Genomic DNA, 72,089 nt, shown 5'->3' on the forward strand with positions numbered 1-72,089 from the left:
CCAAAAACATAAAATACCACCTGAGCTTCCCTGAGATGGAGAATCAATCCATTTCACATGTTTATTTCCCCAACATTGCCAAAACATTAAATCTGTACAAAGCTGAAGTTTAGTTTCTTGCAGAAGTAAAATAGATGGCTTCCAATCCCTAACCTTCTTCTTTACACACTACGGGAAAAATATACATCTACAACTGGAGATTTACAACACTTCTCTATACGTCGTAGAAAGTCCTATGTTTTACAACTGGTTTCAAAGGAAGAGTTGTCGTATATCATCACTACCAACCCTTAGGAACAAGGGGTTGCGCTAAGAAAACAAACGACAACTCCTTTAGCAAAACTGTTGTGACGACATTTAGGTATAACAACTTTGTTTCATAAGTGTAGTGACTTAGCCTATCACAATTCTCACAAGTGTTGTTGAAGAACACAAAAATATGATAATGAAAAATACGTTAGAGGGGAGATTCGAACATGAACCTAATGCATGGATGTCTAGCTCATCAACCATCCTTACAGTTCACAAGTTTAGTTTTTTTTTTTTTTAATAGAAACGTATAACAACACTTATAAGTGTTGTTGAAGTTAAAATATAGAATGTGGGAAAAAAATGAGGTTTGGGGGATTCGACGGCCAGGTTTCGATCTTGGATCCGGGTACGCATACAATATGCAGAAATATGATTTTTTTAATGTTTCGTAGAATATCTCGAAGTTGACGAATTTGAGGTGTGTTTTAGGTTTGGGGGAATATTCTAATGGAATCTTATCCGTAGATGTGTGAATTCATCGTTCTTATGAAGTTTTCAACTTATAATAGTCCACTCGCGACCAAGTATCGAGCTCAGAGCCTGGTTCAGTGTCTAATTTGTGGTGTGTTTAAGGTTTCGGAGAATATTCCGATGAAATCTTACTTGTAGATGGGTGGATTCATCGTTCTTACGCAGTTTCCGACTTATTGTAGTCTACTCGCGTCTAGGTTTTGAGCTCGTATCCAGGTTCAATGTCGAAGTTAACAAATTTGTGGTGTGTTTAAGGCTTCGGAGAATATTCCGATGGAATCTTAGCTGTAGATGAATGAATTCATCGTTCTTAGGAAGTTCAAACCGACATTGATCTTCAAATTTATCGATTCGATGATGTATCATGCTAAGTTTGAAGTCAGAACTCTCCCTGAGCTTCATGATTCATAATTTCTATGTCGTTATACCATATTTGAAGTTCGAATCGACTCTTAGATTCATATTTATCCATTTCGATGATGTATCATGCCAAGTTTGAAGTTAGAACCCTCCTGAAGCTTCATGATTCATAGTTTGTTTGTCGTTATACCGAATTTGAAGTTCGAATCGACATTGAGATTAATATTTATCGATTTCGATGATTTATCATGCTAAGTTTGAAGTCAAAACCCTCCTGTAGCTTCCTGATTCATTGTTTGTATGCCATTATGACACATTTGAAGTTCGAATCGACACTGAGCTTCATAATTATCGATTTCGATGATGTATCATGCCAAGTTTGAAGTCATAACCCTCCCAGAGCTTATTGGTTCATAGTTTTTTATGTCGTTATACCATATTTGAAGTTCAAATCGATACCGAGATTTATATTTATCGATTTCGATGATGTATCATGCTAAGTATGAAGTCAGAACCCTCCAAGAGCTTCTTGGTTTATAGTTTCTATGCCGTTATACCATATTTGAAGTTCGAATCGACTTTGAGCTTCATATTTATCGATTTCGATGATATATCATGCTACGTTAGAAGTAAGAACTCTCCCGGAACTTCATGATTCATAGTTTCTCTGTCGTTATACCATAATTGAAGTTCGAATCGTCTCTAAGCTTCATATTTATCGATTTCGATGATATATCATGCTACGTTTAAAGTCAAAACTCTCCCGGAGCTTCATGATTCATAGTTTCTATGTCGTTATACCATATTTTAAGTTTAAATTGACTCTGAGATTTATATTTATTATGGATTTCGATGATGTATCATGCCAAGTTTGAAGTCAGAACCCTCCTGGAGCTTCGTGATTCATACTTTATTTGTCGTTATACCTAATTTGAAGTTCGAATCAACATTGAGATTCATATTTATCAATTTCGATGATGTATCATGCTAAGTTTGAAGTTAGAACTCTCCCGGAGCTTCATGATTCATAGTTTCTATGTCGTTATACCATATTTGAAGTTCGAATCGACTCTGAGATTCATATTTATCGATTTCGATGATGTATCATGCCAAGTTTGAAGTTAGAACCCTCCTGAAGCTTCATGATTCATAGTTTGTTTGTCGTTATACCGAATTTGAAGTTCGAATCGACATTGAGATTAATATTTATCGATTTCGATGATTTATCATGCTAAGTTTGAAGTCAAAACCCTCCTGTAGCTTCCTGATTCATTGTTTGTATGCCATTATGACACATTTGAAGTTCGAATCGACACTGAGCTTCATAATTATCGATTTCGATGATGTATCATGCCAATTTTGAAGTCAGAACCCTCCCAGAGCTTCTTGGTTCATAGTTTTTATGTCGTTATACCATATTTGAAGTTCGAATAGATACTGAGCTTTATATTTATCGATTTCGATGATGTATCATGCTAAGTTTGAAGTCAGAACCCTACCAGAGCTTCTTGGTTCATATTTTCTATGTCGTTATACCATATTTGAAGTTCGAATCGACTTTGAGTTTCATATTTATCTATTTCGATGATATATCATGCTACGTTTGAAGTCAGAACTCTCCCGAAGCTTCATGATTCATAGTTTGTTTGTCGTTATACCATAATTGAAGTTCGAATCGACTCTAAGCTTCATATTTATCGATTTCGATGATATATCATGCTACATTTAAAGTCAGAACTCTCCCGGAGCTTCATGATTCATAGTTTCTATGTCGTTATACCATATTTTAAGTTTAAATCGACTCTGAGATTTATATTTATTATCGATTTCGATGATGTATCATGCCAAGTTTGAAGTCAGAACCCTCTTGGAGCTTCATGATTCATACTTTATTTGTCGTTATACCTAATTTCGAATCGACATTGAGATTCATATTTATCAATTTCGATGATGTATTATGCTAAGCTTGAAGTCAGAACCCTCCTGGAGCTTCCCGATTCATAGTTTGTATGCCATTATGCCACATTTGAAGTTCGAGTCGACACTGAGCTTTATATTTATCAATTTCGATGATGTATCTTGCTAACCCTAGTTAAAATAAACCGAAAGAAAAAAAATAAAGCACAAAAACACAAATCGAAATCACAAAAAAAGAACAAAAAAACACACAAAGAGCTTCATATTTATCGATTTCAATGGTGTATCCTAAGAACCCGAGTCTTCCAGTGTGAACTAAAGCTACTTCATGACATGTATGGATAGTCGAAATTACTTCACGACTTATGTGACTAGTCGAAATTCAATCCCGAAGCACATAGAGAAAGCACAAAGAAACACACAAATAAAACACACTTTCCTTGATCCGTATGACAGTCTCAAATCAAATCTCCACCGTCCAAAGATATCCCTAATCCGTATTACCATATTTAAAGATAGGTATATAGAATATCAAAAGAAAATTTCTCACAGTTTCTTCATTTTCCTCTCTTATCTTCGTCTCTAACCTTATCTTCCTCCTCCCTTGCAAAAGAAAACCCTAACTCACCACAGAATCTATTTCTCGATCACTCTCTTATGTAAAAAAACTTACGGAAGTTGTAGATCGGTTCTTTCAAATTGCAATGGCTTCTTTGAAACTCATTTTCTCTTGTTATTCTCTCTTCTTCTTTCTTTTTTTTCGTTCTTCTTCTCTGCTCTTCTTCAGTTGAAAATCGAGAGGTGAAATTGAGGTATGGATTGAGGAAATTTAAATTGTGAGGATGTATAAAAGAAGAAGGATTTGGTGTTTCTTCTAATTATGAAGAAGAAGATTGAGTCCTGTTATGAATCGAGAACTAGGGTTTTCTCAGTAAATCTTAATTGAGTTAGAAATGGAGAAATTAAAGATGGGTTTTGTGAACACAGTATGATGAGGAAGAATTATTGATTGATGTGTGAGTTTTAATGAAGATTAGAGAAGCTAGGGTTTCTGTTCTTTCCCAAAATAGATATTAGGGTTCTTGGATGTAATTGAATCAAGTGACTGAAATTGAAATTGAGGTTTTAGGGAAGGATTAGAGATGGGAATGTTTGATTTGAAAAATTAGAGGCCGTGGTGGTGGTAGAGGCAGAGGAGGCAGCAAAGGAGGAGGTCTTGGTAGTGGTGGAATGAAAGGTGGTAGTAAAGTGATTGGGTACAAAGTCTGGAATCCTTTTAGATCAAAGCTTGTTGCTGCTGTACTTGGTGGTGTTGACAATATTTGGATTGTAAGTATTATTTGTGTATAATGTTTGGGATTTTTCACTTTGTGTTTTTACTTTTTTTTTCTTTGTCATTGTTTTAACATAATGGTGTTTGATTTGCAATTTCAGGTACCGCCTGAGTTAGACCTAGAGGTGGTGCTAGTGGAGGAGGAGGAGGTAGATGGAGTGCTAGTGGTGGTGGTAGTAGTGGTGGTGGTGGGAGAAGGACTTATGAGCCAAACCCATTTGATGTTGCTGACAAATTTGCTGAATTAAGTGCTACTGAAATTGAAGGAGGAGAGGAGGGTATCTAGAGAGTTGTCTTGCCAGGTGAAAATTGCTAAGTTCTTTGTTTGAATTTCTGTTTAATGATTGTTATTAGTGATGTAGATATACTTTTCTAATTTCTAATTACTCATTTTTGGTTTTGTGGTCCTGTAGATACATGATGAAGCGAAAAAGTTCTCTTATCAGACTGGTGTTAAAGTCGCTGTTGCATATGATGGAGCACCGATGCACAAGCAGGTTTGTTGCTCGCCCACATACTTATTTTGTTTGTATTCACTGGCTATGTTAGTTGGTATAGTTCTTTGAGTAGATTTTGGCAGTGCAGTTGATTTTTTTCAGCATTTTAAAATGTCGTATATCACATCATTTGTAGTTGTACTATGTTCTTCTTTCACACACATACAGGAGTTCCATGTTTTATTTTTTTGTAGGTGCATTTGATCTTAAGTAGTGAATGTGGCTTTTTTATTGATTGTCCATGGATTGAGTCTAACAATCCATAATTATAGCCTATGGTATTGACATCTACTAACTATTGAGAGAGGCACTGCCTGTTTTTTAATTGAGGCGCAGTTGCTCTTTTCTACCCTGCCGTTTGTTAAATACTATGAACATCTGTGTGTCATCTATAAAGCAAATAAATTTGTTTGTTTCAGAAGAAGATTTAAGTCTGAATATTTTAGAGTAGCTAAAGATTATAAACATTAACCTTGCAGTACTTGCACAGAACTGTTACATTTTCAGCTCTAGTGAGCTTATTAGCTTAAGCTCGAGTTTGTTTCAACTTCAGCTCTCGCTTATCTTAGAGAAGCAAGGTCAAGGAAAGATGGTTTGGTACTCGACGCTTTGGATCGTCTACAAGGGGAAGAACAAAAGAAACGGCTGGAGAAGTTAATGCCCAGGACCATGAAAGTTAGGGAGTGGGAAGAGTTTGTGAAACATGTAGACTCTATTGAATTCAGAGTAAGTAATTTTTATTATATAGAATGCCTATATATTTGTACTAAAAACTTTAAAGTCTGTCAAATGATTTTTTTACTTTTCTATTCAGGTCAGAAGAATAAAAATGCAAGAAAATCGTTCAAAACACACCACCCCACATACCATAAGTCGAGAAGGTTACGCCCGATTGGAGGTGAAATTGGTATGTTCTACAGTCTTGATATTCACCATGTGAAAGCTATTGCATCGTTAAAAATATAATTGTTTGAAGTTCTCTACAAAGTTTTATCTTAGAAATATTCTGATATAATACCATGTTGTTATGCTATTCTTGATGACTCATGTATTGATACATTTATTTGGCAGCAAGTTGTAAAACTGGTACAAGGAGGACGAGGTGGTTGCAGAGGCTGATATTGCTGAAACAGATCCAAGTAAGCAGATACATGGAAAACCAATCGGTCTTGGAGCCTACACTGTATGTGTGAAGGTTTCTTATGTGGATGATGCTCTTGTCTACCAAGCTACTTCAGAAGTCAGAACTGTTCATGATGCTGTTTCAAATTTTATCACATGGCCCAAAGATAGAATAATCTACCAATAGACTTCTTAATCTTTTGTGATCTTTTTGGAGACTTAACTTTTGGTAACAAACATATCACTGCCACTTTTTTGTATGTTTTGTGTATATCACATTGGTATGTGAATGCTTTAATTCTGGGTTTGGTTTAATTTGAATGAGTCTTTCAGTTTAATCCAATTGTTTATTTACATTTCAATTTAATCTAGTTGTTTCTTTACATTTCACAAATATTAGTGACAAAAGTGAAATATATATTCTGAAATATGGGTTTGATCTTATTCAAAAGTATTGTAAAATAGTTTATTTACAATCATAACTATGTGTCGTCCAAGATAGTCCTATTACACATAGTATAGTTGTATCAAGGTACTTCTACAATGCTAACAAGTGTACTAACTGTAATATTCACAATACTAATAAGTGTTGTGTTAAAAATTTCTACGATATGCTACTTATGTTGTCCACGATTGTTCTACAATACAAGCAAGAGTTGTGTTAGGTTATCAAAAAAATCGAAAGAGAATCACAACATTGACAAACTATTGTCGAACCATGAATCACATCACCCTTTAAAACACTTGTCAACCATTGTAGAAAAACTTGGACTTTCTACAATATCCCCGTTCCACAATGCATGAAATGGAGTTGTCGTAGGGGTACTACAACGCTTATCTTGTGTCGTCAATGATGATTTTTCCCGTAGTGACAATATCCCTTCTGTTCAAATCATTCAAACCACAAATATTCCAACAAATTATTTTCAAATCCATCGAACTACAAAGCACCAGATGAACCAAAAACAATAAGAAACATTTATGAACGAATGTTTTTAGTATGCTCCTTATTATAGTTTCTGAGATGTGCTCTAATAGTATCCATCATTGCATCATCTATTTCCTCTTTTGAACCTTCATAAGTTAAACCCATCAAAGGTCCCAAAGCAACCATTTGAGAAAGAATGTTCTCGAACTGAATTCTTAATTTGGGACATACCTTATGACGCATATAACTCCACTTTTATGTCGATTGATGAAGAAGAAGAAACTTCTCTGCATTTTGAGTTGGTTCAACCACTGAAATTGGAATTGCTTCCTCTGTATATTCCGCATCTAACTTTTGAAGATATGGTATTGAAACAACATTTTCGAGATAGTCATTCACCTCATCTTCACAGGCAATATTATCATCTAAACTGATGTTCTTAGATTTCACAGTGGTAACATTGTTGAACGCTGTGATGAAATGAGACCATCTAGAAACACTGGATTCAGCAGGAAAACACATAGTTTGTCTAATCTTTTTATGAGAGAAAGACGCTCTAAAAAATTCTCCATGTTTATTTTCATTCCTGGAAAATAATATATGCTCATCATCTTTGTGGAAGGTCCAATACCACTGTCCATAAAAAGGCTTCTTCAATTCTTTCCGCATGATGTTCTTCATCCAAACAATCGCCTCTCGACTGACTGTGACTTGAATTAAGTTTTTTGTGTTCCTTGTTTTCTCATCAATCAAAAACCCATTATGCTTACCTGTGATCACAAAAGTTTTGTACTTGCAATCGATTGTTGCTTGCTGATCAAGATATTCAGGTCTCTTCTTTGATTTCTTCTTGGTAACCATCTGCCAATCGTCCTTTTCTGAGTGTGATTCTTCAATTGTTGAATCCCGTGTATGTAGCTCCTTTTCTCCTCGAACCACTTCAGCCCATTTCTTCGTAGTACCTCCTCTAGTCTTCAAGTCTTGAAATCTCTTCCTAAAACCCTGACCTAAACCTGTAGCCCCTTCACTGATCTGATTTGATGATGATCCAACCTCCATCGTTGCCGCGAGAATTGCGGAAATTCTCTCTCCTATTCTCTGGTACGCTATACTCCTAAATTTTTTTTCTTCAGAATACAGTGTTTACAATGATTACATAACAAAAACCAAAGTCTCTGATGAAATCAACAGCAGACAAACAATCACAGTATTAGTACTCAACAATGGAGCTATGAAAAGTTTAACTGCTGATAATCATCCATTAACAGTTATCAAAATCGCACTATCTTTACTCGTACTTCTTGATTATTTTGATGCTCAGAAACTCCATGATATATCTCAACGTACTACTTTATCTACTACTCTTTATCAAACTACTGGTAAGGCACCTGGTAATCTTGGGTTTCTTAATATTACTGATATGAAAGGTGGGAAAGTTGGTTTTGGTTCTGCTGCACCTGGATCTAAACTCGATTCTTCTTACACTAATCTGTCAAACAAATCCCATATTCACTCTCCGTTTTAGAGATTTCTGCACCAGTTATTGCACCTGGTATTTTAACGGCACCAAACACATCAGCAACTACAAATATCACAGCTTTGTTAGAGAAGGCTGGTTGCAAAATATTTTCTTCAATGCTAATATCTTCTGCTGTGTTGAAAATGTATGAATCATCGGCACTTCACGAAGGATTAACACTATTTGCACCATCAGATGAAGCATTTAAAAAAGATAGTGTTAAACTACATCTAACAAAATTATCAAGTGCTGAGATTGTTACAATGCTTCAGTATCATGCTATACCTAGTTACACACAAATTGGTACATTGAAAACAAGTAAAGATTATCCAATATCAACATTAGCTACTAATGGTGCAAAAGAATTTGAATTATCTGTTACTACTGCTGGTGATTCTGTTACTCTGAATACTGGTGTTGATTCATCCAGAGTTGCTGGTACTGTTATTGATGAAACACCTTTGTGTATTTTCACTGTGGATGATATTTTATTACCAATTGAGATATTTGGACCATCTCCATCTATAGCACAACTATCAGTATCACATTCACCTTCACCATCCCGGGCACCAGAAAGTGTTGATACTCCTGGTCCATCACCATCTACATCTCCGTTTAAATTCCACCAGCACCAGATGGGAGAGTGCTATTATTCATGTTTCATTTTTCAAAACCCTAATTTTAACTGTTTCTGCTGGTGCTCTTCTTGCTTGGAATTTGTGAAGAAGATTAAGGTTGATGAAGAACAGTTTCTCTCCGCATAATTATTACTACTTTTAGCAGAGATGGTGTTTGTTATGTTATTGTGAACTTTTGATGACCAATTTGTTATTACTACCACGCGTTTTGTGCGGTTTGTTATAATTATTGTGTATAATCTGACTTCATCTCAGAACTGGGTTCCTTCTAGTTAGTGGTGTACTGGTATTTCGATTTTGTTCTGATTCGAGTACATCAACCGGGTCGTGAAGTGATTTAATTCCATGGAATGCAGTATTTCTGGGCATTTGTCTGACAAAGGAACCATCTCGGCAGTGGTCAATTGCCTGTAATCCCATTTGTAATCCTTATCTTATCACTATTATATTGTTAGTGAGCATGTGCGAGTTAGAGTTTGGGAGTCTCACATTTTGTGTTTGAATACTTAAATTTCTGCTTATGCTTCTTTTTGAAAGCTACGGATATTAGCCATTTCCATTGAGTTATTAAACCAATGATCAAGTCCAAACTAAGACGGTATCTAAATCATATACAAGATGTGGTATTAATCTTTAAGGCCAGTAATTGATCCTTGACCTGTTTCTATAACCTTGGAATAACATATTTAGGTACTCTTATGCTACTATCTTTTTCAGTTCGGTTCCAGTTCCATTAATGAGAATATATTTTTACATTCAGGCCAACCATTTACTCGACATTAATTTCGCACTTTTTTAACTGTAGTAACCGCAGTTTTGCCAAACATACTCCAAAGTGCTACTCCTCGGTTCTCTTAGTACATTTCGAGAAGGATCTCTATGTTTTAACTAGCATTTCCCCCACCTAAGCTGAAATTTACTTCGCAGCGCAATGTGTAGAGTGCTCGTTTCATTCTAGTAACTGGTCCTCTTTGATCCAAAACATTGAGATGGCAATAATCTTTTGCCCAACGTACTAATCATTCTAGGGAATGCAGTTCTTATCTTTCACGCAATTGAAACAGTTGTGTTCACTACTCGAGATAACCGCCCCATATTTACACATCTTGAATTTTAAAGCCTGACCATTCAAAATTCAAATTCCATTCTGGTTTTGCATTCTTGTTCAAGCGCATTGAGAGGAGTTTGAGTTACAAATGGACTGCCTTATACAATAACTTTTTGATATGATGCTGGCCAAATGTGGGCTTTACTGGTCACAGTCAGTTTTCTTTCCATGTCTTCACAGTTCACAATTTGGTTCTTATATTAAATTTTTTAATATCCCTTTTTATTTTTTACTTATTTTTTAATTCGATCACTGCCAAGGACAACGTCATGAAAATTAGAAAAATTGAGAATATGCAATAAGAACTAAAAAGTGCATAGATTGTTAATTCATACGGAAGACATTTAGGCTTTAACAATAAGAAACTTGAAAGGCCCATACAAAAATTTTACTCTCATGACTACACTACACCAATAAAGTCGTTCTCACTTATGTTGTCATCCTTGTCGTTCTCACTTATGTTGTCATCCTTGAGTTTGAGTTTGGATACTGCAATATGGTGTTTAATCATGTGTCATGGTTCAAAAAAATGTTGATGATTACGTTAGTACCTAGTTTTTAATGTTGTTGAAGCTGGCAAGCAACGTATAATAGCACCAGAGTTTGGCCATTTGGTCCAGTGAAGTGAAGTATAACCACGGGCCAATATTGTGCACACTTTTTAAAGAGTGTGCACATAACAAACTAAATTCATTGGGCCTTATTAAAAAACCGTTATCCTATTTTATTAATTAATTTTTATTATGTTTTTAATTTAATTTAAAAAGTGTGTGAGTAACCAGCCAACTCTGTAATCAATTTTTATGATTATAATGAAATTATCTTATTTAAATTATTTTAAAAAAAGGCAATAAAATCTAATCTTCTCCTAAATTGTAATTTATTCGGTATTCATTTCTATGTAATCAGAATTAAAACTCGTGTGTTATAAGTTAGGTAATCAATCAATATTGTTCATATCACGTTCACCTCTTTAATGCACATGTTATCTAGATTAGGGAGTAGCTAATAATATTGAAAATATTCATCTCAATAGTCATATTACGAAAAGATATATTCATAATATCATTTCGACAGTTAACGATCGCATTGGATGTAGCTAAAAGCGAGCGACCTAAAATCACATGTATCTGGTTCTCTGGTTCGGGGATAGGTTGGATATCTAGGATAATAAAATCCACTAGATATATAAACTTGTCGACCACAACAAGAACATCCTCGATAACACCACGAGGAGTTTTCACAAACCTATTCAAGCAATATTTATGTTTTCTATTAATCAGTTTCTATTTTCTTTTTCTACGGGCTTCCTTCTCCAATGACTTATAAATGCTTGTTAGATGATTGCAACGCAGTCTCTCATAATCTTGAAGGTGTTTCAATCGATTAGTGCAATTGTTTATATATATATATATATATATATCAATAGGGACGATTCATCCTGGCATCATCCTAGAGAACACGATTCTCCATTTTTATAAAGATCACTGGATACTAGAACGAATCATAATGATGTTGTGTACTTATTACTCTCTCTTGGGACAATTTCTATCTTAATGGAAAAAAAAGTGAAAAAAATGTTTCTTTAAATCCTCCAAATGACCGAATCTTAATTCGGTAGACATCCCTAAAAAATCATTTCTCTTTTAAATTTATCTTCTTAGTATACATGTTGATGTATGATAATGTATTTACTATGGTAATATATATACAAATGGTATTTCACTTTTGATGCATATGAGATAGTTGTAATTGTATCCAATTTTCTCTCTTTTTTTTTTTCCGGAAAAGAGGCATGCTTCAACTTTTCATTAAGAAATCCGGTATAAAACCTGGGAGATTACAAGAGTTGGTACAGATCACTCGGATTAACAAAACATCAAACGTCAATATTCCAACATCATCTTCACTCCATAGATACTGATTATAGGATTCTATCTGTAATACTAACTCTACCATTCCATCACTCCAACAACACGGTAACAGAATGACTAGGTTAAATGGCTCTTTTGGTTTTGTCTGAAACAAAAACAGACTACACACACATGCAAATTGCAGAAGCGTAGGGATCAATACTTGATCCAACCATTTTTCAAGGTTTTTTAACAACTTGTGATTATCTAACAAAGTCACAGGGTAACAGAGGTCTACTGGATCGGTTCGAGTCGGTAAGAACCGGTCTGAGTCATCATCTGAATCAGAGTCTTGATGTCTGATTTTACAGAGGGTCACATCTCTTTCCTTTAAAAAATTGGATGATGAATCGGAATCATCATCCAATTTTCTCTCATCAATGAAACAAAGGTCACATCTCCTTCCTTTAAACAAAAAGAGAGAAAAAAAAAGTTAAAAAAAAAGGTGTTTAGTCAAAAAGTGTACCAAACCGTACTGACAAGGTCTGTACCTTTTAGCTTCCGACACGTACCGCTAGTAAACGGTGTTGTGTTTCTACCGCAAGTTGTAACGAGATACCCAAAAAACTATACAAAATCCCGTTACGAAACCTAACACGTGTCGAGAACCCATCAAACAAATGGACTTTGCCTCCTGTCCCGTATGAGTCATCAAAACAGTACCTATATTCTACTGCTCCACTGATACAATAATAATACTGATCTGGTCTTCTCCTGTATTCTTTTATCTCTTATTAAATTTATCCGGTGATATCTCAAGAAGAAGACATGGATTACAGTTGCGGAGCTTTAATAACCATACCAGATATGTAAAAATATCCATTTTTTAGTTGTTAAGGCAAGTAGTGTGGTGTACTCTGGAATCTCTCAATCAACTAAGTCAAGTAACAAATCTGAAGACTCTCAACAAACCTGAAGACTCAAAAACCAAGTCTGGTCAGCAACAATAAGATCCGACTAACAATATGGGATCGTTATCTTTACTTTGAATATCCTGTTATCTTAATGTACTCATCTCTAATATAAATAGAAGTGTTTTTATCTCCACAAAGTTCTGTGGAAGATATTCTACCCAAAACCTAAATATCAAGTTCTAACTTGGTATCAGCCAAACCGATCCAAACACGCTTCTGAATTAACCCAACACACCACAAAACAAAAAAAACAATGGTTGCAGATGCAAGCACTCTTCGCCAGGTTCCAATCCATAACTTGGTAACGCTCAAACTCACTGAAACTAACTATCTACTGTGGAAAACACAGTTCAAACCCATTCTAAGGGGTTACAAAGTTGCAGGATATGTTGATGGGTCCTTTGAAAAACCCCAACGTACTCTGCCTAATTCTCAAGCAATCAATCCTGCGTTTACAGATTTTGAAGAGGTTGATTCTCTTCTTGTTGGCTGTCTAATGTCATCATTATCTGAAGGTGTTCTAGGAGAAGTCTCGAACTTTGAAACTTCAAAGGACGTTTGGGACACACTAGAACACAATTTTTCACCTCAAACAAAGGCTCATCAGATGCAGTTGAAGAAGCAATTGCATAATCTATCGAAAGGTAACATGACTCTACAAGCCTTTTTTTAAGAAAGCTAAAAGTATTTTTGATAGTCTTGCAGCCTCAGGATATGTTGTATCTGCTGATGAAAAGAAACAGTCCATCTGCAATGGACTGAATCAATCTTATGATCCCATTGTAACAACCTTGAGTACAATAGAGGACATGGATATGGAGACTTTTTATGCTCACCTGCTCACTTTTGATATGCGATTGGAGCAACAACTTTCCCTGTTGCAACAGCCAATTGCCAATGTTGCCATGTCTTCATCAGGCTCGTCCAGCAGCAGACCAGATCAGATGAGAAATAACAATCAAAGTTACCAAAGAAACAACAATCAAAACAACTATCAAAGAAACAACAACCAGGGCTATACCAGAAACAATAATATGCAAAGTCAAGGCCCGTGTCAAATCTTCAAAAAGAGAAACCATACGGCTGATCGATGTTGGTTTCTCTATGAGAAGGACAGCAAATCTCAGCAAAGACCACCAGCAGCTTACGTTGCACTTCTTGGAGGTCAACATGGCAATAACTGGGTTACTGACACCGGTGCAACCCATCATCTCACTGCTGATATTGGAAACTTGAGCATTCCACATGAGTATGATGGAACGGAACAAGTCCATGTCGGTAATGGTGATACCCTGCAGATTTCTAATGTTGGTAGTGCAACCTTCAAAAAAAATACATGATCTTACATGTTGAATAACATATTACATGTTCCACAAATACACAACAATTTGCTTTATGTTTGTCAATTTTGTAAAGACAATAATGTCTACTTTAAGTTTCACACAGATTTCTTTTTTGTGAAGGACAATTGCACGGGGGCAACGCTGCTGCAGGGGTGGAATAAAAATGGGATGTATGTCTTAGATGGAGATATTGACAGAATAAAGCCTAGATCCTATATCTCCACTAGTCTTCCAGTGTGGCACCAACGTCTAAGCCATCCAATGATACGCAAAGTCTCTAAAGTCATCCAAAGTTATTCTCTTCCTGTTACAAATAAAAGCTTTGATTTTTGTCATTCTTGCCATAACAGTAAGAGCAAGAAACTACCTTTTTCATTTAGCAAATCTTCCTTTAATGCACCATTGAGTTTGGTTGTTTCCGACATTTGGGTTTCTCCTCTAGTTTCAAGAAATGGATATCGTTATTACATGTTAATTATGGATGTCTTTTCGCACTTTACATGGTTTTTCCCCTAGTTCAAAGATCAGATGCATTTCATTACTTTATGCAGTTCCACAAACAAATTGAAAACCTTACAAACCACAAAATAAAGGTTTTTCAATCAGACAATGCTTTGGAATACAAAAAATTCACATATAATTTGAATGATTGTGGCATTCAATACAGGTTCTCATGCCCTCATACATCTCCTCAAAATGGTTTGGCGGAATGTAGGATTAGACATGTCACGGAATCCAGTCTAGCTTTACTGTTCCATGCACATATGCCAAAGACCTTTTGGTCTGAGGCCTTCGTAACAGCCTGTTATCTCATAAACAGGCTACCCAAATCATCCTCTGAGTCACACACACCACTAGAACTGTTGTTCAAGAAAGAGCCAGGGTACAAGTTTTTAAGAGTCTTTGGTTTTCTGACATATCCATGTCTCCGCTCGTATAACTCCAACAAGCTTGAACCGAGATCTTTGCCATGTGTTTTTATAGGGTATAGTGCCTCCCATAAGGGTTATATGTGTCTGCATCGTCAAACCAATAGAGTATACATCTCTAGGCATGTTGTCTTTGAGGAGAGCTCATTTCCGTTCCAAACTACTATGCAGCAGCAAGACCCTGTGGTAAGTAAAATACAACAATATCCTAGTACAGGATTTTTAGACTTACCAATTTTTAGCAGAAGGAATGTATCACCTGCACAGCCACTCCATCAGGAAGAGCATACTCAGATGGGGAATTATTCTACTCTCGATAATGAATCGGAAAGTCCCACCGTTAGAAGCTCTTCTGATCAACCAGTTGTCGAAGGATCTGAAGCTTTGCCTCTCAATCAGCCTGATCCAACGGAACCTGCAAATCCAACAGAGTCAAGTGCTCCAGCAGGTGTATCTGAAATCGTTTCCTCACCTGGTACATCCATCCCAGTGTCTCATCCTGCTAACGATCAAAGTTAGCAGCAGCGTCACTCAATGGTAACTCGAGCAAAGCGCGGTATTACTAAGCTAATTCAGAAGCTATGTCTTAATGCAAGCAAACATCCTCTGCCAGATGAAGATTTTATGGAGCCGACGTGTTATTCCAAGGCCTATACAGTTCCAGAGTGGAGAAATGCCATGGATGTGCAGATCAATGCACTGATCAGGAATGGAACATATACACTGGTGAAGTATGAAAAAGGTATGAATGTGGTCGGCTGTAAATGGGTTTTTCGTGTCAAACAAAACCTGGATGGAACTATAAATCGTCGCAAGGCACGCCTTGTAGCAAAGGGCTTTCACCAGCAGGAGGGAATAGACTACGGTGAGACCTTCTCTCCAGTAATCAAGCCATGTACTATCAGATTGGTGATTTCAATTGCGGTGATGAATGGCTGGACAATGCGTTAATTAGATGTGGAGAATGCATTTTTACATGGTGTATTGGAAGAAGTGGTGTATATGAAGCAACCACAGGGATATGTTGATCCGAACTTTCCAAATCACGTCTGCAAATTACACAAAAGCCTCTACGGTCTCAAGCAGGCGTCGCGAGCTTGGTTCTCACGGCTCAGTGGACACCTAATTCAGTTGGGTTTTACTGCAGATACCTCCCTGTTTGTGCAGCTCACACCCACTTCTATCACTTATGTTCTAATATACGTGGATGATATTGTAGTTACAGGCTGTGATCCGATGAAGATTAGACAGTTGATCGAAAAACTTGGAATTGTTTTTGCGGTGAAAGACATGCGCAATTTGTCTTATTTTTTGGGTGTTGAAGTTTTACAGCAAGGAGACAAGCTGGTGCTCACACAACAGAAATATGTTACTGATCTACTTCGACGTACCAAAATGGATGGATCAAACCTGTAACCACACCTCTTGCGACTAATCATACAGTTTAGAAGCTGGGGACTGAGAAGTTTAGCGATTCCACTTTATATCGCAGTGTTGTGGAGGCACTGCAATATCTACATATCACCAGACTAGACATTTATGTTGCCGTTAACAAGGCCTGCCAGTACATGCACGAGCCATACATTGAGCATTGGGAGCTGGTTAAGAGAATTCTCCGGTATTTGAAAAATACAGTTGATTATGGACTGTATTTCAGATCTAGTCCTGACATAACCTTACATGCATACTCCGATGCAGATTGGGCGGGTAATTTGGATGATCGCAGGTCCACCATTGGGTACTGTATCTACTTCGGGGGAAATCTAATCTTGTGGAGTACTAAGAAGCAGAAGATTGTTTCTAAATCAAGCACGGAGGCTGAGTACAGAGGGGTGGCAATCGCAACTTCTGAGCTCATATGGATTCAGTCATTACTTAGAGAATTGGGTGTTGGACTTTCAACTCCATCAATTTGGTGTGATAACTTGGGGGAAACTTACCTTACTGCTAATCTTATCTTCCATGCTCGAATGAAGCACTTGGGGGAAACTTACCTTACTGCTAATCCTATCTTCCATGCTCGAATGAAGCACATTGAAATCGACTATCACTTCGTTCGTGAAAGGGTGTCTAGTAAGCAACTCAATGTTCGATTCATTAGCACAAAGGACCAGATAGCGTATATATTCACCAAAGGTTTGTCATCGGCAAGGTTTCAATTACTCAGAGACAAGTTGAACATTCGTAAACTCCTGTACAACTTGAAGGCGGGTGTTAAGGCAAGTAGTGTGGTGTACCCTGGAATCTCTCAATCAACTAAGTCAAGTAACAAATCTGAAGACTCTCAACAAACCTGAAGACTCAACAACCAAGTCTGGTCAACAACAATAAGATCCGACTAATAATATGGGATCGTTATCTTTACTTTGAATATCCTGTTATCTTAATGTACTCATCTCTAATATAAATAGAAGTGTTTTTATCTCCACAAAGTTCTGTGGAAGATATTCTACCCAAAACCTAAATATCAAGTTCTAACTTTAGTCTTGTTTCAAGGTTTTTTAGGATTTCAGGGATTCGTTTGTGTTGTATCTATCTGCATATGATGTGCTTGGTGAGTTTTTGTAGTGTTGAGACCTGAAATTAAGGTTTATTTTTTGATGATTTTTTAAAAGAGGAAAAAAATTTGGGAACCCCCATATAGGAAAGGGATTTCATATTAGCCTAGATTGATTGAAGAAGGTAAGATGGGGGCAACTGCCCCACTTGCCTTCACTTCACATCACTCCATAGAATGATTGCTGTCTCAAATAAAGCCCTTGTTGTAAGAGGGATCCTTGAAATTTTAAGTTCTCCTGCATTGCTGAGGGGGTTGTGTTTGTTGGTTGGTTTTCATGTGATCCCATACCTCTAATTTCTAGAATCTATGTAATGTGAAGTTCTTGGCTTAATACTTGTTTCTATGAACTAATCATTGTAGGTTCAAGTTTAATTATGGCAACTGATATAAAGGAAGAGTTAAGGAGATTGCAGAATGTTATTCTTAGATTATTGGCGGAGATAGGTGGAAAGAATCAAAAATTGGGATTCATGGAAAAAAATTTGGAAGACGGTTCGGAATCCCTTAGTAGAATGACGGAGGAGGCAGATCACCTAAATCAAGCTTAAAGGTAAATTTTGTTATAGCGCGCTTTCCACTATTCCATGTTTACATTCTTCTGTCACCTAATTTAACTTCTATTGTCATCTTGATTTTAATTCAGAAAAGAGAAAAACGAAGAGGACTGTGCTTGAAAATGAAAGGTTGATGAGAGGGTTAGAAACTCAAAGGAAAGAAATCGAGCAGCAGGCTAAGGAAATCAAGAAGCGTGACGCCCAATTGGATTTTAAAAGCAAGCAAATTCTTGTTTTAAGAATGCTAAACACTGCTACACAGGCTCCGACAAAGATAAACACTGTGCAAGGCAAGCATGAAGGAGTGAAAAACATGAGTGGTGCAGACAAGGTTCAAGTCCAAATTGCTGCGAATGGTCTGCAAAATAAACTGGAAGAGAAAGATTATGGATTGGATAATGAGCTTAGCCGGAAGCAAACCTTCGTCAAGGAAGAGCACAGGAGTAACCATGATCTACAGGAGGCGCCCAAAGTTTCAATCGAGGTAAGAAGTTTATAATTAACTTATTCTGCATGCACAGGAAGTTTTTATCTTTTGCTCAAAAAAAAGGAAGTTGTGGTTTTTTAAGCGCGATATTCGTGGTGATTATGTCTTAATGTTGAGATAAGACAGTTGGGGGAACTGAATGTGATAACATTTCGAGGTAATTGCAATCAGAAGTTCTCACCTACGGAACTGGAAACAAAATCTGCTGAGTTATGTTCATTATAGCAGAACAAAATACATAATTCAGAGTGGTATGCTTTTAAGAATATCACTATGAATCAAAACCTTCATGTGAGTAATCGATTATGTAATTTAATCTTCAATTTCAAAGACCATCACTGAGGAGGAGTTTGAATAATACCATCAAACCTGTGTGGTGCAGGAAGTTACAAAGGAAGATGATGAAAAATCGGTAGAGGTGTTAACTGATTGGAGCATGAAAGATTTTGAAGGCTCTGGAGAAGAAGTCTGCAATTCCTTTGAAGATAAGGTTCCTCCAATCCCACCGCCAGAATCTTTGGTTGAACCGTGCAATGATATGCCGAACAACAGCTCAGTTATTTCCGGTGTACTCCCTGTTCCGGTGAGTTTCCTTGGTCGTATTTGGTCCCAACAGTAATGATATGCATTTAGCACTTGATATTCACTAATTATTGTAGTATCCATTTCTAACACATTTCTAACTTGTAATAAGTTATACGTAGGAATATGTTACTCTTAAGTTACTGTTTCACCTCCACATTCAACTGTTAAATGGCTTTCCACCTCCATTGGCCCAGTTTTTTATTGTTTAAAGTCTTGCTTCTGCAGAGTGCCCCATATCACTGGTTATTGCATCCCAGCGCACATTAGGATATCCTTGCTGTTTCCAAAATAGTAATTGTCCATTTACCTAAAACCCTGAAACTGTTAATGGGAGCTCACATCCGTTAATACGCTTATGTGAACTGTCGAAACTAAAAGTAACGATAATACTAATTAGACACCTCTGTTTACCATGTTACTGAGATATTGTTAACGCATTTATGACACGTGTTAAGAAGTCTCCTTTATGTAATTCTGGGGAATTAGACTGTTACACAATCAATGAGATGCCCGGGTTGGCTTAAATGCGATCCAATTGACTGATAGAATATGTTCTCCAGCATTAGATGTTGGGTAGCCAAATTTAACTTGGCTGGAATTGCATGTACACATGTAACACATCAATTACTAATGATGTCGTTCAGTCAGTCTAAGTTTGTTCATGTAATATTAGTCTTGTACTATCCCAAATGAATGAAGAACTGAGTTTATATGTGACTTGTTTTGGAACTCACTTCTCATCTGTTGTACTTATTTTTGCTCTTCCCAGGATGATGAAATTGCTGAATTGGAACAGTTATCAACCTTTGTCGAGGATTCTTTTTCAGATGGAGGCATTTCTCTGGACAAAGACTTCTGTAACGACAGTAAGAAGGATGACTCCTGTCGGCTCCGTAGATCAAACCGAGTTTCGGTCCGTAAGAATAGCAGCTCTTGCTCTGGTGAAAAGACAATGCCTCTCAGTCCTGGTACTGTTGTTCCTGAACGTGTAGGGAGCAAGCGCCCACAATCAGCAATTTTCAGTCAACAACCCACTTCAAATTTAACATCTCTTAGATCATGCAACATTAACGTCGAAAACCAACCAATGCCGAACTCCTATATAACATCAGAATCAGAGTATCTCGCAGAATCCCATTCACCATATATATCCAATGTTAATGGAAAAGAACAGAAGAAGATGAAGAAGGGAAAAAAGAATAGAAAAAGCAGCAGCCTGGTAAATGTTTGCATTGTGAGATAACAAAGACCTCACAATGGAGAGAAGCAATGGGTCGCGGAACCCTCTGTAATGCTTGCGGCGTTCGTTACAGGACAGGGAGGCTCTTCCCTGAATACCGTCCTAAAGCTAGTCCAAAATTTGTAGCTTCAATACACTCCAGCTCTCACAAGAAGGTTCTGGAACTGAGGGTCAAAGGTACACCTGCCATATGAGTTCAGCTCCAGCGTTCTTGCTAACTAGAAACGATTGCATATAGGTGGGGGGACATAGGAAATAGACATACTTGAAGTTTCCTTTTTTCATTTAAGCGTTTTGGATGTTGTATAAAGTTGGGGGTGGAGAGGCGGAAAGGATAAATACATGACAAACAATATGTTAGCTGCTAGAGATATAGATAACTTAAGAAGGTTTAGGTTTAGGCTCTTTTATTTGGTTTATCTCACAGAACGTATAGGAATTGGAAGCTTTAAATTAAAACACTCTAAAAATGTTATTTTTCAGGTATTTGAAATGCAGAATAGATGGATTATAATAGTTTTACTTAGACATAACATCACATGCATACGTCGATAAATAAATATTTGTACCTACTGAACAAGGATAAACAAACAAGGATATCAGACTCCTTGTTCAGAGCAGATGTGAATTTTTTGCAACCTACTTCTTTACCTGACTATCCTTCTGCTGGAGTTGTTTTTAATGCATTCAGAGTTTTTTCTTCTTTGAAGCCTTCGAATCTGTTTTCCTTAGTTCTGGCAGGCAGTCATCGGAATTCTTCTTCTGCAGCTTATAACTGGACTCCTCACTGCTGGGCTGCTCAACTTCTTCGTTCTGTCTCTTTCTGGAAGAAGAGTCTGGTACAGGAGGACTATCATCATCTCTAACCATCTTACGAACGTAGATATGGGCAGTATTCCCATTCTTGAGTTGAAGTGAGATACGTTTCTGTGAGAGACCATTTGTATCCACTCCGTCCTCACCCTGAATACTTCCGAATGCCTCCTGTGCCTCGTGTTGATCTTTGAAAATGGCATTCGCAGAATAACACTTCTTTCTTTTTTTTTTGTCATTCAGCTTAAGAATGACAGCAGAGTCTTCCAAAAATATTGCCCGCAATTCTTCTTCAGGTACACATTCTTGCATTCCGTGCAGCAAAAGTTGCTTCGATAAATCATTTTCACCAGAGTCATCCTTTATGACTTGATCATCTTCCATTGCAGCAAGTGTATTATCCGGTCAATCATGTCGATCATCTTCCATTGCAGCAAGTGCATTATCCGGGCAATCATTTTCAGCACCCTTCTCCCCTATGTCGTCATGTCCGAGCTCATCCTGGCACAGATTCGTTGAATTCTTCTTCTGTAGCTTATAATTGGACTCCTCCTCACTGCTGGGTTCTATTTCTTCGATCTGTCTCTTTCTGGATGAAGAGTCGAGTACTGCAGGAGGACTATCATCATCTCTAACCATCTTACGAACATAGAGATGGGCTGTATCCCCATTCTTGAGTCGAAATGAGATACTTTTCTGTGGGAGACCATTGATATCCACTCCTTCCACACCTTGAATACTTTGAAATGCGTCCTGCGCCTCATGTTGATCTTTGAAAATGGCGCTAGCAGAATAATTTTTTTTTCTGTTCTTTTTGCTTTTCTTTTTTCCATGCAACTTGAGAACAACAGCAGAGTCCTCCATAAATATTGCACGTAATTCTTCTTCAAATACACGAACTGTCATTCCGTGAAGCAAAAGTTGGTTCGATAAATCATTTTCAACAGAGTCGTCCTTTATGAGTACTTGATCATCAAATCCGAGGACCAGTTTCATTGCAGCACGGGCATTATTCAGACAGTCATGTCGAGCACCCTTATTCCAACCGAGATCATCCTTGCACAGACGCCTGAACGAAGGCCTCTTGCCATTCGCACCTTTGAAGATAAGCGACGTATCAATAACCCTTGCATGAGCCAATTTCAGTGCATCTAGATGACGATGCAGTCTGTGACCAATCAAAATAGCACCAAGAGACAAGAGCTCTTTCATCGATTTCTGCACATCCGATAACGAACAGGTATCTCCTTGCAAGTCCTCAACAGGTTTGTTCGTGTGCACGAGCTTATCCAGTTTAACCTCTAAATTTTCATCTACAACACAAACTTTCAGTAAATCTGTATTGGGTTCATCCTGAGACTCAACCATCTGACAATCAACAGCAAGCATTTTATTAGATTTAGACATGTTACCCATGCTCGTCATCACCCAATCTTCATCATAAGAAGAGAAGGAATAGCTCGATTCATATTCTGGGTGTCTGGATGTTAAACGAACCAGCTTCGAGGATTTGAGATCTCTAGCAGCACTGTTCTTGTTCAACTTAGATATTGCTTTACGATTGAAGTGGTCTTGCAATACTCTCTCCAACAGCTTGATGTGTGACGGTTTAGTAAATGTTTCAAGAAAAGAAACCAAGACTTGATCAGATCTCTTTCTGGGATCACTGAGACTACTTTCTGCAAACTTTTGGTCGCGAAGATTCAAAAAATCACGCCAAGTTCCTTTAGAACCTTTTAATCCACGTTGCTGTGCCATATTCACCATGGCAACAAGAACATCCTTCTTCGCAGCGGCTAACTTCTTCTTCAACATTGTGATGAAGCTGGAGATGTGAATCAATGGGTGGTGAAGAAGAAATTAGCTAGGTTTTTTTTTTAAAAAGTAGTAGTTAGGGTTTCTTATAGAGATGCGCACCCATGGGCCGGGCAAGTCTGACACGGATTTTAAAAAGTAGTAGTGGACTGGACCACAGCAAAATTTCTGACACACGCCCCGATGCAAGGATGTGATCATTTTGACAAAACCCTAGACCTGTAAAGAATATTTCTGCTTTAAAATCTTGGCAACCCAAATGAGAACATGGGATCAGCCTCAACGATCTTGTGTATTGAGGAGAAGAATTCTTTGCTTTCTAGTCTTCGGGGCAGAGAGCTTCAGATACTTGAGCTCTTAAACGTGTTGGGTCCGGTGAATTCTCCCATGCTTCCACTTTTCGTTTATGGCGATGCATCAACTGGCAAAACAAGTTCCGTTCTTCAAATTTTCAGGTATCTAAAGCGACCTTTCATTTATGCAAGTTGCCGTACTTGTTATACCCCAAGACTACTATTTAGCAGTATATTGAATCAGTTGGCGCATTATGCCGTGAATGCTAAACAGCTTTGCGAAAAACCTGCGGATTTTGTCAATTCTCTACGGGATGGGGTGACTAGTTTCATAAACAAATTGGAGGATGCGAATGAGAAATGCTGCAGTGGTAGGATGACTTCAATGTTGTTTAAGCTTTATGAAATCTTGAATGGCGATAATTATGAACAAGTTGTTGTTCATACCGCCCTTATGAATATTGATGCAAGTCAACTGGAAGATATCTTTCATCACAAGATCGATTACCACTTGCTAATACTCTCAATGATGCACAGTGGGAAGTTGTTGTGAATATGCTTAATTGTTCTAATAAGGAGAGTTCGAAGGAAAACCTTTCTAGTAAATGGATACTTGATACAGGGGCTTCAAAACATATGACAGGAATTTGTGTAACATATATCAAATAAATTTTTCTTCCGTAAAACTTCTGAACGGCACATATACAATTGCTCCCTGTGAAGGCACTGTGGCGTTTGGAGATAATATGAGATTATATCGTGTTTTATACGTTCCTGATCTTCAATGCAATTTGATTTCCTTAGCATGCTTAATTAAAGATCTTAAATGTATTGTCACTTTGACTGATAAGTTGTGTGTGATACAGGACCGCACTACGAGGACGCTGACTGGTGTGGGTGAGGAACGAGATGGGGTCTATATGTACCACAGTGGAGCAAAGATTACGGCAAACCGAGTTACTACTGGTGAAGATTATTACTTATGGCATAAGCGTTTAGGTCATCCTTCTAATAAGATTGTTTCTTTGCTTCCTGGTATAAATAAAGTTGATTGTCAGAAATTTCTAAATGAACAGTGTGATACTTGTTTTAAGGCTAAACAAACTCGTGCTAGTTTCCCTATTAGCGAGAATAAAGCTAAAGACATCTTCAGTTTAGTTCATTGTGATGTATGGGGTGCGTATCGAACTTCGTCTTCTTGTGGTGCACACTATTTTCTTACTATTGTTGATGATTATTCTCGTTATGTCTGGGTTTATTTGATGGCACATAAAACTGAGGTGGTACAGAATTTTCAGGATTTTTGTGCTATGGCGAAGACACAATTTGATAGACAAGTTAAGCAGGTTCGCAGTGATAATGGTACGGAATTTCGTCCTTTGATTCCGTTTTTTAATACACAAGGAATAGAATTTCAAACCTCATGGGTAGATACACCACAACAAAATGGGCGAGTGGAACGCAAACATCGTCATATATTGAATGTATCCCGTGCTTTGCGATTTCAAGAAAATTTACCTCTTCGATTTCGGGTTAAGTGCATCCTCAGTGCTGCTTATATTATTAATCGCACGTCTACTACCTTGCTCAATGGTAAAACTCCATATGAATTGTTACATAAAAAGCCACCTATTTATATTCACATTCGAGTATTTGGATGTTTGTGCTATGCAAGTATTGTCCCTCATGATCGAAACAAGTTTAATCCACGAAATCGACGTTGTATATTTGTTGGTTATCCTTATGGAAAAAAGGGTCGGCGATTATTTGATTTGGAAAGGAAACAATTTTTTGTATCGCGTGACGTCGTTTCCTTTGAAAACAAATTTCCTTTTTCAGTTGTACCTTTAGATGATGATAGTGAAGGAAGACAAATTGAGTTGGATAGTAGCGTGGAAACTTCTGCAGAACAGTCAGACCTCTTGGGTGGTAGTCGTGTAGTGACTGATGTACAAGATGCGAGTGGCGGTAATGATGCAAGAGCAACAGGATCTGGAGTCGCAGGCGTGGCAGGTGGTGATCCCGGCAACACAGTTCCAGTTGTTCAGAAATTGTCATTGATAGACCTCCAACAGTCACTGGCATACCAGTTCCAGGCTTCACTTACGTGCCAGATGTTGACACGAGTCACAGAGGTGACAGAATTCAGACAGTCAATGACGTGGAGAAAGGGGCAGGTTCCAATGGAAGTCAAACAGTCAAAGGGGTTTCTACAGCTTTAAGGGACAAATCTCGGTCAGTACAGGGCGTGTCCATTTGTGACAGAAGTCCAACAGTCACTAAGAATTCAGCATCATTAGGTGGCGAATTTGACTCAACAGCTGGTGACGGAAATCCAACAGTCACTGAGAACATGTCAGATAACATATTTGTCTCATCTGATAATTTAACTACTCAGAATGAGTCGGGAGATTTTTTTGGTGATACTGCTGGCACACCTAATATTGTGTTGTCAGACCCTATCATTGAAATTCGGATACGGTTGCTCGACGAAGTGTTCGGTCTCGGGTTCCTAATACTAAGTTAAAGGATTATGTATGTAATATTATCGAAGCAATAAACCCAGTTTCCTCCACTCCTCACTCATCAACGTCCTCAAATACGCCTTATCCCATAACTAATTATGTGTCTTGTGCAAATTTTTCTGCTAATCATATTCTTTTTTTGGCGGCGATTACTACTCTTAAAGAACCAACTACTTATGTTGAAGCTGTTGGTCTTCCCGTTTGGCGTGTAGCTATGTCTAAAGAAATTAGTGCTCTTGATAAGAATGACACATTATCTGTTACGGATCTTCCCAAAGGGAAGAAGGCTATTGGTTGTAAATGGGTTTACAAAATTAAATATAATTCTGATGGTACTGTCGAGCGGTATATGGCTCGCTTGGTTGTGCTCGGTAATAGACAAGTGAAAGGGGTGGATTATCATGAAACATTTGTTCCCGTAGCTAAAATGGTTTCGGTTAGAACATTTTTAGCAGTCGTTGTTGCTCGTGATTGGGAGTTGCATAATGGATGTTCACAATGCCTTTCTACATGGGGATCTTGATGAGGAAGTATATATGCAACTTCCTCCCGGATATTCGACAAATTCTCCTGGTAAAGTGTGTCGACTCCATAAATCTTTGTATGGCCTTCGTCAAGCTCCTCGTAATTGGTTTGCTAAGCTTGCAGGTGCTATTAAGGCATTTGGGTTTGTACACTCTTATGATGATTATTCTCTATTTACGCTACGACGAGGTGAGAATTCTATTAACGTGCTTGTGTATGTGGATGATTTAATTATTGCTGGGAACAATTCCGCTGATATTACTGCTTTTAAAGCATATTTAAGTCGTTTTTTTCATATGAAATATTTGGATAATCTCAAGTACTTTCTTGGTATTGAAATGTCTCGAGGAGCTGATGGATTATTTTTATCTCAACGAAAATACACATTGGACATTCTGTCTGAGACTGGACTTCTTGGAGCCAAACCGGCTACTTCACCTATTGATCAACATCATCGTTTAGCTCTTGATAATGGACCTCTGTATTCTGATCCATCTCAGTATCGTCGGCTTGTTGGACGTTTGATTTATTTTACCATTACGCGTCCTGAATTATGTTACTCGGTGCATGTATTGGCTCAATTTATGCAGTCTCCTCGGGTGTCTCATTGGGAAGCTGCTCTCCGAGTTCTTCGTTATCTAAAGGGCCATCCTGGCCAAGGTATTGTTTTACGCAAGGATAGTGCTCTTCAACTTACTGCTTATTGTGACTCTGATTGGGCCTCCTGTCCTCTTAGTGGTCGTTCTCTCACTGGTTACTTTACTTTTTGGGAGGCTCACCTATATCTTGGAAGACAAAGACGCAACACACGGTATCCCGTTCTTCTGCTGAGGCCGAGTACCGTTACATGGCTCATACTTGCAGTGAGCTCACGTGGCTGAAGGCATTATTGAAATCTCTAGGTGTGTTTCACTCTCAGCCTATGCGCCTTTACTGTGATAGTCAATCCGCACTTCATATTGCTGCTAATCCTGTTTTTCATGAACGCACCAAACATATTGAGATTGACTGTCATTATGTACTTGATCACATTCAGTCCGGCACTATTATTACTTCTCATGTTCGCACAACTTCTCAGCTTGCAGACATTTTCACCAAAGCTCTTGGACGTCCTCAGTTTCAGATGCTTCTTCGCAAGTTGGGCATTCGTAATCTCCATGCTCCAACTTGAGGGGGGGTATTAGGAGATATATATATTTGTATATATGGTTAGGAAATATGTGAGTTAGGAAAGATATTATTTTGTGTAAATCTGTTTTGGCTTTCTACCTATTAAGGATGGGAGAAAACGATTTGTATGGTTAAGCTTTTCAATAAGAAAACTTAAATTTATATTCTCAATCTTGTTGTTTCAAGTATTTCCGGCTCTTAATGAGATGTTCAAGGTCCCATCTTATCCAAATTCACTTGAAATTCAAGAAAACAATGTGAAAATCAAGAGAAAAATGGCAGATGCAGACAAGATTATCGAGTTCCATATGCCTGTATCGACGAAGTTGCTTCTTATTTCCTCGTTCCTAGCTTCATGGAATCTATCTAATGATGATGCTCCACTCTTTGATTCCTTCGGTGGTGGTGAAAACCGAAAGCGCAAAAGAAAGAACTCAAAACTGCAGCATCCTTAAGGAAGGTTTCCTATAGAGGGTTCTGGTTTGCATGTTTTTTCTTGAAAATCATGAAAAGGTCTACTTGTTTATAACAAGGGAAATGAACATGCATTGGTTCAACCCACGATATGGGCCACAAATGATGGCGAAATTGCTCTTCAAAATTCCAAAAGCGCGTTCCACATCCTTCCTCAATGCCATTTGGGCATCGTTAAAATGCCGGTATGAACGGACCAATGCACCGGCAGGAGGTTGACGGTAGCATTGAACCAAGGTGGACCATTTTGGGTAGATACCATCTGCAAGATAATAGCCATGAATATACTGAAGGTCGTTGATCATGAAAAGTACTTGGGGAAAAATTTCATGCTTCGGATCTTCAAACAGAGGTGACTTGTTCAAAACATTAATATCATTTTGTGAACCCGGAAGACCAAAAAAAAACAAACGTGCCATATCCAACAATCATAAGAAGGAGCAGCTTCAAGGATAACTGTTGGTTTTGGATAATGACCCTTATATTGACCGGACCAATAAACAGGGCATCCTTTCCATACCCAATGCATACAATCGAGACTACCTAGCATTCCTGGGAATCCCCTTTCCTCATTCTCCCTCAATTTTTGTCTAACATGTTCCTCGGTTGGTTTTTGTAAATATGTTGGACCAAAATGATTAATCATTACTTCACAAAACAATGAAAGGTAAGTGAATGAAGCTGTTTTACCCATACAAAGGTACTTATCGTTCGCATCCGCTGGAGTGCCATACCCTAGAATCCTTAAAGCCGAAGTATATTTTTGTTCAAGACTATGACCTCTAATATTGAGTGCATCAAACTAATAATTAAATTGAGGTTCTACTCGATAAAGCTCTTCAATAATCTTTATCACCAGATGATGAGGCATACGAAATCGACCTTGAAAATTATGATCAGAGTACACAATTGGGAAGAAAATAATCATGCATCAGTTTCTGATGGTAAAATTCCCTCCCTTGATACATATACCTTCTTGAGAATACTTCTTGTGTCTCTAGAACTCTAGGTATTTGGCCTGTATGTACAAGCATCAAAGTGTCGATTAGTCTATTATCTCCAGCTTCCTCATCATCAAGTTCTTACAACCTCCTTCGATGCATTTCTTGTCGTAATCGAGACCGATTCACAATAACATTCCTCTCTTCATTGGATCTCGTTGATGATTATGAAATTTAAAATGAGAATAGAGATAGAGAAATTGGTGAAATATAGGTAGAAGTAGGTGTGAGTAACTTGGAGAAATATAAGGGTGTATATACAGGAACCAGTAGGGGGAAATAGCCGTTGCAAAATATCTATTGGTCCATAATCTTGATATCGCCAGCGATACTATTTATATCGAGTGATGGGATGTATGACGCTAACGATACTCATAATATTTCCAACGTTCTGGATAATAACGCTAGCTTGATTCTCGATCGCCCAGTGATTTTCCCATAATGACGCAACTGGTTTGCCATGCCACCTAGTATGCCAAACAGCATAGACCTAAGACTCTTTCTCTCTCTGATCAATAAACCTAGAAGTATATTTATTGGCTGTGCGTGTACTAAATTCAACGAAGGCTCTCTCTCTCTATGGCACTTCTTGGCAGGTCTAGCAAGCGCGGAGCCAGAAACTTGAAAAAAAAATCTAGGATACGGATTTATAGGCAGACAGGACATCAATGTGATTGTCTATAGCAGGTCTTATCGTAAATTTTAGAACACGTGAGGAGAGAGAAGTTGCGAGGTGGTGTGAAAATTAATCGGTGGTGGGTATTTCAGTTTCTTAGGTGTTTGCGCCTGTCTCCTCTCCTCCGTCAGGTGGTATGGAGTCTTTTGTTCCACCACTACCTTCCATCTCTCCGGAGGTAGTTCACTCATCTGTGAGACATTTAAGTGGATCGACCAGTACTAGGGTTAAACCGGGCCGAAGTTAAGCTTTGGTGCCAACTGAGCTGAGATTGCACTGAGATAGCTCAGCCCCTGCCGACCACCATGTACCTTTTTAAGTTGTAGTGGAGCCATGGAATAACATACACCATGGCGTGACATACTTTTTTTCTCGATTACCAGTTCAATTTGTTTTTAAAGGCAAATTAGTTTGCAGAAAGGTGCTAAATCTCCTCAGTCATAGAATTGTAATGCTTTTGGCGGCTCCGCCTCTTCTTTTAACGGGTGTATTCCACAGGAAAAAACAAAAACAAACAGTACTTGTTGTTTTTGGAGACGAAACTGATAGCTATCCCCCACTCATTTCCACCAAAGCTGAAAAAAGAAAATGCAGAACAAAAATAGATCATGAAAGGACCTAGAACTTTCTCATTGGACAGACTGTTAGCTATATTTCAGTGTGTTACTGTAGCTAAACCTCTGGAGAACGAAGGGCAAGTTGAAGAAGAAAATGTCTTTGAAGTTGCAGTTATCCACTCTATGCAACGCTAGTTTATTTCTAAAGGCGGAAATTGTCCTTTGGAGGGTTCAACTCGGTTTTGATGTAAAGTTAGTGAAGAATTTGTTATGCAGATTGCAAAAAGTGTACCATTCCCATTGCTGAGATACCTGCATAAAACATAAAAGTGCTGGTTCATGGGAGTTTCACTAGGGACTGCTCCACTGCAGTTGCACAGGCATGCTAGATCTGTATTGTACTTTCACCAAGTCACTACATTGCACTGAGTCGATTTATGCATGCAGTATCTTCTCGAAAGTCAGAAGTAAAACTTTTTTGCTTCACAGAATTGCTTTTAAAAAACAGTTTGAAATCGAGGATCCGAGTTCTTAGACTAACTTTATTCTTGGCGTGAATAGGCACCTTGTGCACTGTGCACCAAATGCGCGAGATTCTAACATGTCTGGAAATTCTGGTGATGTCTGTAACAAATGCACAGTCCCGTGATGGCTGTAAACTGCTCATGTTAAATGGAGATTGTTTTTTTCATGTTTCATATTCTGGTTTATCAATTGCAATATTATGAATCTGGGAATCATGCTAAATCTTGAAACATATCAGAATTTGGTAGCAAGTTCTTTTTAAATTTTCTTTCAATCTTTAGCTTGAACAGAATTCTGTTCTTGCTCCGAAGGATTTTTTTTTTAATCGAAACAAGCCACATTGATTAATGTGTATTGGGTTAAGTCAATACCAGCATTTGTATCTCGGAATAGAAATACATACAACTGCTGGAGAGTGTTAAAAAGCACAGCAGATTCTTCAATTTTATGAACTGACAAAACTGACAAACAAAAAAATCAGACAAGTTAAACACTCGTCCAATTTTCAAGGAAATTGACAATAGACACAACAGCCTGAAACTGATATATAAGTTCTTTCCTCCATTTAATGTCATAATATACAACTGACAGACTTCCTAAGTAGGTGATCCGTTTTCGAGAAACAGATCAGTAGAGTAAGTTGAAAAACAACACCGTAGTGTATGAGTTATGCCATACTAAGCAACCAGAGTACATATAAAGTACAAGAACTAGACAATTCACTTACAGAAGAAATTGACTTGTGCACAGAACTTTTGCACGCTTTCAGCACTAAACCAATTTTCATCCATCTGCAACACATAGAAAGGATATTCACTCGTTTAAGTGTCAGACAGATACAAAATACTTGGAATCTTTGCACTACATCTTCGAGAAACGTACTTACAAAGTAAGGATAGCCCTTGTCGATGATAAAATTGTCTGGAGCAGATCTCATGAACAATTCCATGTAGTAGAGAACAAAAAATCCACAATCATCTTTATTCCTTTGTTGTGGCACCTGAGAATTCCATATGCACACATGAGAATTCAAGACGAGGGATCTATATTTCAAAATAATAATTAAAAAAAAAAAGGTAAGATTTACCTTTGGCACTAACAAAGGAATTTTTCCAATTGCCTTTTTGTGATCCGGTTTGCCTTCCACTTCAAAAATGTCGAATACAAACCTGGAAATGCAAGAATATATATGATATGTTATAACCCAAGCATAGAACTACAACACAGAAAAATTAACCATGGACGAGAGACATACTTTCTTATATCAGGTTCGAACCTCCTTGGATCTGCTATTTCAAGGGAATCCAGTAGCAGCATGCATGGTTTTGTAGTTGTGGACTCCAAACTTTCTCCAAAGTGGCATAAGATCAGAAGACTCCAGTGACCCCTAAATAATTGACATATCATATAAACTTCACATCAGATCTGGTCGATGAGAAAAGGATTGTGCTCAGTGTTAGTATTAAACGTACCAGCATACAAGGGGAACAAAAACATATTTTTTTGAAAAAATATGTCTGTTCTTAACCCAGGCCAACACCTTTTCCTTGGGCAACCCTTTCCTATACAAGGAAAACCAAATGCAATCCATGTATGCGAAACAGTTCTTTCTTTCTGGCGAAAAGGAGCTCCATAAAATATCCCTGCACGAAAGAACATCCTCAGTATCTTCAAACTAAAAACGATCTACATGTAGAACAATGTGTTAGTGAACCCACTCGAAGTAGGACTGAAACTTGTTCGTGCCAAGCTGATTTTCCTTGCGGACTGAAATCTTGCTGTTAATTATCCTCTTTGATGGCTGACGTCGAGGAAAGGTTTTTGAATTTTGATCTTGCTTGCAGGTTGGAATCTTCTTCTCAATTATCTTTTTTGACGGCTGACGTCGAGGAGAGATAGTTGAATAAATTTTCCTGCGTCGCATCTTTGATTGCTTCCGTCGAGGTATAGTATAATTTATACATAGGGGTGGTGATTTGTCAAACTTCTCTATTAATCCCGAGGATGTTGGCCTGTTTGTAGTCTTTGGAGCCTCCACGGAACAACAATCTGTAAAGTACAAGGTTGTTTTAAATTCCGAGCACTATAAACATTTATGAAGGTCGTTTTAACTTTTCAGTTCCAAGCACTATAAACATCTAATGGAAAAACGACGCAAAATTAAACGTACAAAGAACTTAATGTAACTTGAGCTATAGAATGAGCCTCAGTCAGTTAAGTTGATGCTTAAGGTGTAAGAGAAACTAGAATGCAATTGCAACCAGCTCCATAAAATCGTAATAAATCGGGGCATGACTTTATCTCTTTCACTCAATTCATAAAATTTTCTAAATTAAAGTTGGATAAGAGAATCAATGTGACAGTTTTTAGGAGCTGAAAGAACAGTTTGATCTTAGTGCTGACAGCGTAGACTGATCACACTTCTACAAATGGGCGCTAAACCGAATTAATCGTCTGCAACCCTCCAATACTTCCAACAAATCACAATTCAAAGACGTTCTTTCAAAAATGAGAATGTTATCTAAGTCAATTCAATTTCAGAACTTGTTCTTTGCATAGTGTCCACGGAACAACAACCTGTACAATACAAGGTTGTTTTAAAGTTTGAGCACTATAATGCAAAACGCAAAACTAAGGAAATACAATGCAAAACCAAAAGTACAAAAAACTTAATGTAACTTGAGTTATACAAGAAGCCTCAGGTAGTTAAGATGATGCTTAAGGTGTAAAAGAAACTAATATGCAATCAACTCCTCAAAATCATAAAACATCGGGGCATGACTTTTATCTTTCACTCAATTCATAGACTTTCAAAATTGAACGTGGATAATAGGATCAATGTGACATTTTTTAGGAGATGAAAGAACGCTAAGTTTGATTCTAGTGCTGACAGCGGAGACTGATCACACCTTTACAAATGGGCTCTAACCGAATTAATCGTTTACAACCCTCCAATGCTTCCACAAATCACAATTCAAAAACGTTCTTTCAAAAATGAGAATGTTATCTAAGTCGATTCAATTTCAGAACTTGTTTTCTTCATAGTGTCCACGAAAAAACAATCTGTACGGGACAAGGTTGTTTTGAAGTCCGAGCACTATAAACATCTATTAAAGTTGTTTTAAGTTCCAAGCACTATTATCTAATGAAAAAACAACACAAAACTAAAAGTACAAAGAACCTAATGTAACTTGAGTTATAGAATGAGCCTCAGTCAGTTAAGATGATGCTTAAGGTGTAAAAGAAACTAATATGCAATCAGCTCCTCAAAATCATAATACATTGGGGCATGACTTTTATCTTTCACTCAATTCATAGAATTTTATAAATTAAACTTGGACAATATAAGCAATGTGACAGTTTTTAGGGTCTGAAAGAACGCTAAGTTAGCTGTTAGTGGTGACAGCAGAGACTGACCACACCTTTTTACCAATGGGCTCTAAGCCGAATTAATAGTTTCCGATCCTACAATGCTTCCAGAAATCACAATTCAAAGACTATCTTTTAAAATGAGAAATCTTATCAAAGACAAATCAATTTCAGAACTTGTTCTTTTCATAGTGTCCTTATGCTTTCTTATAGATTCTTACTCAAAACCCTAGTTCAGAAAAACAATTAACTTACTGATATGGTATCTACTAGCACACAGAAAACTCAATTTTATCTCTGATCACCTAAAACCAAGAAAAACCCTTCGTTTTTTCTTGATCAAAAGTAAAACCTAAAACTCCATCACTTGAAAAACCCTACATTTCAATAACCCTGTATATCAATTAGTAGTTTATGCTTTATGGTGAAACAAAATAATCAAAACCCCAGATTTTTCAAACAAAAAGAGAATCAAAGAGTTACCCGAGCTTTGAGAATCAACATCGATGTAGGTTATTTCTTCGTTCTTCTCCTTTCCCATGGTGCGAAACAGATCAATGCAGTAGTGGTAGTGGTAATGAACCTAGAAGTACATTGTTTGTGTATTGAATCCATAAAGACTCTCTCTCCGGTCGGTAGGATGGACTGACGGAGTAAACACTAAAGAGACCTTTTCTCTCTCTGATCAGTGTCGTAGCAGGTTTAGATGATTTATAAAGGGGATACGGGTTTTACTAAGTGCTGATACCGTTTTATATACGATAAAAAAATCCTACCGATTCTGGCCGTTGGATCGATGAAATGGTATCAGCACTTATTAGGACTGGTATTCCCTTTATAAATCATGGAAGTACTGAACCTAGAAGGATATTTATTGGTTTTGTACTTATCTCCATCTTTCGCTCTCTGGTAGGAGAACTTTTTTGGCGTGTTTCCCCACATCTCCTACTCTGTGTCACGTATCTAAGACAATGGGAAGTGACAGCAGGCCCGGTCCTGCATTTTTAGTGGCCTGAAGCCAATTTTTTTTTTGCCCCCTGTTCAGCGTAAAGCATTATAAATATAATATGTTATTTCTTTTTTGGTCCTCATAAATCTGTTTGTTTTCACCGGTGATTCCTATGTACTCCCTCAGTTTCAAATTAACAGTCATAATTGACTTTATCAAGATATTAAGGAAATCCTACAAAATATCTTGACTAACCCTTGACTAGTCATATTTAATGTTATGTTGTTACCAAAACTAAAATTAATAGTATTAAAAATTATAAATTGGATAGTATTGTTATTTTAGGAAATATTTTAAGAAAATAAAAACAAACTTATACTGCTTTTATTATGGAGTCCATAATTAGAACGGGATGTAAGAATAAGTAGAAGTTTTATTAGTAATTTTATAATTATTCATAAATGTTTTTATTCAAAAAAGGATTATTCATAAAAGGAATGACAATTAATTTAAAGATATTGAGTAGATTTCTTCCTTATATATGGTGATAATTTAAGATTTTGAATTAAGTTTATATTAAAAAGGATTTTATGATTATAAAAAATAAGGGTATATTTGATAGTTTAAGGGCAAAGTATGTCTATAAACAGAGCGGACAAATAAAAAAAGACAGACCAAAGTAGAAATTAGGACAGATAAAAAAATACAGAGGGAGTAGTTATTAGGCCTGCACACGGTGCGGTTCGGTGCGGTTATGAGTAAAACCGTTGACCTAACCGTGTATAGTGTGGTTATCACAATTGAAACCGTAGCCGAATTGTTTAGTATTCTGTTCGGTTTTTAACCGCGCCGACACTATTCCGTTATTTTACGGTTCAGTTCGGTTTTGTACCTATACCTAGGGCTGCACAACGGGTAGGGTGGGTAGGATATGGCCTATACCCGCAACCCTACCCGTTTACTGGCGGTTAAGAAAAAATTTACCCGCCACCCTACCCGCCATTAAACGGGTAAGATCCTACCCAACCCATTCTCTGGCGGATCGGGTAGGGTAGGGTGGCGGGTATAACCGTTTTTTTTTCCATGACTTTCTGAAGTCTGAAGTTCAGACTCTGAACAAGTTTTATTCTCAATTAGCAGACAGTAAATGGAGTACAGACTACAAGCTTAAAAATTCTAATTACCATCTTGTTTGGTGAGAGTGCAGGCAAAACTGGAATTGGTGGGTGGTAAGGAATTCACAAGAATTTCAAAATAAGTTACAGTAATAAGAAGGAAATCAAGACTCTAACCTTACTTTTTTGGTAAAGAATCCTTAGCCAAAAATCAACAAATGTCCAATTAAGAATCCCATTAAAACTCGTCCTCCATGTGGAACAAATTCCTATGAGAAATTTCATCAATCAGTTAACATGCATGTTAATTTCTCAAATAATTTCTTCAAATACTAAACAATTGAAGAGCAGCAATTTCTTTTAAAGACATGGGTTCAAAGTCAAATAATCAAAATCTTACTGAAATTGTTTGAAATATTGAAAATGTATACATTTAAAGACATGGGTTTTAGCTAGAAATCATGAAGATCCAATTTATCAATCAGTTTACAAATGACCAAATCCCTAATTTCTGATCGAGAGAAACAACTAAATCAATCACAGAACCAAAATACAACATCTAATCAGATTTTCAAGTGAGAATATGAAAACAATAAGAACTGCAGAAATGGGTTTCTAGATTTATACCTTGACAAGAAGTTTCAAGTAGATATCATCGGATTTTGGTGCTATCCTTTTGGTTCTCTTGCTTTTTCCTCCTGCGATTAAATCGTTACTCTACAAAACAGAAAACCATTGAAATGATATTAGCAGTGAAGATGCAGATACTAGAAGGGTAGTGTGGCGAGAGGGAGACCATAAATCAATTCAAAGGAGATGATTTTATAAACATGCAGAGTATGAAATTAGTAGACATATCAGAGTCACCAATTAATCAAACAAAATCCAATTTACCTGTTGTATTCCTCTTTACACGGAGATGGAGTAATAACAGGAGAAAGGGGTTTCGTTAAGAATTCAATCGAATTAGTACTCCACTTCTTCTGATAGATTTGTGAGGAAGTATTTTGTGTGTTCGATTAGGTATGGGGTGTGCGTTTGATTTGGGAGAAGAAGAAAGATAAGAACTTAAAAAGGAAGAGCAAAAACATGTTAGCTTTTTACCCCTGATATCGATGAAAACAACAAAAATTTACGCAGGAAAAAAAATGAAAGGACTATTTAGTCTTTTCAGATATTAGGTGGGTAGGCTGGTAGGGTAGGATAATTTCGAGTTTTACCCGTCACCCTACCCATTTAATGGCGGGTACGAAATCTTTAACCATCACCCTATCCGCCGTTTGACGGGTAGGATAGGGTACGGATAAAACAGTGGCGGATAGGGTAGAAATGGCGGTTAAGGGTAGGACATGTGCACCCCTACCTATACCTGCACGCTGTACATATTCGGTTCGGTTTTAACCAAAGTCTAAAGATAGCCAAAGTTAAACAGAGCTGATGTCTTAACAAGTAGATAACCAAAGTTAAAAAGCAAGTAGCATGAAGAGTTGCCAGTAAAAGACTGCAGTCATCCCCTTAATCTTCATTTCTCAAGTAGCAGACCAGTAAAAGACTGCAGTCCATCCATTTCTCAAGCCAATCATCCCCTTAATCCTCATCCTTGCCCAAAATATCTGCAACAAGAATGCCAAGAAGAAAAGCAACAGATAAGATAAGAGAATGACTGGTGGAATGTTAACATGGAATTGCAATAGAAAATTCCCAATTTATGTTATCTTTCTTTCAGATGAATATGTTTCAAAACCACATTCAGTAAATAAAATATAAAAAATGAAAGTTGCAGTTTCACTTTGATAACTATGGAAAAGGCTACAGTTTCAACTGGGACAATTTCCCCAGTTCAGGGCTTTGTGCGTAAACATCCACTTCCAGAGAACACTTCAATCCTAGGTATTACCCTGAACATACCAGATTATGACATTCAACACTTCAACTCTAGATATTACCCTGAACATACCAGATTATGACATTCAACATTTTGCACATTACCATTTCTATTGAATAGATGACTATATGTCTGACTTCGCAGAGGCATTTAAATCCTTTTTCCTAACACATTGGGTTTAACCATTGGTTTCATTATTACAAGCAATACAAATATCATTTATAAGCAATACCAGATTATGACATTCAAAATGTGACTTAATTCTAGTAGATAAAAGAAGATAACAGATCTGACTTATCATGCTTAGTGTATCAGTCACAGTTAGTTACTACATTCATTCAAATTTTAAGTTAAAAAACAAGAGAAGAGATTTCATTACCATCTTCAATGCTGGCATTGTCATCTGGTACTGTTGGGAGATATATATATTTAAAAAACATAGTTTTGTAATATTATATCAAACTTATAGAATTAGTGTGGTGGTATTATTTTGGGCTCCCACACTATAGACTTGGGTTCAAGTCTCACCCCATGCATTTGGCAAGGTATACTATATATATATATATATATATATATATATCTATATTACTTAAAATAATCCGGGAGAGCGGGGTTTTGGGGTCTTGGGAGGTATACTGATTTAAAAGTTAATTTTTTGCAGATTTAACTTCTGATTTCCATAACGGTATTTTGTCAACTTAATATTCTTAATTAAATTCATTAATTTCGGTTTTATATTCTAGACGTTTTATTACTGTTATGGAGGATTTTAAGTATGCAGTTATTATTGATTTAATTCTCATTAAACCGAATTGATTTCCTTTGAGTTATAAAAGACAGTTTTTGGAGAAGATGAATTACTGAGTTTTTTCATCTATTTGTATTCTGAGCAAGTGTAAGATAGAGTAAGAGTTGGTTCGATTTCTCAAGGTGCAGAGAAATCGAACAAGAGAGAATCAGTTGTTTTATCCCATAGGTGTTCGACAAGTTTTTGACTGCCAGCACAATCAAGAGGCAGAGTCGCGAAATACCTTAAAGATAGCGACCTAGTCCGCAACTCAGCTGTTTGAGATTTATTTTGTGTGAATTTTCTTTATTGTTTCCAACAGGTCCATAGTCACATACGAAATCAAGAGAGATAGGTTTCTGCAACCAGCTTTGCGTACAGAGAAGTGCTTCAACTTTCTTGCATATAACGAGCTTCTCCATGGAGTAAGAATACGCTTTCTGGTACTGAATGCAGACTCTGAAGCAACTGAGGACACTGGTATTGCCAAAATATCCTTCGACATAAGTGATAGTACCATATACTTGGTACTATTAGCCTGCCACCAAGCCAGAATATCAAAATCCCTTGTAGATGTTTCACAGTCATCAAGCAAATACCTTTCAAGTTCTGACTGTGGATGAGTGTAGTGAACATTCATTCTTCGCCTTTTCTTCATCGACTCAAGCATATCCTCAATGTTCTCTTCTTGCACACTAACTACCATGTCATCTACACCAGCAGTAGTTGTTGGCCCACTACCTAAGACATCAGTAAAATCAATAGTATTAGTAAGTGATGATTATAACAATATTTATGATAACAAGTAGATAAGCAAAGTTAAAAAGCTGATGTCACTTTCCTCTGCATTGTCATTTGAATACATGGTGTTGTACTCTTCATAAAGTTTTCTCACATCTTGTTTCACAGCTTTCAAAACAGTTCCAACCCTGAAATCATCTTGCTCATAGAAAACTCATATGTATACTATATAACACAATTTTTATGAAACATAAACCGATAACAGTATAATTGCGACTTCACATATGAGTTTAATCGTACCTACTTATGATCTTTTGATATAAGCATCCCACATGGTTAGATCTGAAACCTGATCATATCAAAGAGTCACAACATCATAAGTGATATACATAACATGAGATCAGAAATATTAGGGTTTGATCAAAACCAAAATAATATCTCATAAACCGAAATAAATACCAAAAGTAGAATTTTAGTATGGTTGATACAACTTCGTACAAACATATGTCACATTAACTAAAGTACAAATCACTCATCGTTCCATGAAGAACAAGACAAGAAATAGACATTTAATCTGAGTCTCCCCAGTTAATTTCCTCATCAGATTTAGTGTCCTGGTAGTCTTCTGCAATGCTTGAAAGTTCTCCATCCAATTTTGGATATCTATTAGTGGCAAGATCAAGCTGATGTTTGGAGTAAGTAACTCTTCTCTGAAGTCTTCTTACTTCAGTACGGAGGAAAGAGACCTCAGCTTGAAGAGTATAAATATTGGTTCCTGAAGAGGTGCAGGCACCTGCAGAACCGATTCTGGTGCTCCCTTGTCCTTTCATTATGTTAAGAATGCTTTAATAAAGAGATTTAGGCTTCCTTGAAGGAGAATTAACCAAGGTGATTCCTAACGAGCTGCAAATCCTAGTGAGAAGACATGAAAATCCTGGAATTCTATTACCAAACCTGATTTCAATCATTTGCCTTATGATCAAGCCACATAATTCAAAGTTTGTTACTCTTCCTTCAAGATAGTAAATCAGATCAATCATGTATTTGTTCCACTTTGTCTTGTGCATAGTGCTTGGACAAAGATTTGCAACAACAAGTTTTCCAAAAACTTTGAAATGAAATGGGACATTTTTAATCAAGAGGCAATTTTTTGCCCATGATCCACCAATTATGGCAGTGATAGCCTCTTTTCAACCGGACTATTGTCTCCTAAGGGAGAAAGTATCATATATCTCCATAGATATTCAATAAGTTCGGAAATCACTTGCCGATTTACCAAAAATGATTTAGTACCGATCATAGTCCTAAAGTAGCATTCATTCATATTGTCATCATATATATTTGCATAAAATACATTTACTGAATTTAGTGATGCCTTAAACATGCCTTTATGAATGACTCCTCATTTTCGGTCATTAACAAACTTCACATAATCATCATCCGAAACTTAAACAAATTTTCTTTCAATAATAGATGCAAAACTAATTAGGGTATTGAACGTGTTCTGACAATCATTACTGGTGAAATACCAACCGGAATTAGTTTCAAAAATAAGAGTAGGCATGTCATCAATAGTAATTTCCATAGAAGAATGAGTAGAACAAGACCATTTTACACTAGTAAAGTTCTTATTTGCCATTGAAGTAAATGAAGCAAGGAAGACGCATTTACTATCGGAATTGACTGTTGAGTTCCAAAACCTTCCTTTGAGTACTTGTTGAAGTGATTAGATCCTCTACCTTTTGTTCTTTTGGTGTTTGAGATGATGAAGAAGTTTTTCTTTCTCGAAGAATCGGACATGCAAGAATTCGAAAGTGAGAATTCTCGAACCTTAGAAACTCTCATTTCGGTCCGATGAGAGGAAGAAGAACAAAGATTGTCTTAACTTTGTTTTTCCTAGCGTTTTTAGGGGCCACTCAAAAGGAATTAGGGGCCACCTTTTTATTCCCATCCATTGAAGGAGGTTAAGGGATGTCTTAAAAATAAAAATTTGTCTATATTGTCCTTCACCTTTATACTAAATCTAAACCTATATCCTTTATTTTCATAATCATATCATTCCACTTCTTCTTCTCTTTTCCACCCATTGAAAATTTTTTCCATCATTTTAATTTTGATTGAAAACAAAGATCATCGATCAAACAAATGTTATGATTGATTGTTTAAAATTAAAACCCAAAATTCATTAACCTTAAAGTTGAAACTTAGAACATCAAAAAAAAAAGGAGTTCAACAAACAAAACGAATAGATGATAGTAGTTGTGATTCAAAATTAGGATTTGATTACTTGAGATCAAAAATTTGATCCGAAAATTTTCTTGGATTTACAGTAGCAGAAACATAATCGGTAGATAACTATCTATTTTACCTACCGATTATGGTTGATGTTCTTGGATATACACTAGCAGAAACATAATCGGTAGATAATAATCTATTTTACCTACCGATTATGGTTGATGTTCTTCGTTTCTTAAGAACATCAACCATAATCGGTAGGTAAATTGATCGATATCTACCGATTATTCTTGATTCTAAAAATTAAATTTCTTTGTACAAAACGTTACGCACAATCGATAGATAATGAACACCATTAACTACCGATTGTGAAAGTAAAAAATTTTGAAATTTTTGTTAAGTTTTGAAAATTTGAATTTGAGGCCATGAACACAATCGGCAGATAATAAGCATCACTTATTAACACAATTCATTTACGATTATGGTAGTACTAAAATTCGAAAATTTAGTATATTCGGAGGTTAAAGTAACACACTTTACTACCGATTATGGTAGTACCAAAGTTCGAAAATTTTAGGATTTTAGCAAAATCATATTTTGGGGCCAATATACATTCGGAAGTCAAATTTACTACCGATTATGGCAGTACTAATATTCGAAAATTGAATATATTCGGAGGTTAAAGTAACACACTTTACTACCGATTATGGTAGTACCAAAATTCGAAAATTTTAGGATTTTGCAAAATCACATTTTGGGGCCAATATACATTCGGAAGTCAAATTTACTACCGATTATGGTAGTGCTAAAAGTTTGAAAATTGAGTATATTCGGAGGTTAAAGTAACACACTTTACTACCGATTACGGTAGTACCAAAGTTCAAAAATTTTAGGATTTTGGCAAAATCTCATTTTGAGGCCAATATACGTTCGGAAGTTAAATTTACTACCGATTATGGTAGTGCTAAAATTCGAAAATTTAGCATATTCGGAGGTTAAAATAACACACTTTACTACCGATTATGGTAGTACCAAAGTTCGAAAATTTTAGGATTTTGGCAAAATCTCATTTTGGGGCCAATATACGTTCGGAAGTTAAATTTACTACCGATTATGGTAGTACCAAAATTCGAAAATTCAGTATATTCGGAGGTTAAAATAACACACTTTACTACCGATTATGGTAGTACCATAGTTCGAAAAATTTTGGATTTTGGCAAATCTCATTTTGGGGACAATATACATTCGGAAGTCAAATTTACTACCGATTATGGTAGTACTAAGATTCAAAAAATGAATATATTCGGAGGCTAAAGTAACACAATTTACTACCGATTATGGTTGTACCAAAGTTCGAAATTTAAGGATTTTGGCAAAATATCATTTTGGGGCAAATATACATTCGGAAGTTAAAGTAACACGCTTTACTACTGATTATGGTTGTACCAAAGTCGAAAATTAAAGGATTTTGGAAAAATCTCATTTTGGGACCAATATACATTCGGAAGTTAAAGTAACACACTTTACTACCGATTATGGTTGTACCAAAGTTCGAAAAAGCAAAAAAAAAAAAAAAAAAAAAAAAAAAAATCCCTCAAATTTTTTTATCACCCGAATCCTGCTCAAACTACCGAATATCGAAGGGTAATTTTGTCATTACGAAATATGGGAGATAAGGGGTGAACACAATTTAGGATTGGGTGATCCTTTTTGTTTTATTGTTGGCCCCTAATTCCTTTTGAGTGGCCCCTAAAAACCCTATCTTGTTTTTATCACCAAAGCTTTGTTCTCATAAATGAAAAAAATTGTATCGGATTTTAACCCAAGATGATATGGATCGGGTCCGTGGGTATTTTGAGGTGGGCATGGGCCCAAAAAAGTTATTAAAGTAAAAGCCTAGTAAATTTTTGGTGTCTTCTTCCTTTTGTCTGAGCAATTTTTTATATTGTAAAGAATTACAACAGGGTCAATGTTAGACACTGTCTCTAACATACTTGAAATTAAACGAGCACTTACAATTAAGAGAAGTATAGGTGGTTGTTATTTATTTTGAACAGATAGTAGATGAGTATTCTGATTTAGATTTCTCAGAGATGAGACATTCATTATTCAACTGAATAGATAAAGTTTCTAGAGGATAGTTCGAACAGTACTCATGAAGATACTGATTTTTTACTGAGTTAAATTGATTAACTTTAGAACATTCTTTTAAAAAGAGACTAATATCATTTAGAACCTTATCACTGTCATATAGAATCTTGAGAATTCTAGCGAGAAAATCATCTTCATATTCATAAAGATTGCTCTCTTTAGACATATCAGAAAGTTGTTCAGAATTATTGAACATGAAAAAGCAGGGGTTTAACAACACCACCCAATATTTCGCTTAGCAATCTGTATGGACAAACTCTAATATATTTTTTATGAGAATCAACTAGATAGTTAGACTCAATCAATAAAATGATATATCAAAGAGTTTATATCTCAATCTCTCGATTTAATCTTACTCAAGCAAACTGCGAGTCTCGATTAAAGAGAGATAAACTTGGATGGTACCAAAGACCAATATCCAAGGATCAATCAATATTAATCAACAACCGTTAGGTCGTACTATCCAATTGATTGATCTAACGCACAACCTGTATTATTTCTATTATATAAACAAATATAATGCGGAAAAGAAATAACACATACAAAGGAAGTTTTGTTAACGAGGAAACCGCAAATGCAGAAAAACCCCGGGACCTAGTCCAGATTGAATACACACTGTATTAAGCCGCTACAGACGCTAGCGTACTCCAATCTAACTTCGGACTGGACTGTAGTTGAACCCCAATCAGTCTCCCACTGATCCAAGGTACAGTTGCACCCCTACGCCTCTGATGCCAGTAGGATACTGCGCACTTGATTCCCTTAGCTGATTTCACCCACAACTAAGAGTTTCTACGATCCAAAATCGCAGGCTTTGACAATAAACAAATCTGTCTCACACAGAAAAGTCTATCAAAGGATCAATCTGTCTCCCACAGAAAAACCCTAAAGTTTTTGTTTCGTCTTTTGATAAAAAATCAAGGTGAACAGAAACCAATTGATAATCCGGTCTTATATTACCGAAGAACAACCTAGATTAATCAATCACCTCACAACAATTTTAATCGTATGGTAGCGAAACAAGATTTCGTGGAATCACAAACGATGAGACAAAGATGTTTGTGATTACTTTTTATATCCTGCCTATCGGAGAGGTTAATCTCAAGCCAATCAATCTGATTGTACTCGTACGATAGAAGATGCAATATCAGAACATACAACTACGATAAAAGTAGTATCGGTCTGGCTTCACAATCCCAATGAAGTTTTTAAGTCGTTAACCTGTTTTTAGAAGAAGAAAACCAAAGGTTAAAGGAGAACCGATTCTAGCACGCAAACTAGTATCACACGTAAGGTGTGGGGATTAGTTTTGCACAAGGCTAGATGTCTCCTTTATATAGTCTTTCAAATCAGGGTTTCTCCTTTCTCACAAAGCAAACACTATCCACTGTTAGATAAAAACCTGATTTAGATTCAAGCTAATATATCTCAACCGTTAGATCGAATATTTAGCTTGTTATACACAAATAAAGTGCACACTTCTAGGTTTGTTAACCGTACCCAAACGTGTGCATTGTTGGTTCAATAATAGTCAACCAAAAGGTTAGCCATTTGAGCATTTCATACCAACCATTTTCTTCTTCACAATAACTAGTTCAAATGACCCATATGAACTAGTTAGAGAGTTTTTCAATTGCAAGGAAATCTCATGTACTACACAAGACACAATTGAAGTAAAAATGAATTGATTCACATGAATCAGTTCATGAAATTTATATCCACGGTTTGCAAAAGCATTCCTTAGTCTTTATAAGTTTAAGTTCAGAAATCATCTTCAGATATATAACCTTAACAAGTTCGCAAACTAGGTTCACGTACTTGAAGTACTGGAAAGAGTTTTCAAACTCCAGCAGAAATTCTCGGGTTCGAGAGCTTCGCCGGTTCGCGGACTGGGTTCGCGGACTTGTCTCACGCAACAGTTTGTTAACTCAGCAAAAATTCTCGGGTTTGAGAATTTCGGCAGTTTGCGGACTGAGTTCATGGACTTGGATACTAGCCATTCTCCAGTATAGGACTTATGCACATATGTGTTTCCACAACATACTTATGTCCATTATGGTTATGTAATCTAGACTCTCATTCCAATCATTGAAACATTCTTAGAGGATGTTATACAGTTCCTACACTATTTTTTGTCAAAGCAATTTTCAAATTGATTGAAACATATCATGACTTGCGTCACTAGGTAAAGAAAAACATGGTCGAAGCAAAACGCTTACCAACACATTTTTTTGAGATATAGATCGGCGAGGTATACTCGGCTCGAAATACCAAATGTGTATAATCTAAGTCTATATATATAGCATACGACTTTTTTCTCAAGAAGTAGGAGATTGAATAGATGGACTTTTGAGTGACAGATAAGTTCAAGTCTTCACATACCTTTTTGTCGAGAAGTTCCACCGGTTCCTTGAGTAGTTCTTCCACTTGTATGATGAATCGCCATGAAGTCCTTGAGCTCAACTACACTTACTATCCTAGTCCGAGACTTAGCTATAATAGACTAGAAATCAAGACTTAAAGTTTTGATCATTAACATTGACAAACATGCTTGATATAGCAACGCATGCGAGTTCGACCGAGAAGTGCTCTAACAATCTCCCCCTTTGTCAATTTTAGTGAGAAGACTATCAATACATATGGAATACAAAAAAGATAATGAAACTTTAGTAGCTCCTATTCCATAAGTATATTCTTCAACATTCCTTGAAATCTTTGTCCTTCCAAGTACCCCAATGATCCCAAAGGTTGTAAGTTTAGCATCACCGTTGTTGAAGATCCGTAGCTATAACAATGAGAAAGCATTGGTCTCTATCATTGTTATACAGTGTCATAGTATTATTACACAGTGTCAAATTCCAATTATATCACAACTTTAACAATAATATTATGGTGATATGTATCACTCCCCCTTAGTCAATACTCCATCTCACATGGAAACCACTCCCCCTTACATAATGATCCGAAAACCATATGTATTTGTAGTGTGAACTACATATTAATTCTCCCCCTTTTTGTCAATAAAATTGGCAAAGGTACAAGAACGGGATCATAATGAAATTTTCGTAAGAGACATTTCATGACTAAAAGAAAAAAATACACATCATCTTATTTATATGCAATCATATAGCCTAAGATAATAGCATTCATCAAGGAGTTTAAAGATACAAGTTAACCCTCTAAAATTCCACAGCCGCACACCCCTCAAGATATGACCACTAAGCACAAGTTCAAAAGAACTCTCCCTCATTAGATGTCATTCCCAAGGGAACAACAAGAGCGACCTTAATTTCGAAAGAAAAGAAGGATTTTTAATGGATACCAAAAACCATGATAAATGATTTTCTATATCCAAAAACTCAATCAAATTAATCACAAGTAAACCCATGATTAATTTAATCAGAATACGCAATCAAATTAAACACACAAGGTGATTAACTTAATTGATTATGCTGAATATATGTATACTTACGGAACATATGACTAACATAACCGTTAGAAAATGATTAGGATAGTCGTTCATATACTCAACACAAGGAAACTTATGGAATATATGAATACTCAACTAGACTAATTACAAGAGAACCCATAATTAATCTAATTTGAAGACACAATTAAACTAATCACAAAAGTAATCAATTTAATTCACATTTGTTTTGCTCGACATAAGAAAACTTACGGCGCAATAACTAAATAACCAAACAAGATGATTAATTTAGTTTACAAATGCTCAACATAAAATACCTTATGGAACAACCAACCAAGCTAATCAAAGTTAATCAACTTAGTTGTATCATGCTCAACATAAGACACATTACGTAGCCTCACAGTAATACATAAAATATGAATCATGGATGTTCAATACTGTGGAATACAGAAGGATTCATTCTATCTTCCATCACTATTTGCATAACGACAATAATATACATAATCCTTGAAACAAAATATTTTAACCTATCTTCCATCAAAGAATTGAAAATATAGACTTAAATTTTGTATATGTCAAAAGTCCATATTCTTTTACCAGTACGTGAATACCGATCACAAACGACTTTACTTTTGACAAAATATGGGACAACCATAGTTCACAGACGTAAACACCAATATCCCATAACAAATTGCAATATAACAAATCATAAAGATTAATACTGCAAAACATCATCCTCCAAATATTTTTAGAATTTAAAACCAATAAACCTAAAAAATAATACAAGAATATGAAAATAATATCTATGTGTAGTCACAATCATTGCTATTCAAAGCACTAGTTATTCTTCCAACTAAACCAAAAAGAAGACATCATAGGCATTGTAGATATTTCTCAGAGCATCTACAGAAAATTCCTTTTCATTATTGAAAACCCCATTGATTATGGGATCATTCAATTCTTCTAGATCTTCAGAAATATCAGTTAACTCACTAAGTTCTCTTTTTAGATCACGCATGGTATTCTTGGTTAGAGACAACCTTTGTTCATAGTAAGTTATCTCTTCCAAAGAGGAAATGATTCGAGATTTAAACCATTTCTCTTGTTGATGAAAACATTCACCATATATCTAAAATGACTATCAGTACGACAGACGGAAAAGAAAGATGGTTAGAGGAAAAACCTTCTCCAGAACTTGTAGTATTCACTTTCTTCACCTTTGAAAAGGAAATCCCCTTGCAAAGGAACGCATTTACGGCATTGACTGCATCCCTCCTTGTGGTTCCTTGAGTTACATGTGCCATGAAACTGTATCTTTTAGAAAGAAAGAAGACTACAAATGATTTTAAATAGACTCGTGAACATCTAAATCCTAGAAGAATTAGTCTTCCATAGTTTAAATATTCAAAATCTATATTGTTAAGAGAATATTTTCTTAACAAAAATAGATACAATACTTGATCCACAAAAATGCAGAGCCTCATTTTCTCAAGTTAAGGATGAGGATGCGAACACCTCTGGAATTAGAGAGATATTGTGAGACAGACGTTCCCCTTGTTTACCAAGGTTTGTTGTATAAACAGGTTTCCTACCTCTTCTGATTCTGGAAGCATTGGTTTTATAAGACCCTTGTTGATTATCCAGATTCATCTTTCGCATGTTCTTTTGCAGTCTGGAAATTCTTTTGTTGTTCCTCTTGAACCTCCAACACGTGATTTGAACATGATTCACATTTCCACAAAATGAGCAAATCGAGGATCCCTTATCTTGTTGAAGTGCCTTCTGTTTATCACAACTGTGGACCTTTAATTTCCCATAGCATTTTGGAACACGATTGACGATACTTGCAGTCTTGCTTTTAAATCCCAAACCATTTGTGTTCCCGAAGGATTTCTGACCAAATAACATTGCTGAGATTTTGTCAGAACTTCATGATAATCGTTATAGATCATCTTTGAGAGTATTAATCTCTTTTTCCTTTAGAACAATGGTTCTGGTGAGTTTATCATTAAGACAATCTATCTCAAGATCTTTCACCTGGATTAAGGATTATAGTTTCTTCAAAGAAGCTTTTAATTGAAGATTTTCTTGAAGAACCTCTTTATTCAAGAAATCAAAAATCTCTGCGTCAGACTCAATTTCTAAATCATACCTTGAGAAAGTGGAGGTTTCTGCCGCGAGAGCTGTGATTTTATCACATCCAATAGACGCATTCAGAGCGTTGAAACTTAGAGATTTTTCCTTTACAGAACCATTAGTAGCAAAAACTGATATGGGATGTTTATCACATCTAATGCTTGTTTTTACAAAACCCTTGATCCTTTCTGTTAACAACGGTTTGTCAAACCTATTACCAATCGAACAACACCCATCATCCCAAGACAAGTTAGAGGATTCACTTGTGTCGGAAGTGGCATTGAATTCCAAAGTTTGAGCAGAGTTTGGATCAAGAACTTTTACCTTTCCAAGCGAGGTATTCTTGGAGAGGGTGTTGAGGTTATTTCCTCCATTGATGGCATGCTTCTTAGAAACGTATCTCTTGTCTTCCAATATAGTTTCTAATATATCCCAGGCATCTTTAGACGTAGTGTAGGTAGACACATAGTGCTGAAGGTCTGGGGTGACAGCCTATCTGATAGTATCTAATCCTTTAGAGTTCTGCATCGCAGCAAGAGATTCTTCATGACCATAAATATCAACGTCCTTAGGTATATATACATCTCCTTTTGTATTAACTGGAGGAACATATCCTTTTACAATACATACCCAGGTTTGAAAATCACATCCTTGAAGATAAGCACACATAGCAATTTTCCACCCTGAGTAGTTTGAGTCATCAAAGACTGGTGGTACGTATTTTGAGATAGCACCTCTGTCCATAGAGTCAGATCGCTACAAACACAGGCTTCTAAGGTCTTAAACGTGTTTGCCCGCTCTGATACCAATTGAAAAAGCGGTGGTTTAACACACCACCCAATATTTCGCTTAGCAATCTGTATGGACAAACTCCAATAAAATTTTAATGAGAATCAATTAGACAGTTAGACTCAATCAATAAAAAGATATATCAAAGAGTTTATATCTCAATCTCTCGATTTAATCTTACTCAAGCAAACTGCGAGTCTCGGTTAAAGAGACATAACTTGGATGGTACCAAATACCAATATCCAAGGATCAATCAATATCAATCAACAACCGTTAGGTCGGACTATCCAATTGATTGATCTAACGCACAACCTGTATTACTTCTATTATATAAAAAAATATAATACGGAAAAGAAATAACACAGACACCAGAAGTTTTGTTAACAAGGAAACCGCAAATGCAGAAAAACCTCGAGAGCTAGTCCAGATTGAATACACATTGTATTAAGCCGCTACAGACACTAGCCTACTCCAAGCTAACTTCGGACTGGACTGTAGTTGAACCCAATCAGTCTCCCACTGATCCAAGGTACAGTTGAACCCCTACGCCTCTGATCCCAGTAGGATACTGCGCACTTGATTCCCTTAGCTGATCTCACCCACAACTAAGAGTTGCTACGACCCAAAATCGCAGGCTTTGACAATAAGCAAATATGTCTCACATAGACAAGTCTATCAAAGGATCAATCTGTCTCACACGGAAAAACCCTAAAGTTTTCGTTTCGTCTTTTGATATAAAATCAAGGTGAACAGAAACCAATTAATAATCCGGTCTTGTATTCCCGAAGAACATCCTAGATTAATCAATCACCTCACAACAATCTAAATCGTATGGTAGCGAAACAAGATGTAGTGGAATCACAAATGATGAGACGAAGATGTTTGCGATTACTTTTTATATCTTGCCTATCGTACAGGTTAATCTCAAGCCAATCAATCTGATTGTACTCGTACGATAGAATATGCAAGATCAAAACACACAACTACGATAAAAGTAGTACTGGTCTGGCTTCACAATCCCAATGAAGTCTTTAAGTCGTTAACCTGGTTTTAGGAGAAGAAAACCAAAGGTTAAAGGAGAACCGACTCTAGCACGCAAACTAGTATCACCCGTAAGGTGTAGGGATTAGTTTTGCACAAGTCTAGATGTATCCTTTATATAGTCTTTCAAATCAGGGTTTCGCCTTGCTCACAAAGCAAACACTATCCACCGGTAGATGAAAACCTGATTTAGATTCAAGCTAATATATCTCAACCGTTAGATCGAAATCTTATCTTGTTATACAAAAACGAAGTGCACGCTTCTAGGTTTGTTAACCGTACCCAAACGTGTGTATTGTTGGTTCAATAATTATCAACCAAAAGGTTAGCCATTTGAGCATTTCATACCAACCATTTTCTTCTTCACCATAACTAGTTCAAATGACTCATATGAACTAGTTAGAGAGTTGTTCGATTGCAAGGAAATCTCATGTACTATACAAGACACAATTGAAGCAAAGATGATTTGATTCACATGAATTGGTTCATGAACTTTATAGCCACGGTTTGAAAACGCATTCCTTAGTCTTTATAAGTTTAAGTTCAGAAATAATCTTCAGATATATAACCTTCACAAGTTCGCGGACTTTAAGTACTGGAAAGAGTTTTCAAACTCCAGCAGAAATTCTCGGGTTCGAGAGCTTCGTCGGTTCGCGGACTTGGCTCACGCAACAGTTTGTTAACTCAGCAGAAATTCTCGGGTTTGAGAACTTAGGAAGTTCGCGGACTTGGCTACTAGCCATTCTCCAGTTAGGACTTATGCACATATGTGTTTCCACAACATACTTATGTCCATTATGGTTATGTAATCTAAACTCTCGTACCAATCATTGAAACATTCTTATAGGACGTTATATAGTTGCTACACTATTTCTCGTCAAAGTAATTTTCAAATTGATTGAAACATATCATGACTAGCGTTACTAGGTAAAGAAAAACATGGTCGGAGCGAAACACTTACCAACATATATTTCGAGATATAGATAGGCGAGGTATACTCGGCTCGAAATACCAAATGTGTATAATCTAAGTCTATATATATATAACATACGACTTTTGTCTCAAGAAGTAGGAGATAGAATAAATAGACTTTTGAGTGACAGATAATTCAAATCTTCACATACCTTTTTATCGAGAAGTTCCACCGGTTCCTTGACTAGTTCTTCCACTTGTATAATGAATCGCCATGAAGTCCTTGAGCTCAATTACACTTACTATCCTAGTCCGAGACTTAGGTATAATAGACTAGAAATCAAGACTTATAGTTTTGATCACTAACATTGACAAACATGCTTGATATAGCAACGCATGCGAGTTCGACCGAGCAGTGCTCTAACATAACATAGAGTTCTTTCTGGTGAATGTTACTAAAGGTTCCCTTTTGGGATACAGTCGACTTTTATCAAATTCCAAAAGTCCTTTAGAATGTAGAGATTAAACAATTACATTGTTTGTATATTCCATTACAGGAAAGTATCATAAATCTTGATGACACGTTAAAACTTATAGGTTGGATCGCACCAAACACATATTATTAGATCTTTTTGTGTTTTCCTGATCTGATACCAATTGAAATGACGAGGGTACCAAGTACACCATAATATTTTCGATATCAATCTATAAGTACGACACTTTGTGTGATCGTCTATGGACAAAGTCGAGACAATACAACAACAAGGTAATCACTTGATAATAGTTACGGTACAAGACCGATATACTATAGGACCAATATCAAGTGCTTTGGATTAACATACAGTGTAATTTACTTTATTATAACTAAATAATTATAATGCGGAAAACTAAGTAACACAACAAGATTTTGTTAACGAGGAAACCGCAAATGCAGAAAAACTCTGAAACCTAGTCCAGCTTTGAATATTCTTATAAGTAAGTCTTTATACAAAGACATTACGAACTTAGTATTGTTAAAACCAAGTAAACTACCCCTAGTTACCTAGTTTCATCAGTATCCCTGCACCTACAACCAATCTGGCCAATGCACGTGAATCCTAAGATAGAGTCCACTATCTTCAGTTGATTCAGTCTCTCTGAAGACTTTAAGCACTCAACCTTTTGGATCGTCTTCCAAAACAGTAAATGACTAATTTGTTTGGTAACCCCCCTTATATCTCAAGAAGTTCATCACATATAATGATGTTGAGTGTGACAAAGGATTTTTTGTTTAAAATAGATTAAACTCCTTTGTAGGGTTTTAGATCTTCCAGGATCTGGATTAAACAAGTTTACCAGATCAAGTCAAACAGAATAACCATATTTTAGATACTTAAGAGTACCACCAAATGATAGCTTGTCGATCTAAATACGACTAGTCAATAATCATTATATCAAAAGATAAACCGGATCCCAGACGATCAAGTTTGTGCATGAAGCAAATCATGATGATACAAAACCAATAAGAAAAATCTTTTTGTCTTCAATTTTCAAAAGTCTTCTGTACATGCACAATAAAAAACTTGATTCCTGACTTATGATCGACCACGCACAGAACAAAGTATATTAACAATGAATAATCACAAGTCAATGTTATACTCTTGATCTAGTTTGAGTCACCTTATGTCAGAAGAGAAGGCTCTCAAGAATAATCAAACTATGTGCAAATCAAGAGGTAACTACCGTTAGTCAATTAAATCAATAATTGGAAACTAAAATAAAAATCGATTCAAGTTTACCACCAACAGTACTAGTAGACGCCTCTTGATCCGAAAGAAGTCTTTAAACTAATAGACGTGATAGATTTTGCCTAATTAGGTTACTCTCCTCCCCAAGATAGTATTACAATAAAAACAAAGATGAGTTTACATGGCTTAGGATAAGTTTGTAAGAAGAACAAACTTCACTATTTATAGACCAAGGTAGTTTAGAAAATAAGGAATTTCCATAGCCGAATATATTCAAAAGATATGAAATAAAGCACCTAAACTCGATTTTATGAATTCCAACTAATATCCAACTGTATAACCAAAATATCAATGGACAACTCAATATTGGATAGCAATTAACTAATAAATATTTCTAGAGATATGTTTTGATTCATGGTAAAACAAAACATATTAAACTCGAAAATATCAACAAAGATTATCTACTATATTCGGTATGGGATCTCACCTTGAGTATCAAGGAACATCTTTGGACAATTAAGAAATAAGATTTCAGCACATGTTCAATTTAATCACTATGTCGACATCTTGTATTCTCCTATTTTTCAAACCCAATTTCCAAATCACACAAACCCTAAAGTGTACGTGACTTATAGAAATCGGTTTCTCCTATTGGGACCGGTTCTACCACTATACCTAAAGCAAGTTAGGATCGAATCTACCTTGACTTCCAATATAGGTAGGGATCGGTTCTACCTTGACTCCAAACATAAGGTAGCATCGGTTCTACCTTGACTTCCTATATAGGTTAGGATCGGTCCATATTTAAGATCTTCAATGAAAACTAAGACCATAATCTTTTTGATTTCCTTTCGACTATGAAACAAGTTCATACGTATCCTTCCTTAAACGTATGTAATTAAACATAGTTTTCTAGGTATGAAATCAAATCTATATTCACTACACAATCTAGTAACAAGTTACGAAAATTATGTCGATGTCGCAATTACGAAGTTCAAAAGATAAGCATAATACTATGTAAATCAATATATCAATAAAAAGCGTTTATCACTGATTGATATATTGTTTCTTGACACTTTGATCACAATATGATGATCAAGGCTATTATACTAGAGTTTCACATATATAACTTCGCATGTTATGTTTTCAATTAGAAACGACTTGAAAGAAAACTATATAGAAATGGAAACAAGTCAAGTCATGTATTATTAACCTCAAGTGAAAGTATGATGTTATTTTCGTTGTCGATGCGTCTTCAGAGTGATACTTGTATGTCTCAAAATATTTCTAGACTTCCTAATCTAACCCAACGAACTTGACTCTAGTAATATAGTCAAGCGACTTATTAGTTTTGATACTAAAATATGACAACCAACCTTTATATACCAACGCTTCGTGAGTTCAACCGAGCAGTGCTCTAACAAAGGGCTAGCATTATGTAAAGGCGTTAAGCCCAAGTATAAGTCTAGGAATACTCTAGAATGTAAGTAACTTAGTTTATGTATTTGAGGAGCACTAGATCATAGAGGAGGTGCTCTCTCAATCTTATAAATATGTAATCTTAGACTCAAAGGGAAGTATCCTATATTGGTCTCACCAAGACCCCAACTTGAAGATTCTATCACTAAAGTGCAAATCTTTGGCCAATATCTCTTTATCTTATGTTCTTTGCTTAGTAGTGAGTTTATCTCTACTTGGGTGTAGTGGTTAGATATTAAGCAACTATATTTTGGCGCCGACTGAGAGGATTTCTCAAGTCAACATTATGCAATCGGGAATAAGTTAGTTAGTCGTGTTTTCATTCAACTTCTCTATACTGTTTTCTATTTTTCTTCATTGTTCTTTAAGCTTATGCTCAACTTATATATTTCTTAATACTCATCTTTATTTTTAGTACTTTACTAAAGTATTTTAAACATCTTTATATGCACTTTAATTTTGCAACATCACCTTAAGATAAGTTGTTTTATGAGTTCCCTGTTTGAGAAGTACATACATGAAAATACCAGTGATTTTAGGTCGCCCATTTTTAGCTACATCCAATGCGATCATTAACTGTCGAAATGGTATTATGAATTTGACTTTTGGTAATATGACTATTGAGCTGAACATTTTTAATATTAGTAAGCCGCCCTCTGAACTAGATAACTCGAGCATAAAAGAGGTGAACATGATAGGAACATTAGTCGAGGAGTCATTACCAAACACTTTGTTAAAAGATCCATTAGAGAAATGCCTAGCCCACTTTGGGATTCATTTTGATGATGATGATGTGATTAATGAGGTGAATGCTTTGTTATATTCAACCCAATTGATAGACACTAGTAATGGCTGGAAATATAAGTTCGAACCTCTACCAGTTTCTGAGTCTACTTTAGTTCTTCGTTATAAAAGCCTCCTAAGTTGGACCTTAAACCATTACCAGATTCCCTGAAGTATGTGTTTTTAGACCCATCTGAAACTTTACCTGTGATTATAGCATCCGACTTGGATAGTGATCAGGAAAGTAGGCTAGTGACCGTCCTTCAGAATAACAAAGAAGCTTTAGGGTGGACCATAGCAGACATTAAGGGTATAAGTCCTACTGATTGTATGCATCAGATCTATTTAGAGAGTGACACCAAACCTTCTAGGGAGATGCAACGTCAACTGAACCCTAATATGAAATAAGTAGTTCGAACCGAGGTTCTTAAGCTGTTAGATGCAGGCATTATCTACCCCATTTCAGACAGTAAGTGGGTCAACCCCGTTCAGGTTGTTCCCAAGAAATCCGGTATTATTGTAGTCCAGAATGATAACAATGATTTAATCCCAACCCGGGTGACCACGGGTTGGCGTGTCTGTATTGACTATAGGAAATTGAACAAGGTCACTAGGAAGGACCACTTTTCCCTTTCCTTTATCGACCAAATGCTAGAGAGATTAGCTGGACGTATCCATTATTGCTTTTTAGATGGATACTGCGGTTATAATTAGATTGTCATAGCCCCAGAAGACCAAGAGAAAACCACTTTTACCTGTCCCTTTGGTACCTTTGCGTATAAACGCATTCCTTTCGGGCTATGTAATGCCCATGCGACCTTTCAGCGTTGTATGTTGAGCATATTTTCTGACATGGTAGAACGGTTCTTAGAGGTCTTTATGGATGATTTTTCAGTGTTTGGTTCGTCTTTCGATGAGTGCTTGCATCATTTGTCATTAGTTTTGACTAGGTGTAAGGAAAAGAATTTAGTGCTTAATTGGGAGACATGTCAATTCATGGTTCGTTCAGGAATTGTTCTAGGGCATATAGTATCTTCGAAGGGTATAGAGGTAGATAGAGCCAAAGTTGACCTTATTAAAACTTTACAGGTCCCAAAAACCGTAAGAGATATTAGGTCATTCTTAGGGCATACAAGTTTTTATTATCGATTCATTAAGGATTTTAGCTTAATTTCTAGACCTCTTTGCAATTTTCTTGCAAAAGACGTTAAGTTTATCTTTGATGATGCTTGTTTAGAGGATTTTGAGAAGCTTAAGAATTTAGTCACTATCACCCCCATAGTCCAGGCGCCCAACTGGAACCTACCCTTTGAGATCATGTGTGATGCTTCAGATTATGCTATTGGTGTTGTGCTAGGTCAGCGAGAAAATAAGTTACTTCATGTGATTTACTATGCTAGCAAAACTCTGAAAGATGCCCAGTTGAACTATACCACTACCGAGAAGGAACTATTAGCTATTGTGTTTGCCTTAGACAAGTTTAGATCCTACCTCTTAGGTTCTAAGGTCATAATCTTTACTGATCATGCTTCTTTGAAGTATCTATTTCCAAGAAGGATACTAAACCTAGATTGATTAGATGGATCCTACTGTTACAGGAATTTTCCTTAGACATTAGAGATAAAAAAAGGTGCAGAAAATGTAGTAGCAGACCACTTATCTAGGCTTGTTGTGGATACCCTTAATGATTCTCCTCCTGTTAGGGATAGTTTTCTTGATAAACAACTGTTCTTTGTTACCCAAGCACCTTGGTATGCGAATATAGTGAATTATCTTGTTACTGGTCGAATGCCCCAACATTGGGGTAAACAAGATCGTTCCAGGTTTTTAGCCGAGGTGAATCACTTCTTTTGGGATGATCCTTATTTGTTTAAGTATTGTCCAGACCATATTATTAGGAGATGTATACCTGAGAGTGACCAGTCCAGTATTATTTCCTTTTGTCATGATCATGCTTGTGGGGGTCACTTTAGTGCTAAGAAGACTGCTGCTAAGATATTAGTGTGGATTCTATTGGCCTTAATTGTTTAAAGACTCCCTGATGTATTTTCAAAGTTGTTGTAGTAATAAGATTCGTTCAAGACTTGTGAAAGAAGATTTTAGACTTAATTTTAAATAAAAATATAGGAAACTTAAATAAAAGTGATATGAAAAATATGGAGAAGACCGGGGCTATGGATTCCACTAATTACCAATATCAAAGTGATTTATATTCTGTAATTATAATTATGCAAATCCTTCATTCAAATTGATTTTAAATATTGCAAAAGTTGATTTTTTAGAAATAACAATTGTAAATCGACAGTATGGGACATTAAAACCCTAGGTTAGCATGCTCCATCAATTGAAATAACAATTGTTTAACAAAAACCATTTTTTCTATTTATTTATCAAGGCAAATAATCATATAATAATTGCATAAATTAAATAAAATAGAGATTACCACATTTTATTGGCGAAATAGCTTCCTCCGTCGCCCCAGAGGATGGTTTAGCTCATCATTATATAAACTTGCTCAAAGTATTGATTCATGCTCAAATTTGTTTACAAAGATGAAATGGAGAGAAAATAATGAAAATGGGGTGTTTCCAACGTTTATAATTGTTGCAAAACACTGTTACAAAGAACGATAAAAAAGAACTGCTGTTGTTGAATCTCTGCGACCCTCGTGTGGCTGTCGTTGTCACTGTTGATAGATGATAGACACATTTTTGTGTCCGATTTGTCTCGATTCTATATATTGTTATGGCTCATTTTTGTACTTATTATGGTTTTTTATTTATTTGTAGGTATTTTTGGCTAATAAACATTTTTGGAAAAAATTGGCTCGAAAGTTGTCGGAAAGCACCCAGAGGACATTTGCTATTCGGACTCTCACTTTGGATAAGGGGTAACATAATTAATAAGGGGCATCTCATTTCCAGGCAGTTTCTAATTGCACCCCTACTCTGGATAAAGGGCAACCATCTTCAACATTTCAAAAATTAGGTTTTTGGCGGGAAAATAGTGCAGTGAAGAACAGTTTTGGCAATCGTGATTTCGAGGAGTTTGAGGTCGATTAAACCTCTGATTTTGATAGGATAGACTCCTTATGGGTCTAGGAATCTGATATGGGTGTTTAAATTGATTAGACTGGGCTCAATCGAATTTTTCTCACAACAGAAAATATGGAAAGTCACGTGTGTGACCTGTTTTACGGAAGTTTAGAGAGATTAAAGCGATGTAAACCTTCCCAAAGATTTGTATCTATCTAAGGAAGGGTTTAGAATAAAAAGGAAAGATCAGAAACGCGTAGAAATTCTAAAACAAGAAATTGCCGCAACTTGGCCGTGAAGAGAAGGAAAGAGATTTTGGAAGATTTGGGAGAGATTTAATCGGTATTTTTGATATAAATAGATGTCTTGGGTCATATAGAAGAGGTGTCGAGAGTTTGGGAACCTAAGGAGAGCCAGAGAAGAAGAAATCAGAGCTTAACCAAACTCTGTTTCTACTGCTGCTGAAGAAGAAGAGCGCGAAGAACATTGACGCACGGTAAACAGTCGCAGAACAGTGTCGTTGTTTAACAGCTGAAGAACATTAAGATGTGCATGGAAGTCGTATTCTAGGGTCTTAAAATCAGCGACAAAGTAACAGTTTTTCTGTAACAGTTCCATTATAACAGCTGTTTTGCAACACCAATACACTGTTGCAAACAGTCTGTGTTATTACTTTTCACTCTTTTGATCATCTTTTGAGCAACAAACACATATTTTGAGATCATGATTAATATGAGGAGCTAAACCCCATTGCTGAGGCGATAGAGGAGGCTATTTTTCCAACAAAAAGTGGTATATTCTATTTTATCTTTTTATTTGCAATAATTATATGATTATTTTCCTTGAACTATTATTGAATATGATTTTTATTTGAGTGATTGTGATCTATTTTGATGGAGTATGCTTAGTTTTAAGACTTTTGATGCTTCATACTTGGTATTTACAATTATTACTTTTGAAAATCTACTTGTTGCAATATTTTAGAATCAAATTAAACAAGAAAATTGCATAAATATAAGTATTGGTTTAATCACTTTGAACTTGGAAAATAGTGGAATCTTATCCTCAGTGTTTCTTTTAATATTGATATCATCTTTGATTGAGTTTGCTATAATTTTTGGTGAGTTTTCTATTTTAATATTAGAATTTAAGTCTAATTAATATCCTTCACAAGTCTGAGAATCGAACCACTTTTACCACTATCTACAAATCACATCAATTTTTGGCGCCGCTGTCAGGGACTTATTTTTAGGGTTTTAGATTTTTTTTATTTTTTTTATTATTATTTTTGTCTTTTTTTTATGTTTTTGGGTATTTATCTTGTGTCTACAGGTTCTGGATCATAAAGAAAATTGAGCCAAGGAGTTTGTTGATTTCATAAAGACTTTGAGCTAAAGATTAAAGCAAAAAGTACAGAAAAGAAGATAATTTTATTTTAGACAATTTTAGTTTAGGGTTTGTTTATTTTATTTAAAAAAAAAAAACAAAATTGTATTAGGGTTTATTATTTTTGTAATTTTTCTTTATTTTTTTGAACTTTTGGACTTTGGGACATTAATTTTTTTTTTTAATTACCCTACGGAAGGGTACCTTAAATATAAATTGTTTGCAGAGAAGGAGGACGATTACGATATTGTCTCTCCACCTTGGGTTCGTACACTAGACATCGGAGTCAGTGGCCCGAGTCGACTACAACTGATTCATCCCCCGTCTGGAACGGGAGGTAAGATTCTAAACACTCGCGAATCCCCTGTCAGCGAGTTACTGGACTCCTTCGTATGCATATATGTTGAGGACTGAATACGGACATTTATTTTTCTAGTAAAGGGCAAGGCCTGGCCATACAAGATAAGGGTTCGGATTTCATCACCGTTCTCTTCTTGCCCGCTTTAGGAACAAGTAACCTACGCGAACCTAAGCCTAAAATTTTGACTAGAACGAGACCGATAGGGTAACGAGCTTAACAGGAAAGTCATTCGAAAAATATTGGTTACTCTTTTAAGCATACTTCGAAGTTCTTGACGGTTTCTGTAAGTTAAATGCGTGACTGCGCCGCCTTGTAATACCGTTGAGGCCTTGGGTATCAAAGCTCCACCGAGCTTCCCTCACCTCTATTCAACTTACATTAACTCGGATTGATTCCAGAAGGGTTTGCTTAAATTGTAACGAATTCCCGCTCGAAGGATTAGAAGCTGGTCTAGAAACAATCTAAGTGGAGCCATCATGCTTTTTGTTTGCTAGAAATCAATAGGTTTGATTTGGTTGAGTCGGCCTTGATCTGTGTTTGCTTACCCTTCCAATTTAGAAAATTATATTGTATGCCTGAACGTAAAAGAGACGCACTAGGTAGATTTGTTAAAGAGAAACCTAGTAGTTCGAAGCGTCTCGATTACCTTAATCTAGAAAGTCCGGCTCTTGAAGAGTCTGTTTTTGAACGTTCTTTGACTGAGGAGAGAATCCCTGTTGCTCCGATAGCGTCAGAAATGGAAACTTTGAAAGATTTGTTGAATCCAACTAGGACTACCCGTCCTTCGTGTATTAAGTTAGCTGAAACGGAGGCTCCCTATGAACTGAAACCTGGGACCTTACAGATGCTCCCAGTCTTTTTAGGGAAAGAAAATGAAAACCCTTATTACCATGTTAGGGATTTTGAGGAAATTTGTAGTGCTCTAATAATTAGAGGCTTAGATGATGATGCTTTGAAACTTAGGTTAGTCCCATTTTCCATGAAAGATAAGGCCAAGTCGTGGCTGTATAGTTTGGACTCCGAGTCAATTGAGACATATGAACAACTTACATCTGCCTTTTTCAATAATTTTTTCCCTAGGCACAAAACATCGTCTATTAGGACGCAAATATGCACATTTTCACAACAAGAGGGAGAATCTTTATATAGGTATTTGGAAAGGTTCAATGATTTATTATCCCAGTGTCCTCATCATGGTTTAGAAAAGGTTAGGCTAGTTCAGATCCTTTATGAGGGTTTAGATTATTCCACAACGACCATGGTTGAGTCTCTATGCACTGGTGGATTTGAAAACCAAACTGTTGATGCGGCGATGGAATTTTTTAATGAAATCGCCGAAAAACCCAGCAATGGGAAAATAGTAGGGCACCCCAGAAAACAATTCTTTTAAGTAGAGGAAACGTTAATAGGGTAGAAGGAGGCTATGAATCAGATGCCAAAATTGCTGCTATAGCAAAAAGGTTAGAACCCTTAGAAGTGGGCCAGACTAGTGGTACAGTGGAGCCTTTTTGGGAAAGCCGAAATATTGAAGAGCAGGCCAATGCTCTTTATAATAACACTAGATTTGATAACTGATAGACACATTTTTGTGTATAATTTGATCTCAATACTGTATATTCTTGGCACTCGAGTTTGTACTAATTTTGGTGTTTTATATGTTTGTAGGCACCTTTGGAAAATAAACATTTTTTGGAAAATTCGGCTCGAAAAGTTGGTAAAAGCTCCCAGGAGGACAAGTGTTATTCGGACTCTCACTTTGGATAAGGGGAACCCCATGAGGGGCATGTGCTAAAGGGACACCATAACTGGATTAGGGGAGGTCAGTTTTCTTACCAAATTCAAAACAGGATTTTGGCGGGAAAACTGGTTATTTCATGCATATTCACTGGATAATTTTGGACTCGAATTTTGGAGCAGATTTGAAGAGATTCAATCGCTAGAAACAGCTGGGATGAACGTGATTAAGCTAAACATGGCTAGTGCAAGTGATTTCACGAAGCATATCGGGCTAGATAATTTGTTCTCGGCAAAACCGAGCCATGAGTTATTACGGGTCCTGTTTGGTTCCAATTATGGAAGTTACGTGACCAGATGGATAAGAAGATATTCTGTTTGATTTGGGTACATCCTATGAAGATTTTGGAGAGGCTAAAACAAGCCAGCAGACGCGTGCATGGAAATAAAATTTCTTGGGAATATTTTCATTCACTTCCGAGTAATGGGAAGATTTTTTGGATTAATTAGAAGTTATTCTTGGTACAAAGGTGTATAAATATAACTCTTGGGTTAGCATAGAGGGGATGGAAAGTGTGGGAGAAGTATAGAGCATTAACAGAGCGAGAAAATCAAGTTATAGGAAAGTTTCTGCTGCTGCTGCTGCCATTGAAGAACACGAAGAACGGACAGACCAGAGCAGTCGTTCTTCAACAGTGATAACGACTAACACGTGAGGGTCTTAGAATTACCGTCAGCAGCAGTTTATTTCTATCGTTTCTGTAACAGTGTTCTGCAACAATTATAAGTGTTGCAAACACCCGATTTACTCAATTATTTTCCTTTTCATCATTTTTAAAACACTTGTGAGCATCAATGAAATATTTTGAGAGGTTTTCCAACATGATGAGCGGCTAAAATACCTGGTGACTGAAGCGACGGAGGAGCTATTCACTCATGTTTGTTTCTTAATTATTTATTTTATTTAATTCACTTGGATCAATAAAAAAAAGAGATAAAAATGGTTTTCTTAATTAGTTGTGAATCAGTTTGATGTTTTATGCTTAGAATTAATTCTTTGATAAATCATGCTTAAGGATTACAATTTAATATTTGGACACCTTATAGATTAATAAGTGATTTAATGGAAAAAGAGCTAGATAATAATTATGAAATATTTTTGTAACCAATCAACTTGAAGTAATAGTAAATTCAGAGCCTTAGTCCATTTTAAATCTTGACATCACTCTTTGAAAATTAATTTGCTTTATTTTTATTAAATCTAAAAATTATTTCCTTCATAAATCTGAAACGAATCTTTTTACCACTATCACTACAACAACTTTAGAAAAATCATCAAATTTTTGGCGCCGCTGCTGTGTGTTTGCTTAGAACCTCCCTTCCTTAGGATTTTTGTTTGTGTATGCCAAGAGCGCTCGATTCCTTTACAGAGCGTGCTTGGAAAAGAGATAATTTTGGCTGTTTGATTAATGACGAGCCTAAAAGATCTTCTTGTGGAAGCGGGAGCTCGAAGACTCTTCTTTTGTGAGCCCCTTTTTTGGAAACTTCAGTTTTGAGAACCTATCTCTTCGTGAGGAAAGTACCCCTAGTACTTATGTTGTGCCACTGATGGCAACTTTGAAAGATTACATGTTCCCAACTAGGTCCAACCGAGCTTCGTGCATTAAATTGCCAGCTACTACGGCTAATTTCGAGATAAAACCTAGTATTCTTCAGATGATCCCTATATACTTAGGAAAGGATGATGAGAACCCTTATTTTCATATTAGAGACTTTGAGGAAATTTGTGGGACAATTAGAATAAAAGACCTTACTGATGAGGTCTTGAAACTTAAGATGTTTCCCTTTTCCTTGAGAGATAAAGCCAATACATGGCTAAACAACCTACCATCTGAATCCATTGAAACATGGAAGGAACTTATTGCTGCTTTCTATATGAAATTCTACCCTAAGCATAAAAATGCAGCTGTTAGGCAGAAAATTAGTGCTAGTATGCAACTTGAGGGAGAATCTCTTTATAGGTTTTTAGAGAGATTCAATGATCTCCTATCCCAGTGTCCTCACCATGGATTTGATAAGATGAAACTTATAGAGATTATTTATAATGGTTTAGACTATTCGACCAAAGCCATGGTCGAGTCTATGTGCGCTGGTGAATTCACTAGTAAAAATGCTGATGATGCTTTTACCTTCTTAGGAGCTATCGCTGAAAAATCCCAACAGTGGGAGTCTTGTGTTGAACCCCCTAAAAGACTCTTGGTCAATAGAAGTAGGACCAATATGGTAGATACGAGTTTTGCGTCAGATGCTAAGTTTGCTGCTTTATCTAGAAGGTTAGAAGCATTGGAAATGGGTCAATCTAAAAATAAGTCCCTTGTTGAACCTAATAGAGCCTCTCAAGTCTCTAGTTGTGGAATAGAGCCCGGTAACTCATTCTGGGAAGGTCAGGTTAGTGAAGAGCAAGCTCATGCTGTCTATAACAATGCTAGGTTTGAAAACCGTCAGAAGTTTGACCCCTACTCAGAGACCTACAACCCTGGTTGGAGAAACCATCCTAATTTCTCTTGGTCTAAGGGCCAGAATAAAGGCCAGTCTAGTAATTCTCAGCCTCCCCCAGGTTTTGGTTATACTAAGAACTCTTCAGGTCAGACCCAGAATCCATCTGAGAATAGAATAACTAGCTTAGAGGAAACCCTTAGTATATTAAGGAAGAGCCAGGAGATGCTATCACAAAGCCAGGAAATGTTAGTAAAAAGCCAGGGTAATTTTCAAGAGGAAACCATACAGAATTTTAAGAATAATGCCCAGTATTTTGCTAAATTAGAGCTTCAAGTCGGCCAAATAGCTAAGTTTATCAATGAGAGAAGAAGAAGGAAGGTTCCCTAGTCATACTAATCCTAACCCTAGAGGAGATAAATCGTACAATCATGTGAACTCCGTTACAACCCTTAGGAGTGGAAAGAAAGTTGATAATAAGGTCGACATACCTGAAAGTGAACATGTTGTAGTTCACCCTTATGAGCCAGAAAATGAGGAGACTGATAGAGTCTCCAAAGAGACCAATGAGGGTCCTGATGAGCCCGGCTTTGTTCCCAGAGCCCCGTTCCCCCAGCTGCTAGTTCCGACTAATAGGGAGTCCAACTTTAATGATATATTGGAGGTTTTTAAGCAGGTTAATATCAACCTTCCATTATTAGATGCAATTAGGCATATTCCCTCTTATGTCAAGTTTCTTAAGGACTTGTGTACGCGAAAGCGTAAGCTCAGTGTCCAGAAGAAAGCCTTCATAGCTAGTCATGTGAGTTCTATTATTCAGAATACCACTACTCCTAAGTATAAAGACCCAGGGTCCCCTACCATTGCTTGTACAATAGGTAAGTACCGTGTTGAGAAAGCGTTGCTTAACTTGGGAACCAGTGTGAACTTACTGCCATACCATGTGTACCTTAATCTAGGACTTGGTGAGATGAAACCTACACAGATGACACTTCAGTTAGCTGATAGGTCCGTTAAAATTACTCGTGGTGTGATCGAGGATGTTCTCATAGAGGTCGACAAGTTTATATATCCGGTGGATTTTGTTATCCTAGATACCCAACCTGTCCCTGACCCAGAGAACCAAATACCAGTGATTTTAGGTCGCCCGTTTTTAGCTACATCCAATGCGATCATTAACTGTCTAAATGGTATTATGAATTTGTCTTTTGGTAATATGACTATTGAGCTGAACATTTTTAATATTAGTAAGCTACCCTCTGAACTAGATGACTCGAATATAGAAGAGGTGAACATGATAGGAACATTAGTCGAGGAGTCATTACCAAACACTTTGTTAGAAGATCCATTAGAGAAATGCCTAGCTCACTTTGGGATTAATTTTGATGATGATAAGGTGATTAATGAGGTGAATGCTTTGTTAGACTCAACCCCTTTGTTAGATACTAGTAATGGATGGAAACCTAAGTTCGAACCACTACCACTTTCTAAGTCTACCCTAGTTCCTTCTTTAGAAGAGCCTCCTAAGTTGGACCTAAAACCATTGCCAGATACCCTGAAGTATGTGTTTTTAGGCCCGTTTGAGACTTTACCTGTGATTGTTTCTTCCGACTTGGATAGAGATCAGGAAAGTAGGCTAGTAACCATCCTTCAAAACAACAAGGAAGATTTAGGGTGGACGATAGCAGACATTAAGGGTATAATTCCTACTGTTTGTATGCATCAGATCTATTTAGAGGAAGACACCAAACCTTCTAGGGAGATGCAACGTCGACTAAACCCTAATATGAAAGAAGTAGTTCGAACTAAGGTTCTTAAGCTATTAGATGCAGGCATTATCTACCTTATTTCAGACAGTAAGTGGGTCATCCCCGTTAAGGTTGTTCCCAAGAAATTTTGTATTACTGTAGTCCAGAATGATAACAATGAGTTAATCCCGACCCGAGTGACCACGGGTTGGCGTGTTTGTATTGACTATAGGAAATTGAACAAGGTCACTAGGAAGGAACACTTTCCCCTTCCCTTCATCGACCAGATGCTAGAGAGATTAGCTGGACATAGTCACTACTGCTTTTTAGATGGATACTCTGGGTATAATCAGATCGTTATTTCCCCAGAAGACCAGGAGAAAACCACTTTTACCTGTCCCTTTGGTACCTTTGCGTATAGACGCATGCCTTTAGGGCTATGTAATGCCCCTGCGACTTTTCAGCGTTGCATGATGAGCATATTTTCTGACATGGTAGAACGGTTCTTAGAGGTCTTTATGGATGATTTTTCAGTGTTTGGTTCGTCTTTCGATGAGTGCTTGCATCATTTGTCATTAGTTTTGACTAGGTGTAAGGAAAAGAATTTAGTGCTTAATTGGGAGAAATGTCACTTTATGGTTCGTTCAGGAATTGTTCTAGGGCATATTGTATCTTCAAAGGGTATAGAGGTAGATAGAGCCAAAGTTGACCTTATTAAAACTTTACCGGTCCCAAAAACCGTAAGAGATATTAGGTCATTCTTAGGGCATGCTGGTTTTTATCGTCGTTTCATTAAGGATTTTAGCTTGATGTCTAGACCTCTTTGCAATTTGCTTGCAAAAGATGTTAAGTTTGTCTTTGATGATGCTTGTTTAGAGGCTTTTGAGAAGCTTAAGTCATTACTCACTACCGCCCCCATAGTCCAGGCACCCAACTGGAACCTACCCTTTGAGATCATGTGTGATGCTTCAGATTATGCTATTGGTGTTGTGCTAGGTCAGCGAGAAAATAAGTTACTTCATGTGATTTACTATGCTAGCAAAACTCTGAATGATGCCCAGTTGAACTATACCACTACCGAGAAGGAACTATTAGCCATTGTGTTTGCCTTAGACAAGTTTAGACCCTATCTCTTAGGTTCTAAGATCATCATATATACTGATCATGCTGCTTTAAAATATCTTTTGTAAGAAGGATACTAAACCTAGATTGATTAGGTGGATTCTGTTGTTGCAAGAGTTTTCTCCAGACATTAGAGACAAAAAGGGTGCCGAAAATGTTGTAGCAGATCACTTGTCTAGGCTAGTTGTTAGTTCCCCAGATGATTCCCTTCCTATAAGGGATAGCTTTCCTGATGAACAATTGTTCTTTGTTACCCAATTACCTTGGTATGCGAATATAGTGAACTATCTTGTTACTGGTCGAATGCCCCAACATTGGGGTAAACAAGATCGTTCTAGATTTTTAGCTGAGGTTAAGCACTTCTTTTGGGATGATCCTTATTTGTTTAAGTATTGTCCAGACCAGATTATTAGGAGATGTATACCTGAGAGTGACCAGTCCAGTATTATTTCCTTTTGTCATGATCATGCTTGTGGGGGTCACTTTAGTGCTAAGAAAACTGCTAAGATATTGCAGTGTGGATTCTATTGGCCTTCGTTGTTTAAAGACTCCCACAGTTACTGCGTTACTTGTGAACGATGCCAGAAATTAGGAACCATTTCCCGTAGGAACATGATGCCCTTGAACCCTATTTTAATTGTTGAGGTCTTTGATGTGTGGGGTATTGACTTTATGGGTCCGTTTCCTAATTCTTTTGGTAACCTATACATCCTTGTCGCCGTAGACTATGTCTCTAAGTGGATTGAGGCGGTTGCGTGTAAAACCAATGACCATAGGGTTGTGATTGAGTTCTTGAAAAATAATATACTTACACGTTTTGGTACACCACGAGCTATAATTAGTGATGGAGGGTCGCACTTTTGTAATGGGCCTTTTAAGCTTCTGATGAAGAAATATGGTATTACACATAAGATAGTACCCCGTATCATCCACAGACTAGTGGTCAGGTAGAGGTTTCCAATAGGGAGATAAAACGTATATTAGAGAAAACAGTTAATCCTAATCGGAAAGACTGGTCGTCTAGGCTTACTGATGCCTTATGGGCTTACCGTACTGCGTTTAAGATCCCCATTGGAATGTCGCCTTATCGGCTTGTTTATGGCAAGGCATGTCACTTACCTGTTGAGTTAGAACATAGAGCTTATTGGGCTGTTAAGCAGCTAAATTTTTCACTTGACGAGGCAGGAGCCCATAGGAAACTCCAGCTCAATGAGTTGGACGAGATTCGTATAGATGCTTACGATAGTGCGAAGGAGTATAAGAACAAAATGAAACTTGTGCATGATAGAAACATTTTACGGAAGTCATTTTCTCCAGGTCAAAAAGTTCTTCTGTATGATACCCGCTTGCATCTTTTCCCTGGGAAGTTACGTTCTCGGTGGACGGGTCCTTTTATTGTTCGCACTGTTTTTCCTCATGGAGCTGTTGAGATCGAGACACCGGATGGTAGTAGTTCTTCGAAGGTTAACGGTCAGAGATTGAAACCCTTTTTAGAGCCCTTTCCTACAGGTGATGTTGAGGAGGTCCCTCTGGAGGACCCTGTTTACCCTTGATTGACCATCGAGGCAGTTGTATGTTGTATATTAGTTTTTGATTTTCTTCACCCAGGTACTATCTTTCCAACTTCTCCTCATGTTATTTTACTTTTGGTACTGCTCTTTAATTAGAAACATTGAGGACAATGTTAGATTTAAGTTTGGGGGTGGGGAAGAAACTTTTTGTTAGCTTTTAGTTGCAATAAATAAACTCCAGATCCTAGAAATTTATGCGTATTCAGGATGACACTAACTAATCTAAGTGGATGGAAGCATCTTTGTTGTAGGAGTGGAGGAACCAATCTGATTAGATGGAAACATCTATAAAGTCTATTCATAAAAGCACAGAGCTCAGGTGTTAGAAATAACATGATAGTTGCACCATATCTCGTTGAGTTCTTTTCATTTTTTTTTATTTTTTTTTCATTTTAAACTATGTTTCTCTAAGTGATTAGGTGGGGCACACGATTCAAGTTGTTACCACTGCTAGGGTGAATTAGAGTGACTGAGTTACTAAAAAAAAAGAGAGACCGGACCAGTTAGACCAATCGGAATAAGTATTAACACTTGGATAGCAATATGCGTGTGTTCTCCTGTTTCCGTCGCCTAAGCAAGCGTGGAATGCAGGACCCGTGGGAACTATCGTGTAATCTGCTGACAAGAAGCATGCGCTTGGATCAAAAAGATCTATTCATGCCGTTAAGTTAAAAAAAAATGGTTATTGTTCTGTGTAGTCAACTGCTGGTTCCCTTGTATTTGCCAGTTTGTTGATCTAGATTTAAGTTATTGACCACTGGTTCCCTTGTATATGCCAGTTGTGTTGATATTAGTCAGACCGGTATCTCAGTCCATTAGGATAGGTTCATTCTGGCAGTGGCCTTCAGACAGATATGTGAAACATCGATCATTTGGTTAACATCAAAACCATCTACATTTTTCTATTTCCATCTCCTTTTTCTATCCATATGATTAGTTTGACTCCGAATATGATGTCCATAGTGCAACTATCTGAGTAGAGCTCTGTCACTTTATATGAATTTTAGTATGCTTGAGTGAAACTCGTGTACAACAATTGGAATTTCGCATCAGGGTACTTCCTCCTATAGATGTGTATGCCAACCAAGGAGATTCTTTAGTGCCTTCCAAGGTTCGTTGTAGATAGCTAGGGTCTGGAGTAAAGGTTTTGTGGGTACACCTCTGGTAAACCCTCCGGAGACAACACTCCGCCACTAGGGCCACCTAGTGGTTTAACGGCTTGCTGCACGTGCTAAGTGTAGTCATTTTACTTTCTAGATTAGATTTGCTCGAGGACTAGCAAATAATAAGTTTGGGGGTATTTGATAGACACATTTTTGTGTCTAATTTAATCTCCATACTGTATATTGTTGGCACTCGAGTTTGTACTAATTTTGGTGTTTTATATGTTTGTAGGCACCTTTGGAAAAAAAACATTTTTTGGAAAATTCGGCTCGAAAAGTTGGTAAAAGCTCCCAGGAGGAAAAGTGTTATTCGGACTCTCACTTTGGATAAGGGGCACCCCATGAGGGGCATGTGCTAAAGGTACACCATAACTGGATTAGGGGAGGTCAGTTTTCTTACCAAATTCAAAACAGGATTTTGGCGGGAAAACTGGTTATTTCATGCATATTCACTGGATAATTTTGGACTCGAATTTTGGAGCAGATTTGAAGAGATTCAATCGCTAGAAACAGCTGGGCTGAACTTGATTAAGCTAAACATGGCTATTGCAAGTGATTTCACGAAGCAGATTGGGATTGATAATTTTTTCTCGGCAAAACAGAGCCATGAGTTATTACGGGTCCTGTTTGGTTCCAATTATGGAAGTTACGTGACCAGATGGGTAAGAAGATATTCTGTTTGATTTGGGTACATCCTATGAAGATTTTGGAGAGGTTAAAACAAGCCAGCAGACGCGTGCATGGAAAGAAAATTTCTTGGAGATATTTTCATTCACTGCCGAGTAATGGGAATATTTTTTGGATTAATGAGAAGTTATTCTTGGTCCAAAGGTGTATAAATAT

The 72,089-nt window shown here is 36.8% G+C and overlaps 3 protein-coding genes and 2 pseudogenes across 4 annotated transcripts; 2 read left to right on the top strand and 3 right to left on the bottom strand.

Annotated features, from left to right (window-relative positions):
• Nucleotides 1-4,878: 4,878 nt before the first annotated feature.
• Nucleotides 4,879-9,223, top strand: LOC113324563 (annotated as a pseudogene).
• A 10,900-nt stretch (nt 9,224-20,123) lies between these two features.
• On the top strand, nt 20,124-21,244 carry LOC113324564. Its single transcript, XM_026572875.1, has 5 exons — nt 20,124-20,153; nt 20,260-20,709; nt 20,873-20,907; nt 21,042-21,119; nt 21,214-21,244. The coding sequence occupies exons 1-5, from the start codon at nt 20,124-20,126 to the stop codon at nt 21,242-21,244; spliced, it is 624 nt and encodes a 207-aa protein (XP_026428660.1).
• A 704-nt stretch (nt 21,245-21,948) lies between these two features.
• On the bottom strand, nt 21,949-23,358 carry LOC113324565 (small RNA degrading nuclease 1-like). Its single transcript, XM_026572877.1, has one exon. The coding sequence runs from the start codon at nt 23,356-23,358 to the stop codon at nt 21,949-21,951; it is 1,410 nt and encodes a 469-aa protein (XP_026428662.1).
• An 8,267-nt stretch (nt 23,359-31,625) lies between these two features.
• Nucleotides 31,626-35,138, bottom strand: LOC113323857 (probable ubiquitin-like-specific protease 2A). Of its 2 annotated transcripts, none has more exons than XM_026572204.1 (7): nt 34,957-35,138; nt 32,823-33,153; nt 32,577-32,747; nt 32,360-32,491; nt 32,192-32,273; nt 31,991-32,104; nt 31,626-31,895 (listed from the first exon to the last, which is right to left on the bottom strand). In XM_026572204.1, the coding sequence occupies exons 1-7, from the start codon at nt 35,012-35,014 to the stop codon at nt 31,824-31,826; spliced, it is 960 nt and encodes a 319-aa protein (XP_026427989.1). In that variant the 5' UTR covers nt 35,015-35,138; the 3' UTR covers nt 31,626-31,823. The 2 variants fall into 2 exon arrangements, with proteins under 2 accessions (XP_026427989.1, XP_026427990.1); XM_026572205.1 differs by having other exon boundaries at nt 31,987-32,104.
• A 27,374-nt stretch (nt 35,139-62,512) lies between these two features.
• On the bottom strand, nt 62,513-62,612 carry LOC113325528 (annotated as a pseudogene).
• Between the last annotated feature and the right edge of the window lie 9,477 nt (nt 62,613-72,089).

The sequence above is a fragment of the Papaver somniferum genome, chromosome 11, assembly GCF_003573695.1.
Source record: "Papaver somniferum cultivar HN1 chromosome 11, ASM357369v1, whole genome shotgun sequence".
Taxonomy (NCBI): domain Eukaryota; kingdom Viridiplantae; phylum Streptophyta; class Magnoliopsida; order Ranunculales; family Papaveraceae; genus Papaver; species Papaver somniferum.

What these genes read in the sequence shown, in the direction of transcription:
- LOC113324564 (XM_026572875.1), top strand. Translation starts at nt 20,124, where the DNA reads ATGTCGTTCAGTCAGTCTAAGTTTGTTCAT. An exon ending in ATAGAAAAAGCAGCAGCCTG is followed by an intron (nt 20,710 to 20,872) that starts GTAAATGTTTGC and finishes AATACACTCCAG; the next exon opens with CTCTCACAAGAAGGTTCTGG. An exon ending in TCTGGAACTGAGGGTCAAAG is followed by an intron (nt 20,908 to 21,041) that starts GTACACCTGCCA and finishes TGTTGTATAAAG; the next exon opens with TTGGGGGTGGAGAGGCGGAA.
- LOC113324565 (XM_026572877.1), bottom strand. Translation starts at nt 23,358, where the DNA reads ATGTTGAAGAAGAAGTTAGCCGCTGCGAAGAAGGATGTTCTTGTTGCC.
- LOC113323857 (XM_026572204.1), bottom strand. Translation starts at nt 35,014, where the DNA reads ATGGGAAAGGAGAAGAACGAAGAAATAACCTACATCGATGTTGATTCT. An exon ending in TTCGAACCTGATATAAGAAA is followed by an intron (nt 32,274 to 32,359) that starts GTATGTCTCTCG and finishes TTGCATTTCCAG; the next exon opens with GTTTGTATTCGACATTTTTG. An exon ending in ACAAGGGCTATCCTTACTTT is followed by an intron (nt 31,896 to 31,990) that starts GTAAGTACGTTT and finishes TATGTGTTGCAG; the next exon opens with ATGGATGAAAATTGGTTTAG.